General features: G+C 55.4%; 2 protein-coding genes across 5 annotated transcripts in view; both read left to right on the forward strand.

Moving 5' to 3' along the window:
- Nucleotides 1-5,944: 5,944 nt before the first annotated feature.
- P2RY6 (pyrimidinergic receptor P2Y6) lies at nt 5,945-41,112 on the forward strand. Of its 4 annotated transcripts, XM_036426459.2 has the most exons (4): nt 36,657-37,125; nt 37,485-37,560; nt 38,517-38,605; nt 39,895-41,111. In XM_036426459.2, the coding sequence occupies exons 3-4, from the start codon at nt 38,583-38,585 to the stop codon at nt 40,916-40,918; spliced, it is 1,047 nt and encodes a 348-aa protein (XP_036282352.1). In that variant the 5' UTR covers nt 36,657-37,125; nt 37,485-37,560; nt 38,517-38,582; the 3' UTR covers nt 40,919-41,111. The 4 variants fall into 4 exon arrangements, with proteins under 4 accessions (XP_036282350.1, XP_036282359.1, XP_036282352.1 ...); XM_036426457.2 differs by lacking the exons at nt 36,657-37,125; nt 37,485-37,560 and adding an exon at nt 5,945-6,073; XM_036426458.2 differs by lacking the exon at nt 37,485-37,560.
- Nucleotides 41,113-46,603: 5,491 nt separating this feature from the next.
- ARHGEF17 (Rho guanine nucleotide exchange factor 17) overlaps nt 46,604-69,329 on the forward strand; it is a 57,660-nt gene continuing 34,934 nt past the window's right edge. The window contains exon 1 of the mRNA XM_036426456.2: nt 46,604-50,125. Coding sequence (XP_036282349.1) covers nt 46,919-50,125 — 3,207 coding nt within the window. The 5' untranslated portion in view covers nt 46,604-46,918. The remainder of the gene's footprint in view (nt 50,126-69,329) is intronic.

A 69,329-nucleotide genomic window follows, 5' to 3' on the forward strand; every position in this document is an offset into this window, starting at 1 on the left:
CCTCCTCACAACAGCTAGCAATCTTTCTAAGACGCAAGTCTGATTCTGTCCCTTCCCTGTTCATACCCTTCCAAGGCTGTCATCACTCTCCGGATAAATCAGTCTTCCCAGCCTGGCACTCAAGGTCCTGCAAGGACTGGCCCCTTCAGCCTTGTCATGCCCCTCTCCTCCCTTCATTGGACTCTCCAGTAGATCTGAGCTTCACAAGATTCCCAGAATCTGCCATATTCTGTCTCACCTCCAGGTCTTTGCATGCTGCCCCCTCTCCCAGGAACAGCCTCCCTGATTTCACCCAGATAATTCTAGACCTTGAACAGGCTGCAATGATCAGGTGTATCAGAGGCCAACAGTGGGACCTTGGGAACCCTAGGAGGCACTGGGCCCTGTCTGGTATGAGAGACAGAGGAGGATTTTGAGAGGAGGTACTTCTCTCTGTGCTGGCCCTGCTCACCCTGACTTTGCAGAGCACGCAGAGGAGTTGGGAAATCAAGAGAGAAACACAAGCAACCAGTGTGTCACCTACAATCTCACCTCCTCCTTAACTTCAAGGGAAATGTTACACTGTTGGTTATCCCCATTCGTGCCCTCCTATGCTTTCTACTAAGTTTAGTATTACTTTGCATGTTTTAAAACTTTATGTTAGCATGATAGTGTGTGCATTTTTCTTATACTTCTTCCAGTCACATTATGCTTGTGAGATTTAGCTTTATTGTTGTGTGTTGCTTTGGTTCATTCGTTTTCTCTATTGCATAGTATTCCAATATATGACTATACATTCGTCTCTTATTATCAGAACATAGACCATTCCTAATAGCAAATTTGTGGATAGTGAAAGCCCATATTATAGAATCTTTGCTGAAAAAAATATATATATTCCCAGCTTATATGAAAACTTCAACTAATTCCTCACAAATATTCAATTTCATTAAAGTTATTAATAATCACCAAGGATTTAGGCACAGAATAAAATTATGTTGTCCAATATGATAATCTACTAGCCACATGAGGCTATTTAAGTTAAAATGTAAATTTATTAAAAGTTAAACATTCAGGTCCTCAGTTACACTAGACTCATTTCAAGTGTTCAGTAGCCACAAGGGTCTAGAGGCCACCATATTGGACAGTAGATACAGGGTATTTCCATCATTACAGAAAGTTCTAAAGCATTCACAACAATGGTTACTGCAGAATCTGATACTGAACGAGCCATTTCTGTTTCCTCACACAGGGAGCAGCTCCTGTGCGTGATGGAGAAGGAAGTATATCTGGCCAAGCCTCTCCATGAGCTTTATTGCTTCCATATTTTCGTCTAAGTAAGGGCTTTTCTAAGTCTCTCGGGCTCACCTACTTCCTTGTCAGGCTTCCTGACTTTCTTACAAGACACTTAATAATGAGGGGGAAATGGCAACAATTATGTACCAAACAAGTATGAGCAACATAAGTAGGAGGCATGACCCTATCCTATGAGAACAGCTGAATTACCACTGCAGCTCACTCCACGTGCTCTCATCAGGCCATTGGATGCCCACAGATCTGTCATGACAGGGTGTCTACTCGTAAAAATTTTGCAAGTCATTAGAGCAAATATTGGGAGAGTGAGAGATTAAATAGCAAGGGATACCTGAATAAAAATGTTTTTCTATTCTCTTATCGATGGATATTTAGATTGTTCCCAATGTTTTGCTGTAGACGTAATTCCTGCGGTGTGGATTTTCATACACCTGCCAAGAGTTTCTCCTGTCCTTATATGTTGGGGTGGAATGGCTTAGTCTCAGACTATTATGTGCATCTTCAGCCACTAGATATTGACAAATTGCTCTTCATCTTAGTTGTGTTCAGTTTTTAGTCCCACCAGCAGTGCACAAATGTTTCTCTCTCCCCACACTCTCAACAAACATGGTATTATCAAACTCTTCAATTTTTTGCTAATCTCATGTGTAAAAAATGATACTTCACTGAGGTTTCAACTGGCATTTCCCCGATTGATAGTGAGGTTAACGTATTTTCATATGTGTAATGGCCATACGTGCTTCCTCTTCTGTGAAATTTTTCTCTTTGTGTCTTTTGCTCATTTCTCTGTTAGGTTGTTTGGCTTTTTCTCACTGATATATAAGAGTTTATATATATATATATATATATATATATATATATATATATATATATATATATGTATGTTGCATAATAATCCTTTGTCTGTTATATGCGTTGCAAGTAGCTTCCCTCAGATTGTGATCTGTCTCTTCATGTGTGTGTATGTGTGTATTTGGAGTAACACAATTAAAAAAAATTTTTATTATGCTTGAGTTACCAGTTTTTTCCTTCATAATTTTTTTTTCTTTTTGTTGTTGTTGGCTTTGTTTAAGAAATTCTTCATTAATCCTGGCACATGGTGGGAATTCAATAAATGTTGGCTATGATTTGGGATGGAAGGAGGGTCTGGTTTCTGTCTGAGTGCTCAGGTGCTGGGCAGAGCTGCCAGGGCTGATGGTGTCATCACAAAGACAGGACGAGGGGGTGGGGGTTGTATTGAAAAGGGTTCTTTAATCTGCAAAAGGGAGCTGTCCAGGGAGCTGTGGGTCTGTGTGCATGAGAGAGGCTGGTTGAATGTGGGGACAGTACTTGTCCAGCACACTACCCTTCTGCAGGGAGAATGTGTAGCGTGAGCAAAGACGGGGGCACAGAGCCCTGGGAGGTGTCTGGAAAGCAGGAGGAGAATGGGGAAGTTTGTTGTGGGGCCATATGGAGAGATCTTGAATGTGTCTGTGGCGTGACTCCTCTTTCAGAGGCATGGAGGTCACTGGGAGTGTTCTGGGCATAGAGGCTAGATAACCCCTAGCAGTTAGGGGGAGAGGGGAGCAGTACCTGGAGGAGGTGGCTCTAAGGCAGGGCTTGGGGAGATGCTGGAGCATGTTCACAGTGTGAGCCCCAAGAAGGAATACATCTGCCAAGAAGGACTCCTTGTGGTTAGCTGGGCCCAACTTCATAGCCAGAGTCTAGCAGCCATTGCTGACAGAGGCCTCTCAAGCACCCTGCATTCCAGGGAAAAGCTACAGACTGAGCTGCCAGCCTCTTGCATTGTGTTCCTAACAACTGAGTCAACCCTGGCATTGTCTTTATACCAATAAACCTGAAACCTGCTCCATCCCATCAGAACTGCACACCTATCCTCATTTGCATCAATACTGCCCAATCAGAGCAACTCCATAACAACCAATCAGAATGCACAATTCTAACCAATCAGACTATGCACAATTCTAACCAATCAGACTATGCACAATTCTAACCAATCAGAATGCACAATTCTAACCAATCGGACTATGCACAATTCTAACCAATCAGAATGCACAATTCTAACCAATCGGACTATGAGGTTTGGATCAATTGACAGTGCAGATTTGGAGTCTCTGTTTGAATAAAACGGACCAATTAATAACCAGGGCGGGGACTTTCTAAAAGGCAGCCTCCCTTTTGTCTGAGTTGCCTGCACTTTCCGTTTCCACTGGAGGCTGTTTCCCAGCTTTGCAAGCTGTTCATCAGACTAACATTTCTTCTTTTTCTGCACCCCCAGATTTGAGACTATTGTTGACATTAGTTTGGTGGCAATTAACTTTTGTTGACAACAGGCCTGCAGGGAAGGGAACCAGGAGATGGAGGGGTACCTAAGGGTGTGGGGACCTGGCAGAAGCAGAATAGCAGCTCTGGGTAGGGCTGGGGCTTTCTCCTTCAAATGAAGAAAGAGCCCCTCCCCCTCCTCCTCCTCCCCCCCCCCCTCCTCCTCCTCCTCCTCCTCCTCCTCCTCCTCCTCCTGCTTCTTCTTCTTTTAATGTTATTTGGGGATTATTTTCTTTTTTTAAATATATTTTATTGATTTTTTTCACAGAGAGAAAGAGAAAGGGATAGAGAGCTAGAAACATCGATGAGAGAGATACCCTGCCTCCTGCACACCCCCTAACGGGGATGTGCCCACAACCAATGTACATGCCCTTGAATGGAATCGAACCTGGGACCTTTCAGTCCTCAGACTGACACTCTATCCACAGAGCCAAACCAGTCTTGGGAACTTGGGGAGGCAGATGTTGAGCAAAGTTGGGGCAGGACCTTATGAGAGACCCCTCCACTGAGCTTTGTCTCGGTTCTGGCTGCCTGGCACAGGGAAGGACCAGTGAGCATTTGAAGAGTGAATTGTCTTGGCAAAGAAGGTAGGAAGTGGAATCAGCAGGTAAGATTGAGGTGTCAGGGAGTGAAGGCTATGGAGAGAGAAGATTTGGAAGGGCCACCATGAAGGGAGATGAGACAGCTTCCCTAGGTGTTTTGTTCCTATACATCCTCAGTGCCTAGCACAGAATCTGGCACAGAGTAGGAATTCAATCATGGTTAGTTTGTTTGGTTTGGTTTGTTTGTTTGTTTGTTTGTTTTTAATGGATTTTAGACAAAGGGAGAGAGGAGAACATCAATGTGTTGTTCGGCTCTTTAAATGTTAGATTTATGTATGTGCCCTGACCAGGAATCAAATCTGCAACCTTGGCACATTGGGATGACGCTCTCACCCCCTGACTCCCCTGTGAGGCCCAGTAACTATGGAATAAGAGCTTCAATGGTTGCTGACAGGAGGGCCCAGCTTGTCTGAGGGCCACAGGTCATGGAAGGTTTCAGGGACGACGGCATTGGAGGCCACTGTCCAAAGAGGCTATTAGAAGATAAAAGAAAAGGAGAAAGGGAAGGGGAGTGGCCTTCAGGAGGAATGCTGACACTGATGAGCACCAACTATGGCCCAGGAGCTTCCCGTTACACTATCCTGACACTCACCATCCCAGCATCACTCCCACCCACCCCCTCTGTAGAGTGATGTCCCGCTAGTTGGGTGAGCTGGGATAAAATAATCTCCCTGAACCGATCCCTTTCTGGTAAACTAAGACACAGCGAGGAAACACACACACAAAAAAAGACTTTTGCAAAGTTTAGAGGAGAAAAGCCCAAGCCAAGCAGGGAGCCTGGAGCGGTGTGGAGCGGCTGCACCCCACCGAGCCAGGGGAAGGTGTGCACTCACACACATGGCACACGTGTGTGTGCACACTCACAAGCTGTACGTTCTCACTGGTGCAGACACACTCCAGGGCTTTCACACACATGCAGATGTTCTTACTCTAACATGGGTTTGTAACACCAAGCCCTGGGGTGGTTATGAGGACCAGGGGGCAATGTATGGTGTGGAAAGTGCCACCAACCCATGCTGTAGGGGTACTTAGGCTCTGGAGTCACACTGCCTGGATTCAAATCTTGGGTTTGCCATGTGTTAGCTGTGTGACCTTGGGCAAGTCACCTCAGCTCTCTGTGCCTCGGTTTCCCCTCCTGTAAAATGGAGTTAAGAATTCCTTTTTGTGGTTGAGCATCAACCTATGAACCAGGAAGTTCATATGCCAGGGTTGTGGGCTAAATCCCCAGTATGGGATGTGCAGGAGGCAGACGATCAATGATTCTTTCTCATCATTGAAGTTTCTATCTCCCTCTCCGTCTCCGTCTCCCTCTCCCTCTCCCTCTCCCTCTCCCTTCTTCTCTGAAATCAATAAAAATATATTATGTTAAAAAAAAAAAGGAACTTCTCTGGAATTGCTGTGGTGATTAAATGAGGTACCTGGCACATAGTAGGTGCTCAAGAAATAACAGTTATCCCTCCCTCTCTTCCACCATCCCACGCCAGAGCCAATTCTGAGGAATCACCCCTTAAGCCACTGTCCCCAGTGCAAAGAGAGAAACTGAGGCCAGAGAAGGGTAGGAGTCGCCAGGGAACCTGGCTGGGAATCCAGGAGTCCCAGGTCCTAGCCCAGAGCGCCTTTCCCTGCTGCCTGTTTTCCCCGGGGGCGGGGGCGGGCAGCCTGGCCCGGCCAGCTGGGTCTGGCCCCGCCCCTGCCCCGCCCCTTCGTTGGAGGAGCGGGACACGGGGCGCTTGAGACGCCGGGGACCGGAGCTGGAGCTGCAGCCGCGCGCCTGGGCTGCCCCTGGGTTTGTGGGTTTGCTCCCCAGCGCCTGAGTGAGTGCGTCCCTGGCTCAGCCCTGCTTGTGCTGAGCGGCACAGGTGAGGAAGGGCTGTGCGGAGGCGGAGACCCGGGGCAGGAGTGCGGGGCGCGGGTGGAGGAGGCAGGGGTGCAGTGCAGGTCTGTCCACTCCAGGCTCCGGTGGGATTCTGGGGTAAGTGTGTGTGTGTGTGTGTGTGTGTGTGTGTGTGTGTGTGTGTGTGTGTGTGAGAGAGAGAGAGAGAGAGAGAGAGAGCGAGAGAGCGAGAGAGAGGTGTGCGTGGTGTGCCCAGTATAACCAGAGGGTTGTGGTGTGTGTCAGCGTGCAAGAAGTGTATGGGGTACCTATCTATATCTGCGGGCGACTGTGCCAAGACAGCCCAGGGGTTTCATGTGTGTGTGTGCCCACGGTTTATGTCGGGAGCTAAGGCACATGGGTGCATACATGTGTGCCGTGCGCGTTGTGAGATGTGTGTCCTGTGTGTGTCACATCCGTGGCCCTGTGTGGCGTGCTGAGCCGGGTAATGGAGGGGAGAAGCACCGATGCCGCTGTCACCACAGCCCCAGGCTGGTTCTGACGTTTCCACCCGGCACCCCCCAGGGCCTGGGAGAGTAGAAGTTCACCCCGGATCTGGGTGGAGGGAGTGCAAATAGTCCCGTGCACATTCTCACACGCTGGACGCTTCTTTGAAGTCTCATCTTTCAAGGCTCCAAAACTCACGTGGATGTTGCATTCCCCTGTAACGTTTCCTTGGTGTACATATGTCGGTCTGATAAGTTCCCATGCAGCGAGCTGACTCACTGGATACCGAGCAGGTCTGTCCTGTGCCGGGAGCCCTCGGGCGCCTGGAGAGTACCAGCTCCTCCCTGTCCTCCGCGCGGGACGGCGGGACCCAGGCTGCGGAGGGAGGTGGCCGTGTGGCTGCGCCGTGTGCACGGGTCAGCGCCGTTGTGTGGCGGGAAGCTGGGGCTGTGTGCGGCCATCGGCACTGTGTCTGGAGGAGGGTCTCCGAGGCGTGGGGGACCGTGTGGGCTCTGTCTTGATTATTTCTAGTGTGGGGGCAGAGGAGCTGGCTTCTGGGGAGGAGCCCTGACCACCAATGAGGTTCTCGCCTTTGCTCCACGGGTGGGGCAAGGAGAGGTTGCCGGCCCCCAGAGGACCACAGGGGGGGCGGGGGTCCCCATAGCAGTGACCGCCGGGAACTGTCGTGCTGTGAGGTGTGGGTCCTGTGTGTGGTGTGCTGAGCCGGGTAATGGAGGTGAAAGCATTGATGCAGCTGACACCGTTGTGTTCCCCAGGCTTGGTTTAAATCCCAGCTCCCGCACTCTGTGCATGGAGGACTGGGGGTAAAATCTCTCTGTGCCTGAGTTTCCTCCTTTATAAAATGGAGACATTACCGGTATTTGCTTTGCAGGGTTGTAATGAGAACCGAGTCTCTGGATGTAAAGTGCTTCGCACGGCCTCCAGCACACGGAGAACCCTTAACAGCTGGTAATAAAACGATGGAGCCGGTGATAAGACTATGATATAATAATAATGATGGGTCTCCCCGGCCCTGACAGGAGTGGGTTCCTGCCCACCCAGGGTTCCCCATGAACCAGGCAGGTGGGAATCTGAGAGCCCCCTTACACCCCACCCCATTTAAGTGTGCCTGGGGTAGCCACTCCTGGCCCCCGGCTCTACCAATGCTGAACTCCCAGTGACTGGCTTCTGGGAAGATGCAGTCTGAAATGGGAAGATGCCAAGTCTCTGGCAAGGCCTGGGATGGGGCCTGGGAGAGAGGCCGGAGGAGAAATGCAGGGGCCTTAACTGTTTTTGGCTCAGTGGATAGAGCATCAGTCTGCGGACTGAGGGTTCCGGGTTCAATTCCGGTCAATGGCACATCCCTGGGTTTCGGGCTCGATCCCCAACGTGGGGCATGCAGGAGGCAGCCGATCAGTGATTCTCTCTCATCATTGATGTTTCTATCTCTCTCTCCCTCTCCCTTCCTCTGAAATAAATAAAAATGTATGTTAGCCGAAACCGGTTTGACTCAGTGGATAGAGCGTCAGCCTGTGGACTAAAAGGTCCCAGGTTCGATTCCGGTCAAGGGCATGTGCCTTGGTTGTGGGCACATCCCCAGTAGGGAATGTGCAAGAGACAGCTGGTCGATGTTTCTCTCTCATCAATGTTTCTAACTCTCTATCCCTCTCTCCTTCCTCTCTGTAAAAAATCAATAAAATATATTTTTTAATGTATTTTAAAAACTTTAAAAAAGAGATTCAGGGGCAACCATGGAGCATGGATGGAGGCCTCTCTCTCCTGACAAATACCAGAGGAACAGGAAAATGTTAGCCTGTGCCCCTGCGTGTGTGTGTGTGTGTGTGTGTGTGTGGATGGTAGGGGTAAAGGTGCTCTCTGCCTAGAATGAGGAAAATCAAGGCAGACTCTGGAAGCTGGAGGGAGGCTGCGAGGTCAGAGTTCCAGCAGGTGGGCCTGAGCTCCAGGCTGACGTGGGCCAGGAAAACCCTCCGGCTGAGGGTTCTGGGGGGGAAACATTTGTGTTGGCAGAGCAAGAGCCCTTGTTCCTAGTGACTGTATCGGGCCGGCTTAGAGAAGGCCGGAGGCCTGGGAGGGTGAGGGGACATAAAAGGCAGTGTTGGGAGCTGTGGGAACATGTTTGGGGAGGGCACCTAAATATACCCGCTGTGGTGACGGGTGCTCCGGCGGGCTGGCGGTGAGGCCGGGCGGGACAGCGGCGGACCACGGGCCCCACGGCCTCAGGCAGGGCGTGCGTGGGCCCAGAGGCCCCGGTGCTGCTGCGGGCGCCCTCCGCGGGCAGCGGGAGCCCGGGCCGCCCCTGTTGGCGAGGTGCCAGGCCCAGCTCTCCCTTCTCAGCCTTCGGCGACGTGGGACCGAGCCGTGTGGCGTCACTTCTGGCCCCGGTCGCCTTTCATCTCCGATCCCAGCTATAAATGTTTATGGTTCTGCAGCCTCGCTCCTGAGAGTCCATAATCCCAGCGCAAACATCCTGAACGTTTTATGACCCAAACTCTAACTCTCTGTTAGAGGTCTGGCTGTGGCGTTCTCTGATGCCGGCTCCAACATTGGAGGGTTCTGTCCCAGCCCTGGCCGTTGGACACTGTCTGGCTTATAAATGACCGGGGGAGACTTACCGGGAGCCACTTCTACGAAATGACCGGAGGAGCCCCAGAAGGTCCCTCCGAGGCCGGTCACAGCCACGGCGGCACCTCTGGGCTGAGGGACGATCCCTGGGGGAATGGCCACACGCTTCCCCCCACCCCCGGGATGGGTAGCAAAGGCCCCTCCTCAGCCGGCAGTGCGGCTGCTCGGGGCAACTCGTGGTTCTCAGGCCAGGGCGGCCCCAGAGCGGGAAAGGTTAGGATCCAGGTTGTCATCGGTCCCCTCGGGATAAGGGAAGGGTAGGGTCCCCGGTTCCCGGAGGTAACATGGAGGGGAATAAAGGAGAGAAAAAGAACTGGGGCTGAGGAGACCCCAAAGGAAAACTGGATTCTGTCTGAGAGCCTCGGAGAAGACCTCGGGCCGTGGGAAGACGGAGAGGTGTGGCAGAAACAGCACATTTATGGGGCGGGAAATGGAGAGCTGCTGGCATGGCCGGTCCCCGTTTCCGCTGGGTGGCTCTGGAAACATCACCGTCCCTCTCCAGCCGTCACTTTCCTCATCGGGCAAATGGACACACGGCGCTAAAACCCCCTGACCTCTCTTTCCCGTCACCGAGGACATTGGCACTGTCGTGGAATGCCCGGACTTTGGACCAGTCTGCACACAGTTAACGAGTGAGGGATGAATGAGCAAATGCAGGATCAGAGGAAGAGATGTGAAAAGGCAGCAGAAGCTACGTCTCCCGTCTCCCTTCCCCTCTTCCCCACCCAGCCTCAGCCCATGTGTGAGAAATTCATCTCAGAACTAAAAGAACTGGAGGGGGGTGGGGGTGTAATCCTCTGGAAGAACCCAGGATTGACTGAGAGTTTAAGAGATTGGGTGGGGTGGGTACTCCTGGGTGTCACCCCTTGCACAAAACTCTCCATGATTATCTCCCCATGAGCTAATGACTGAAGGAGGGAGCTATGGCTGCAGAGGGCCGATGTGGTGAGCAGAACCCCCGGGAAGCTGGGGGCGGAGTGGAGGCCAGAGGGTCCTGGCCCGTGTGTGAGGCAGGGTGGCTGAGGGAACGGCTCCCAGCCGAGCAGGCGTCGGCCTGAGTGAAGAGGGGCGCAGGGGGCACGCTTCCCAGGCCCCCGCTGTGAGGCCCGGTGCTTGGTCCTCACCGGCGTGTGCTCTGTCCTCCAGCCACTGGCGAGAGTGAGGGGCTGGGCGCATCCTGGGCCTCTTCCTCCATTTCTCCTTCTTTCTTAACTCCCCCGCGGAACCTGCCTCCCAAACGTCTCTTCCCTGGTCCCCTTGTCCGCGCCCCGGTGGGTGATTTGGGCCGAGCTCTGGAATCCTCACAGCCTCCCCCCTCCAGCCCCAACCTTCCCTCCTTCTTCCTTTGGCTGCTAGGAAGCTCCGGGGCCACCTTGGTCTAGGTTTCTGCTGCTGTTTTCTTCTGTCCTTTGTCTAATAGGACCCGGTGGTAGTATGTGAGTATTGTCTGAGCTCCTTTATGGACAGAGTTGTAAATTCTAAAGCAATCAATAAGTGAAATCGAGTATTTCCTGATTTTTATGAGAAGATTTACTGGCTCCTGGATTTTTCACTTTTCTTTTATTATTATTATTATTATTATTATTTTTTATTTTTTTTTTTTACAGAGAGGAAGGGAAAGGAAGAGAGAGTCAGAAACACTGATGAGAGAGAAACATTGATCAGCTGCCCCCTGCACACCCCCCACTGGGGACACTGTCTGGCTTATAAACGACCAGGTAAGACTTACCGGGGGCCAAGGACACTGGGTACATGCCCTTGACCAGAATCGAACCTGGGACCCCAGAGTCCACAGGCCGATACTCTATCCACTGAGCCAAACCGGTCAGGGCATCTTTTTCTTATTTTTAAAAAATATTTTTATTGATTTTGGAGAGGAAAGAAGAGGGAGGGAGAAATATAAACATCAATGAAGAGAGGGAATCATTGATCATCTGCCTCCTGCGCGCCCCCTGCTGGGGATCGAGGCTGAAACCTGGGCATGTGCCCTGACCAGGAATCAAAGCGTGACCTCCTGGTTCATAGGTGGATGCTCAACCAGTGAGCCACACCAGCTGGGCTGCTTTTCTTTATGGCCTCTCCCACCACCCTACCCAGCCATGGAGCTGTTGCCGCTGAAGGGGGCAGTGTGTTGGTTCAAAGCATTGTGTTCAAATTCTGGCTTTGCTACTGTTATCCCTAAGAACCGATGAGAGCTATATTATGAAGCACTCAGTGTGCCTCGTGTTCCCGCCTGTAACACAGGAATAATGATGGTCCCTGTTTTATAAGGGCATGTGAGGATCAAATGAGATCGTATAAGTGCTGTGTGCTTGCCAGGTTAGTTATGACCCGAATGTCTCCTAGCCATCCGGGGTTGGGCGGGCAGGAGGAGGAGCCGGCTCTGGGTGGAATGTTCTAGATCAGTTCTTCTCAAATGTCAGTGTGCACATCTACGCCTGAAGTCTGATTCAGGAGGTGGGGCCTCAGAGAGCATTCCTGGCATGCTCTCCGATGACGCCTGTGATCCGGAGCAGAGTTCACCATCTGGTCTGACGGAGAAGCCTGGGCCTGGGGCCCCACCCTGAAGACCTGAGGAGGCTGGACCCTGAGCTGAGTCTGAGGCAAGGGTGCTCTCCTTCACCACTAGGTCACCAGCCTCAGAAGAGCTCAGTGGATGAAGGACGTGAATGAATCTAAAGCCTAGTGATGTGAGGGCCCCGGGGTGGGGGGGGATGTCTGTGTGGCTGTGCCCCCTCTGCCTGGGAGTGGCCCTGCCCTTGCTAGAACTCCATTTCCCCACATTCTGTCCTTCGAGCTTCCAAATCCAGCGATGAATTAGCCTAAAGCCTCACTTTAGGCTGGTGGCAAGCAGGGCTGGTGGCTGGCGGGACAGGTGCGGGGCCTCTGAGCATTCTGGCTGGGGAGGGCCTGTGCAGGATGGCTGAGGAGAAAAAACTGAACAGCGTCTGTGTTCTTGGTAACCCCTTGGTGAGAGCCAACAAAGAGCCTGGGCATTCGAGGACTCAGTGCTTCTCCTCCCTCTCTTTTCTGGTCCTGAAAGTTCCTTGTGTGAAACTTGCCGCTGAGCTGCTCAGGAGCCCTGTGCATGCTGAGCTGCACACAGATACATACCTGAGCAGGGCAGGTGTGCATGCTGGGAGTGGTGTGCTTCTGCTATGGCAGGTGCCTGGGCATAGGCACACATGTGGACCTGTGTGGGTTGTATGGAGTCGCCTCAGGGTCTGGGTGTGCTGTGCACGCCCCAGTGCAGGATTGCACCTGCGGGCACACCCTTTCTCCTCTTCTGCCAGGTCTCTGTGGCTCCTTTGTGCTTTCCTGCAGTGGTAGACAATAGACCCCAGACTCTGGATAGAATTGCAAAATGTCCAGGTTGCAGAGAAGGAAAACAGGCGCAGCAAGAGGGACCAGCCCTCCCTGCCCGCCCCCCCCCCCCACCATGTCTGAGGGACCACCAGCATGCTGCCTGCAAACCTGAAGTGGTGGCAGCTCTCTTAGGATCTGATCTGAATCCCAGAGGTACCGAGTCTGCTCTATCAGACCAGGACCAGCCTGTCTCAGACAGAGGGCTGAGGGTAGTGTTTTCCTCCTGGCTTCTGGAAGCAGCGAAGGACTGCTGGGCAGTGGTCTCGGGTGCCCAGATGTGTGTGTGTGGTATTCCTGTCAGCCCTTGACTCACGTGGACAGGAATGACTCCATTCTATTGCTGGGGAACCCAAGGTTCAGGAAGAGCCAGGAGGAGGTACCCTGAAACCCAGCTGGCAGTGGCTGCTGGAGGCAGAGTCTAAGGTCAGCCTGGCATAATGTTGGTGCAAAGGGACATGCAAGGTGTAAACTCTGAGGTGCCTGACTGTTGTGCAGGGCCTGGGGGGTTCCTGCTGTGACTGAAGGAAGGAGAATGGCTGTGGAGGGTCTGGGCACACACCAACCCCCCTCCCAACCACCCCCTCCAGAAGCCTACACCCAGGGCTGACCTGGGAGAGCCCGAGTTAATCCTCTAAGCCTTCCTCCTCCTCTTGTCTAAGTGCTTTTGTTCCTGGGGAAAACTGAGAGCCTGCAGTGACCAGGAACCCACAAATCGCCTATGGCATCTCAGCCCGCCTGGGATTGTGACAAAAGCTGCACCCCCTCCCCCGGGAAAACAGGCCTGTGAGCTGGGTTTGTGGGCTCCCCGGGAGTAGGCATGTGTGAGCATGTGTGTACATCACATGCTGAGACACAGGTACAGGAAAACATACACAGGTGCTATTCCAAACACACGTGAGTACATGGGCAACTTCCAGGTCAGACCCACACATGGCTGACACCCCCCACCCCTCATGCAAACATGCATATGCCTGTTCTTTATGAACTTCCATCCTTTCCAGTCTGAGGGCCTGAGGTGGGAGATGAGTGACCCTCACTGTTCCCTCAGGCCTGCTCCTCTCTTCCCGGCATCCGCTCCCAGGCCTCCCAGCCTTGCCCCTTCCCATCACTCCCTCCTCACCTTCTCACCTCGAGGACAGAGAAGGGGCCCTTCCTGAGCTTCCTGCCAGATGGTTGCGAGCAGAGGTGGCTTTGTCTTTTCTGAAGAACTGGTTCTGTGGAATTTTCACTTATTTCCTGTCAAAGGTCAAGGGCTTGCTCTGGGGGCTGACTCAGGGCCTCTCAGCGTGAAGAGGAATCCGGGTAAGCCAGGCTGCTGGACATAGGACAACCCTGTCATCTGGGTAGCACCTAAGTTTTGCAAACTGCCTTCTTTCCAGCGTCTTTCTCGTTCTTCATGACAGCCTTGAGCGGTAGATGCCTTCAATTCCTCCATTTGACGGATGAGGGAACCCAGGCCCACAGAGGGATGGGACCTGCCTGAGGTCACACTGCAACATGAGGCATAGTTGGCCAAAACTCGTCTCCTGAACTTGAGCTTGGAAGAAGTTTTTGCTTTCTTGGGGCTTAGAGAGTAAGAGCTGGAAGGTGGGGGCAGGAGAGGAGCACTCACACACCGTCACCAGGAGCTGGCTGAGGGCACAGCCGTAGTCCACCCCTGTGCACATGCCCGAGAAGAGGCAGGAAGGGGAACAAGGACACCTTTGTGTCCCAGACACGACTCTGCCCCCCTCTGAGCCCTAAGTCTTCTCTCTACAGTGGAAGACTGGGCTTTGCTGGGGAATGCACTCCCCCTCTGAGCTTGTGAAGGAAGCCCTGGTCGCCGTGAGCTGAAGCCTGTGCTTGGGAGCCCCTCGCCTCCCTCAGTTCCTGGCCTGCTGCCGAGATCAGTCAAGGCATGGCCTGACACAGAGAGGGGGCTCAGGGCCTGGGGGCTCCTCCAGGCTGGGCAGGAGATGGTGTGAGAAGATGACCCAGCAAATCCCCACGGTGCCAGATGGCCTGTCTGAAATTGCAGCTCACGGGTGGAAAAGCGAAACAGAGAGAGGGTGACAAGGGGGGAGAGACTGTCACTGAGTTGGCTGAGGACCTGTTCTCGAGATGGCAAGAGATGTGCAATCTCGAGATTGCACCTGCCTCCGCCTGCCTAGTCACCCCTCCCCTCTCTGCTTGCCTGCCTGAAAGTGTGTTCCTAAGTCAAGGTGTGGCCTGTTAAGAACAAAGCAGGGTAAACAAGTGTGTCTGGGGAGCTGGAGTAAACTTTTCTGGGGTTTCTGTTGCCTTTTGACTCCCGCTGACACCACCCCTGGGGGAAAGGAGGCAGCACGGCCTGCGGGACCGACCCGGCCTGGTAGGGTCTCTGGTTCATCTGAGAACAGGTCCCCAGCCAACTCAGGGACAGTCTCTCCCCACCCCACCCCCTTGGTACCCTCCCTATGTTTTGCTGTAGCTCTTAATCACTACTCATCAACCAAAATAAACTAGTCTCCACTGCTAGAATATAGGTGCTACAAGGGCAATTCTTTGTTTTATGCTCTCGAATGTCTTTAACATTACCTACATGGAGAAGGCACCAAATAAGTACCCATAAAGAGAGAGAGAGAGAGAGAGAGAGAGAGAGAGAGAGAGAGAGAGAGAGAAGGAGAAAGAGAAGGAGGACTCATCTCATGGATGGGAGGAGCCATCAGTCCCACCATTAGCCTGAGGCAGAGCCACCCTGGCCTCCTGCTCGTCAAGTCCAAGCTCAAGGATGGATGGGAGCTAGGGAAGGGGATGGTGACCCGGCTCAGAGTTTCCTCCAAGCCACCTTCAATCTGCAGAGCCATCCTCATTCCCCAGGGGACAGGATGGCATCTGGACCAGTGGAGTCAGAGCTGCAGTCAACAGAGCCATTAATCTCAGGGCCTCGGCCACTCCTAATGGGCCTCCCAGGCTCTGCTGAGAAAACCAGGTTAATGGTTCCCTGTGACGGCCTGAGTAGGACCAGGGCTCTCTCCAGACTTGAGAAAGGCCAGGAGAGGGCTGAGGGGTGGGGTGGAGAGGAGGAGGAGAAAAGAAGTCACCTGATGAGTGCCTACCCTGTGTCAAGCCCTGGTCCTTAAATGCCGCCTCACTCAGTCTTCCCCACGGCCCTCAGGGCTGAGTTGATGATCACACTCAGGGTGAAGTGACAGCTTGCAGCTTGTTAGGGGCTGAGTCATCCTTGGGGTTAGGGACTTGAGCTGGTATGTTTTCGGGCCATGGTCGGCAAACTCATTAGTCAGCAGAGCCAAATATCAACAGCACAACGATCGACATTTCTTTTGAGAGCCACATTTTTTAAACTTAAACTTGTTCTAACGCCACTTCTTCAAAATAGACTCACCCAGGCCGTGGTGTTTTGTGGAAGAGCCACCCTCAAGGGGCCAAAAACCCGCATGTGGCTTTCGGAGCCGCAGTTTGCCCACCACAGTTCTTGGGCGTTGGGTCCCAGGCCTGCAGCTGGCCAGCTCTGTGCTGCGGCGATTTACTTCCCCTCTTCAGATATCTTGGTTTCCTCATCGGCTGCCTTCTGGGGCTTCTGTGAGACAGGCACGTGACAGTCTGTGGCACATAGACTGGCCAGCAGCAGGGACGGCTCCGGGTCAGAATTTGCTCTCACACCTCACAGACCAACGTGGAGCTCGCTGACTCCTGGGTGAGTGTCCTGGGTCAATGCTGAGAGGGTCCCTGAGCCCCTTCCTCCTCCTCTCAGAGCTCCCTACGCAGTCTGCTGGCAGCCATCGCAGACCGAGCAGGAGCAGGAGCAGACATGGGAGCTCCTCCTCCCTCCGCTGCCTGATTGTGCCTGGAGCTTGCAGGGTCTGCAGCTCGGAGGGCGGGCGGAGGAGATGGAGGTACGGGGGCCGGGCTGGGCCACGGTCGGGGAGTGGGATAGTGGAGGCAGGACTGGGAACCACCTCAAGGCACAGGAGACTTTCCCATTCTGGGCTTCAATTTCTTCCTCTGTGAAACAGGGATAACAGTGGTCTTCCCCCAAGTATCTGAAAATTGTTAGGTGTCCCATGCTGGTGGTCCTCCTTGAGGGGGAGCCTGTGGCAGGAGAGGCTGCCATGATTAGGTGACCAGATGGACGGTCCTTGGGAAGCTCTGGCCTATGCCATCCCAGCTCATTTCAAGAGACCCTGAAGCTGACCCCATGGCTGGCGGGGAAGATGTGTCCCTAAGTCAAGGTGTGGCTTGTTAAAGAGGAACAAAGCAGGGTAAACAAGTGTGTCTGGGGGAGCTGGGGTAAGCTTTTCTGCAGTTTCTGTTGCCTTTCATCTCCTGCTGACACCACGCCTGGGGAAAAGGAGGCAGCACAGCCTGGGGGACAGTCCTGGCCCCTTATGGTCTCTGGGGTTCACGTCTCCTGCCATCTCGAGAACAGGCCCTCAGCCAACTCAGGGACAGTCTCTCCACCCTGTTATCGTATGAGATAATCCATGACAAGGCTCTTTGCAAACATGCTCTGCCTCTGATGGTACAGCTGCATGTGTGTGAAAGCCCTGTAGTGTGTCTGCACCAGTGAGAACGTGCAGCTTGTGAGTGTGCACACACACGTGTGCCATGTGTGAGTGCGCACCTTCCCCTGGCTCGGTGGGGTGCAGCCGCTCCACACCGCCCAAGGCTCCCTGTTTGGCTTGGGCTTTTCTCCTCTAAACTTTGCAAAAGTCTTTTTTTGTGTGTGTGTTTCCTCGCTGTGTCTTAGTTTACCAGAAAGGGATCGGTCCACGGTCCGGAAACCTAGCAATTGTCTCCGAGCCCACGGCTCTTCTCCCCTCCCTCCCGCCCTGGCCTCATCCTGTGGCCGTCCCCGGAGGCCGGCCGCCTGGCGCTCAGCACGGCCTGGCCCGCAGGGCTGGCGGCTTGCTGGTTCCTCGGGGCAGCCCACCTGCCTCTGCTTTTCCCTCCTCAGCTCGGCGCTGGCTGCTCTCACTCCATTGTCCCCCAGACTCGATCCACATCCCAGCGCCCGCTGGAGGGGCTCTTCTCATTCCCATTTTACAGGCAAGGAAATGAAGTGTCAGGGAGAGGAAATGGCTTTCCCAGAGTTACCCCGCCAGGGCTGGGGTTTTAACTCCTGCCTGACTCCAAAAACTTTATTCTTAAACTGTGGTGACCTACCTGGTGGGTGTGTGCTTGCTGGTGGGCTGAATGAATGAATGAATAATAAAAACAAATAAATGAATCACTTGGTCCATAGGGAGCTGAAAGGGAAGGTTAAGGACTGTCATTTGTTGAGCACCGACTGTGTGTTAAGTGTTTCCCATAAAAGCAAACGCAGCTAAGGTTGTTGATATCTCCATTTTGCAACCGAGGAGGCTGAGGTTCAAAGAAGTTGAGGCATCTTGTTCAGCGTGGGACCTGGGGGGCCATTTGACCTCCCTGGAGGAGGGGGGAGTCTGCAGAGCCTGGTGGCAGGTGCCTGTGGGGCCCTCCCCACTGACACTCCGCCCCAGCCCCTCCTGTCTAGGGGCCATTTCCCCATTTGTCTCTGAAATGAGTTTCTATTTCAGTCTGGGTTAGGGATCTGCTGCCCCAGCTCTGACTCTCCCTCCCTCTGACTGTTGGCACGTCTAGAAAAGGCAAGTGCCATGGCCTGGGCATGCGAGGTATCCCCCTGCCCCCCTGCCCTGTCATAACAGCTCCCATCGGAGGGCAGGCCTGTGCACGATGCAGTTCCCTGTCTATGGCGATGGCCTAGGGAATCCAGTCCTCTGCTTAAAGCACCGATGGGTTCAGTGGGCTAAGTCAGGAGTAGTCGGGGCAGAGTGTAGCATCCTGACTCCCCATGCAGAGCTTGCTTTCATGGGCTGGAGTGGAGCAGGGCTTGTCTGTGGGCCCAGGAGAGAGCTGACTCGTGGCACCTACCAGGCAGATCTGAGCACAGAGGGAAGGATGTCATTGCTCTGTCGTGCCAGTGGCGTGGGAACCAACTATTCAGGTCAGCCTGGTGTTCCCTGGGTGCTCTCTGTTGGGGATGGGGAGGCACACTTTGCACAGGAAGAAGAGATCACGTGTTGAAATCAGAGCTAGGTTTCCATGCAGGGCCAGCACTTGGTGGCTGCGGGTTCTCGGACAAGTTATTTAACTTCTTGGATTCTCAGCTTCCCAGTCTGTAAAATGGGATAATAGAACCTACCCAACCAGCTCAGAGAGTGGATAAAATAAGATAAGGCTCGTAACATTACTTATAGGTTTTTAGGAAATTTTAGTTCACTTTCCCTTCTCCCCTGGAGAGCCCTTCACCTGAGCAGAGATATTCCTTTCGGCAGCAGCCAGTCTGATGGTTGAGGCCAGAGACAAAGTTGGTAAGATGTTAGAATAAACCCCGCGGACTCACCAACACTTGGCATTGTGGTGCACAGCCTCATTTTTCATGTCGCAAAGGGGAAATAGAGGCACAGAGACGCTGATATTTGAGGCATCCTGAAATGCCTCTGTTGTAAAAAGATAAAGCAGATAATACATTAAAACTGTGGTCGGCAAACTGCGGCTCGCGAGCCACATGCGGCTCTTTGGCCCCTTGAGTGTAGCTCTTCCACAAAATACCACGACCTGGGTGAGTCTATTTTGAAGAAGTGGCATTAGAAGAAGTTTAAGTTTAAAAAATGTGGCTCTCAAAAGAAATGTCAATTGTTGTACTGTTGATATTTGGCTCTGCTGAGTTTGCCGACTGCTGCATTAAGATATAAACAGTCCTCAGCCTATGTCTCCAGACCAAGCCAGAAACCTCCCAGATTCTCAGATTCACAGTGAGATTCGCCTACTTTGTGCCAGGCCCCACCACGGCTCTCACACAGATTTATCTCTACAACAAGAGCCAACAATCATGAAATGTGAATACTGTGACCCATGTTCAATAAGCAGGGAAGCTGAGACCCGGCGTGTTACGAAGCTTGCTCAAGGCTACAGCTACTAGAAGCAGAGGGAGGATTCAAAACCAGGATGCCTGATGCCCATGCCTCTCCTACCTCACAGGGTGCTTGTCCATAAAAGATGTCAGGCCTCAAATCGGAATTACATAAAATAAAATGGGAAAATGGGAATGACAGTTTAAAAAAGGAAACTATTAATGAAACGCAAATCAAGATGGTAGTATGATACCCCTTTACACCCAGGAGGATGGCTATAATGAAAAAGACAGGTGAAAACAAGGGCTGACGGGGCTGTGGCGAAAGTGGGACTCGCCCACGCTGCTGGAGGGGATGGGAGATAAAAACAGACTCACCCAGGTCGTGGTATTTTGTGGAAGAACCACACTCTGAAAAAACAGTGTCTCGGTTCCTCAAAAAGTTAAACATAGAGCTATTATGTGACCCAGAAGCTCCATTCTTAGCTATATACCCAAGAAAGTTGAAAATCTACATTCACACAGAAGCTTATACACAAATGTTCATAGCAGTGTTATTCGTGATAGTCAAAAGGTGAGAACAACCCAAATGTGCATCAGGTGATGAACAGGTAACCAAAATATGGCCTGTCCATGCAATGGAATATTCTTCAGCCATAAAATGAAATCCTGATCCACGTTACAACACAGACGAACCTTGAAGACATCAGGCTAAGTGAAATAAGCCAGAAATAAAATGGCAAATCCACACATACAGAAGGTAGGTAAGTGCCGTAGTTTCCACAGGACCGAGCGAGAGAAGAATGAGGACTGACGTCTAATGGGTATAGGATTTCTTTTGTGGTGATGAACATATCTAAAATTAGATAGTACAGATAGTTGCACCGTCTAGTAAATATACTCAAACTCACTGAATTGTACTCTTTAAAGGGTGAATTTTACTGTAGGTGAAGTACGTTCTCATTAAAAAGAAAACAGTAACATGAATATATAAGGTACCCAGAAGGTTAAGACTAACTTTGATCCTAAGATAGGAGAGCACAAACATTGGACTTGGACCTTCCTAGCAGCTAAAGCAAAAAGGGAGAAGCAGCTAGGCCACGAGGCTCAGTGGTTGAGTGTCATTCTGTGAATCAGGAGGTCACGGTTTGATTCCCAGGCAGGGCACTGTCGCAGGCACGGTCCCCAGGAGGGGGCAAGCAGGAGGCAGCCGATGAATGATTCTCATCATTGATGTTTCTCCCCCTCTCCCTTCCTCTCTCTGATATTAAAAAAATAAATACATAAATACATATTAAAAAATAAAAAGGGAGAAGCAGCCTCTAAGAGGAGGAAAAACGCCAGCTCCTTAGGGGAACCACCTCTTCCTGGGATTCATTCTAGGGCAGGCTCCTCACAAGCCTGTCACAATGAATTGTCAACAACACAGGTTCCCTGTGTCTCCCACCTGAGATTCCGATGCAAGCAGGATGGAGAACTGTGAGGGAGCTGCCGGGTTACCACGCTTGCACGTTAACCAGTTAGCCAGCTGCAGTGCCAGTGGGTGCTGGCAGAACACCTGACTCCTGGCCAGAGACAAAGAACTTCGTTTCTCACAGTGATAGTCACAGGGAGACCATAGCACGGGACCAAGCCCCGATTCCCACAAGGCAGTGAAAGGACGCCAGATAATAACTGCCTTATTTGAGTCGCATTACAAGAAAGAAAGCTGGACATTGGGCAGCTCGGATATATTGCAATGGGCCGTAAGCCTGCCTGACCTTTGCCCCAGAGGAAGACACCATCTTTGTCAGACTAGACAGTCAACAACCCGGCCTTTTTCTCCAGAGGGAGACACTATCACTGTCTCCCAAGGCTGTTTGCTATGCAAGCATCCTGGGGGGGAAATGGTCTGGAACAAGGGCGGGCAGTCTCTGCTCAGCAGCCATGCAGAAACCTGAGAGACCCATGGAGGATTATCTCCTGACACACAGATATAATGGCCGGGGCTGTTTTTGTTTACATGACTTTTTTATTATAGTAAAATATATGTAACGTAAATTTTACATTTTCGTTTGTTTTGGTGGCAAAATGTACATTTTTACTCTCAGCTCTTCTGATACCCAATGGGCAGGGTCTTCTCCTCCTTGCACCAATCAGTTCTGACACCAGCTCTGCGAGTTAGCACAGACCCTGCAAGTGAGCTCAGTCCCCAAGACCCTCCCTAGTCAAGATGCCAGGGACAAGTGCTGAGCCTCCCACACTTCTATTGGGAGCTCCCACCACCCCCTCCTCAGGTTCGGTAATTTGCTAAAGCAGCTCACAGAACTCAGGAAAGCACTTTATTTATTATTATTATGGGATTGTTATAAGGAGAAATAACTCAGGAGCAGTAAGATGGAAGAGAGGCACAGAGCCAGGGATGGGCGAAGGGGTGCAGGGCGGAGCTTCATGCCCTCTCGGCCACACCGCCTCCCAGCATTCCCATGCTTTCACCACCCAGAAGCCCTCTGAGCCCTGTGGGTTAGGGTTATGAGGAGGCTTCCTTATCACGTGGGCATGACTGATTGGCCATTGGTGATTGAACTCAGTCTCCTGCCCCTCTCCCAGCCCTGGAGATGAGGGGATGGGGCTGAAAGTTCCAAGACCAAATCAAGGCTTTGGCGACCAGCCACCATCAGGAAGTTCCCTAGGGGCCTGCCAAGAGCCAACTCATTAGAACAAGAGATGCTCCTATCACTCAGGAAATTCCAAGGGGTTAGGAGCTCTGTGTCAGGAACCAGGGGCAAAGACAAATTATATATATTTTTATGGCACACATAACATTTACCATCTAATCCTTTTGAGTTGTGATTCCGTGGCAGTAAGCACATTCACAGTGTTGTGCAACCATCACCGTATCCATCTCCAGAACTTTATCTCCCGAACGGAAACACAGTCCCCAACAAACCACACCCTTCCTCAGCCCCGGGGAACCACTATTCTTCCTTCTGTCTCCATGAATTTGACTATTCTGGGTACCTCCCGAAGGTGGGATCATGCAGTATTTTGTCCTTTTGCATCTTGCGTATTTCGCTAGCATCATGTTTTCAAGGTTCATCCATGTTGTCGCATGTACCAGAATTCCCTTGCTTTTTATTTTAAGGCTGAATAATATTCTGTTGTACGGGTGGATGTACCAGTATGTTTATTCATTCTTCTGTTGGTGGATAGTTAGGTTGTTCCTACCTTTTGGCTACGGTGAATGATGCGGCTATGGACATCGGTGTATAAATATCTGTTTGAGCCACTGCTTTCAATTCTTTTCACCTAGACGTGAAATTGCTGGATCTTATGGTAACTCTATTTTTCTTTTTCTGAGGAATTTCCAGCTCTTTTTCACAGCGTCTGCACCATTTTACAAATGATGCAGTGAACAGGGTTCCAAATTTTCCACACCCTCTCCAACACTTGCTATTTCTTAGTGTGTGTTTTTAAATAATAGCCATCCTAATGAATGTGAACTGGTAGCTCATTGTGTTTTGTTGTTGTTAATCTGTACCCAAGGATATTTTTCCCATTGATTTTTATTTTACTTTTTTAGTGAGAATAGAAGAGAGGGAAGGAGGGAGAGGGGTGGAGAGAGAGAGAAACATTGATGTGAGAGAGGCACATCAATTGGTTGCCTCTCGCATGTGCCCCAGCCAGGGCCAGGGATGGAACCTGCAACCTAGGTACATGCCCTTGACCAGAAATCAAACCCCCAACCCTTCAGTGCTGAGTCCAATGCTCTCACCTTTTAGCTCCACTGGCCAGGCCGCATTGTGGTTTTGATTTGATTTTCCTGATGATTAATGACTTTGATCATCTTTTTATGTGCTTATTGGGCATTTGGATATTTTCTTTGGAGAAATGTCTATTCGGGTCTTTTGCCAATATTTGAATTGTGTCCTGTTTATTGTTCTTGAATTGTAGCAGTTCTTTATATATTCTGAATGTTAACCCCTTATCAGAAAAATGCTTTCAAATATTTTCTCCCATTCTGTGGGTTGTCTTTTTATTCTGTTGGTAGTGTCCTTTGGTGAACAAAAGTTTTTAATTGTGATGAGTTCTAATTTATCTTGTTTTTGTTTTGTTTTATTTTGTTTTTCTGCTATTGCCTGTGATTTTGGTGTCATTTTGGTTAGGGCAGTTTTGATTGCAGATGACAATGCAACTAGCTTGGGCAGTAAGGGTACTAGTTTATGTAAAGCAAGGGTCCATAGTAGACCTACATCAGACATGGCAGGAGTCAGCAGTGACAGCGATGCCATCAGCCCTCTTGCTTTGTGTCCTTTCTGCTGACTTCCTACTGGCTTCTTACACTGCCACCCAAGATCTTCCCAGAAGCACCAGGTGTTCTCACAGCTAATAATCCTGGAGGAAAAGGGAGAGGACCTTTCGTCTGGTTCTACCAAAGTTCCTGGAACAGACTCTGACTGGCTTCCCCCGAACCAGTCTGGTCAGGGGTCCTGATGGATGCTCTGATTGATCAGCTTTGGGTCAGGTGCCCCCCTTGAATGAACAAGGTTACAAGGAAATGGGGGAGGGGTCTCCCCAAAGCAAGAAATGCTTCACAAACATTCCTCTCCAGAAGAGTCATGAGGTTCATCTTGAAAGGGCATTCCTCACCTTCCTCATCTTTCGGTTGGTCCCTAGAGGAGGCAGCTTTTCTGGAGCCTTACAGCTGGTGGGAGGGCGAGCTCGGGTCAAGCTGGGTCCCGGGCAGTGAGCAGAGCAATCGAGCGGCTGGGTTTTCCTAGCCCTGGTGTATCGCAGAAGCTAAGACCACGGACTCCGCAGTTAAAGGCTTGCGTTCACAGCCCAGTAACCATTCATTCTCTCTGTGCCACCTTGGGCAAGTCAGCTAACCTCCCTGGGCCTGGTGTAAAATGGAGATAAAACCAGTTCTATCCTCTCACAGGGATTAAGAATAATATGCATCCGGCACACAGGAAGGTTCAATACTTGCATCATTGTTATTCTGTGTGGACCTCTTTTCCAACCACATTTCCTGGTGCATCGGCAGCTTCAGCTGTGTCCACCTTCCTTGGAGGCTGTTTCCTCTGCCCGAAATGCCTTTGCCCCCGCGTACGCTTGGCTGTTTCGTGGTTGCCTCCTCCACGGAGCCTTCCGTGCCTGCAGAGCCATCTCTTTGCCAGGGCCCCCTCAGGACTCTGCAGCGTGGTGTCTGCCTCGGATGGTGGGCCTTCAGGTGCGTGTGCCTGGTTTACAGGGAGCTCCTGAGGACAGAGCCCAGGTCTCCTCCTTGTTAGGTTCGCAGCGGGAGCCTGCTGGCTGCAGATGTGGGGAGAGGGCGGTCTAGGGCCAGACACAGCGCTGAGCAGGGAGCAAAGGAGAAGGCGGCTGGTCCCAGGAACTGAAAGTAGCTCAGAGCCCTGAGGTCATGTGGGAGGGGTGGGAGTGGGTGTTGAGAACAGGGAGGTCAGCAGGGTTGGGTTTTGCCTTGATCCTCAGGCACAGGGAAGCCATGAACTACTTGGCAGGGGAGCGATGGGATCAGGTTTTTGCTGAGCGAATATCCCTCCGGCTGCAGAAAGGAAGCAGATTGACAGGTCGGGGAGATAGATGGAAGACAGAGAGTGGGGGGTGGCTGCAGTCTAGGCTGAGGTACAGTCAGCGGGGTGAGAGCATGGACAGTTTCGCGGAAGGGGACAGTCAGGATGGAGACCATGCAGGCTTGGTGATTGATCTGAAATGGGGCCTCCGTTTTGCCAACGGAGGAAAACGTCCAAACTTGTCAGAACTTTTTTATGAGTTTATGTGAGCCAAACTGACAATAGTTAAAATGGCAGTTTTACTGCTTATTTTATACATCAGGATCAAAGGGCAGGATGTAAGGGGGTTCCATGAAATTCATTGGTGATAGATTAGGGAGGCGGAAGAGAGTGGGGAGGGGAGGGAATCTCTGGGATTGGATGAATATAAAGTGAGCAAACACATACTTTTATTTTATAAAATATAAAGTGATTGGACACATTGGTGGGTATAGAATAGTTAATAGTCAACCATTAGCACGATAACAATAACAACGAGGGTATTTGTGACCTCTGCTCTGGTGCAGAGGTTGTGCCCTTGGGGGTCTGGAAAAATAAGGAAATTGCCCTGACATTCCAAAGGTCTGCCATCCTCAGTGCAGAAAGATAACAGCCAGTTTAGGTAAAGACTGACCTTTGTCAGGGAAGATACCAGCCTAGGACGTGACTACCTGCCATGACCTGCTTTTAGTTGGAAAGTTTTCATTGCAGACCATCCTGTGTGGGTACTTCAGGCCTCTGAGATTGTAAGGAAGCAGGCCTCCCCTGAGCTTGCCAGTATGTGGCCGCTTTTTCGTCCACACTTTGCTCACCAGGGAAATGGCAATGGGCAGGCCTTGCCCCACTGGCCTCTCCCGGGAGAAGGAAGATGCCAGGCAGCTGGCACTGACCACGTTAAACAGTTACAAATCTCCCATGTGGACCCCTGCTTTCCCTCGGCCCATCCCACACACAGGTGGGACCCAGTCAAGCACAAGGCCAGGCACTGAGGAGGCCTGGTCGGGTCTGCAAGCCCCAGGGGCCAGAGCCAGGCCTCCCTCCAGCCCCACCCTGGCTGAGCTGTGTGGACAGGAATCTGACTCCCTTGGGCAGGGTGGAGCCGGGCTACTCCACCAGAGCAGGGACCAGCCCAGACCCACAGTTCCCTGCAGCAGGTGGCACGTGGTTCCTTCCTGTTTGTCCTCCTCAGCCATGCCCTGCAGAGACACAGACCGATTTGGGAGGGGAGTATGCCCGGGAACAATGCTGACCACAAGGGCCGGGCCAGGGACAGGCTGTGCTGGAGGAGCTCCAGTCACCAGCTGGGAGTCCTCAGGAATCGGGAACCCAGCTGCCCGGCAGCCAGGACAGGGTCTAGGACCCAAGTATTCTGTCTCTGCAGCTGACACCCATCGGCCAGATCGCCGTGCTTATATCCCAGGAGCCCCACGCCTCTCCTCTCTGAGCTTTGGTTTCCCCAGCGGCAAGCTGGTGGGGAGAAGCAGAGGAGAGAACTCCGGAAGCTCTAAGGGCTCCCTCCCCAGTGGGAGATGGGAGGGCCTGCATGGGCCTGGCAGACTCCTCCAAGTCCCCATCTACCAAAGCCAGGCCTTTCCTTCCCCAGGAGAGGGGCAGAGTGGAGAAGCAGGCTTGGGAACGGGGTCCAGGGCAGGAGCCCCCATGGGCTCACTATCGGGCTGTAGGCCATCCTCTTGTCTGTTCTGGACCCTGGATTCCCTCCGTGACCTGAGGACCAGAGTAGGGCATCTCTGAGAAGCCACGCCTCCTCCCCATCTGTCTTTCTAGCCTTCTGGCTGTCAGGGCTGTGGAGGGGTGTGTGGAAGAGGGATGAAAGGTTGCTATGAACCTGGCATTCAAGGCCGCTGATTGGGCCCTACCCCCAGCCCAGACGGGAGCCCCTCTGTCCCAGGGGAGGGCCCCGCTTCAGGCCCTACTGTCTCTGACCTGCATTATAACCACTTCTAACCTGTCCTCCATGCAGCAGCACACGGGAATCCCTAAATCTCAAAAGTTGATCACACCTCTGCCCTGTTTTACAAACCATCACGGGCTCCTTGGCTGGCACCCACAAGGCAGATGCCAAATGTGTAGCCTGGCATGGGAGGCCCGTCGGGGCCTGGCTCTGATGACCTATGAATACAAACTCTTGCAGATGCCCCATGCCCTCCCGTCTCCAGCAGCTCTCCCTGCCAGGAACACGCTCCACTTCCTGGTCCACCAGAGAATCACCTCCTCCAGGGAGCCCTCTTGATATCCTCTGTCTTCCCAAAGACCTGAGTGGCCTCAGCAGGGGGTTCTCTGTTCTCAATTCACTCTCCACATGCAACAGCACATGCCTCTTCACAGGAACCACCGCGTCACTGCTGACCTCCCACATTACACTCAGCCGGGCAATTGCCCCAGCCACCCTCTGATGCCTGCTCCTCCCACACCACATGGCGTTGGCTACAAATGGGGCCCCAGTCCCCACATGGCTGATGTTTGATGGTGAGGATTTTGGGTTTGGTGGAAGGCAGTCCAGCTGATTGGAAGACTACTGAGTGATGATAGCCTTGGTAACACTCTAAGCCAGTGGTCGGCAAACCATGGCTCCCGAACCACATGCGGCTCTTTGGCCCCTTGAGTGTGGCTCTTCCACAAAATACCACATGCAGGCGTGCATGTACGGTGCAATTAAAACTTCGTGGCCCATGTGCAGAAGTCGGTTTTTGGCTCCCAAAAGAAATTTCAATTCTTCGTACTGGTGATATTTGGCTCTGTTAACTAATGGGTTTGCCAACCACTGGTCTACGCTTTTGGCAGCCTCGGTTTCCTCTTCCCAAAATGGTGAGGGACTATGCTGCCCTTCTTACCACCCACACCCTCAGGTCCCAGGCAGGGAACGAGGCAGGACAGAGGCAAAGGGCTTTGTCCTCAGATTGGGAAATGGTTAGGGCCCCCTGGCCTCATGCCTGGTTTGTGGGCCCCACCACTAGGACCCCTAGCTAGGCAACAGCACTAGGATTGCCCCGTGGGAAGGAAGATGGACTGATGGATAGTCTTAGGGCAGTCTCAGTAGGATGTCCTGAGGCTTGCTGGCCCCGAGGCAGGCCAGACCAGGGCAAAGGCAATGCCAAGGGGCAGATCTCAGGGGCTGGTGTGACACACCACATCTCCCATGGAGCCTTCTCAAGGTGAGTGCAGTGGCCTGGGAGGAAAGGGGTGAGCTCCCTATCATGGGAAGTATGCAAGCGGAGTCCAAGCGGACTCAGGGGGCCTCCTTCTCTCAGGGGTTGGGGAGAACTCTGGGTCAGATGCTCTTAAGGCCTCTCTGGCCCTGAGGGTCCAGAGCTAGAGTCCTGTCATTGACATCTGGACTCTAAGGTCCAGTTTGGTCTCTTATTTCTGCCAGGTAGGCTTGGGTGCTAGGGATGGTGAGCAGGGCCAAGGCAGGGTCTGACTTTCATGGGAATGGAGGGGTTCTCAAGCTTCCTCCACACCCTCACCTGTAAGAGCCATGACAAAGCTGCCTGCCTTTGGTGTGTGAAACACTCAAGCAGTGTTGGTGGTCTGCCTTCTGGAGGGTCATGGGCTGGGGTACCCAGGAAGGCTCAGGGGTGCTACTTCATTACTCTATTTCCCCCTGAACACGTCCTCTCTGTCATCATCCAAGACAAAGATGTTTTTACCATCTTACTGATCCAGGCAGCACCAAGGACAGAGCCACAGGGCTCCTCTCCACAGGCTGGGTTCCCTCCTTCAACATTCCCCAGGGTTTCTTTGGAGCTGGCACTCATGCTGGTCTCTGGGGCTCCAGAGACAAAGCAGCCCTTGTACCCAATTCTCTCTTTTTTTAATTTCTTTATTGGTTAAGGTATCAGATATTTGTCCTCAACCCCCCATTCCAATCCCCACCCCACCCCCACTCATGCCCCCACCCCCCTATTGTCCTTGACCACTGGTTAGGCTCATATGTGTGCACATAAGTCCTTTGGTTGATCTCTCCTTTTTATCCCCACCTTCCCTTTGAAGTCTTAACAGTCTGACCCATGGCTCCTTATCTCTGGGTCTGTTCTTGTTCATCAGTCTATATTGTTCATCATTTCCCCTAGATGAGTGAGATCATGTCCTACTGGAAATATAAGAATAAAAAATGAGACAAGCAATAATTGTTATGCTGAAAGGCATATGAATCAGTCTGTAGGTAGTTTATTTCTGGGCCACCAGTTCTTTTGAGACCCAATTTCAATGTCAAACAGTTCCTTATGTGTACATGTCAGCAATGATATTTCAGTTCTGGATGGTGGGCAAATGGTGGTAATGCAGGTTCAACCCTCTCTGGTTTGGTCCTGGGCAACCTGCAGTGATACACAGCGTCGTCAGCGTCGTCAGCGTCTTCCATCTCTGGACTGTTTCTCTTCTGTCTTCATGGTTGGAGTAGTCCTGTCAGTTCCTCTCTGTTACCAGAATCCACATGGTCTCAGAGTTGTTTTCTGTGTACCCAGTTCTTAACAAAGTTACAGAATGGAGGGAGTGTGGCTGACACTGATCCTGAGACTGGTCTTTCCTTCCCTATCTCCTGGCCACCATCTCTTTGTCCTTTCTCAGTCCACGGTGTTCCTGAGAGGCAGGTGGCATGGTGGGTTTACCGGACACTTTGGGCGAGTTCCTTGTTTCTCTGGCCTCTGTCTCCCCACAGGGAACTGTCACCTCTCTTCCGGGGCACAGACGCTATCATGACTCAGACCTGCATCCTAGCCCTGGCCCACCACTGGCTCCCTGTGCCCCCGTGGGCAAGTCACCAGCCTTCTCTAAGCTGTTTCCTCGTCTCTAAAACCAGGACAGTACAACTCACCACACTGGCTTGTTGTAGGAGCAAACGAGAGCCTGCCATGAAAGCACGTAGCTCAAAGGCTGGCGCCTGCTGAGCAGCCAAGACGCTGTTGCAGTGAAGTAGCTCAGGAAAGGAGGGTTCAGAGAGGTGAAGCGGCTGGACCGGGGCCATCTCGTCCCAGCCGGCGGGAGCCGGCTCTCAGAGGATGGGTGGGTCCTGAAGACACCGACGGAAGCTGTCAGCCAACTACGCTGCTTGCAGCTCACCGGCTGGTTCTTGCTTGAAGAGAGGCCCCAGTGATCCACCTCCACAGGGAAAAACTGAACATCCCGGGGGTCCAGGCAAAGAACAAAGACCCCCGCACACCAGCTCCAGGAAAGGGGTTGATGGGAGGGTCTTGGGAGGGTCTTGGGATCTCCCGGAGCCCTGGGCAGGAGGAGCAGCCGCCCCAAGGGCATGACTCTCCCTTTTCTGTCACTGCTGCCTTCTGCGCCCTGCTTTCTTTTTAAATATATTTTATTTGTTTCTTATAGAGAGGAAGAAAGAGAGATAGTTAGAAACATTGATGAGAGAGAAACATTGATCAGCTGCCTCCTGCACACCCCCTTCCAGGGATGTGCCTGCAACCAAGGTACATACCCTTGACTAGAATCGAACCTGGGACCCTTTAGTTCACAGACCAACGCTCCATCCACTGAGCCAAACCGGTTTCAGCAAGAGCTGTTTCTCTCTCCTCTCTCTCTCTCTCTCTCTCTCTCTCTCTCTCTCTCTCTCTCTCTCTCTCTCTCTTTCTCTCTCTCTCTCTCCCAACCTTCCTCCCTCTCCCTCAGCCCCAAGGCCACTTGTGACTTCTCAGCCCTGGGCTCACCAGGGCCATCATGGTGTCTGGCCTCCTCATTAATCCCAAGAGAGGACCTGTTGCTACCTTTGCCAACCTCAGCTTCCTCATCTGCAGCGTGGAGGTGGCCATTGCGAGGAGGAAATGGGACGAGGCATGTTAAGTGTTTTGCACAGAGCTCGGTGCACAGTCCCCGTCCAGGTTGTGTCCGGGATGACGTGAGCTCAGTGATGGACAGCTGGGGCGTGGCACTTCGCAGAGGCTCGGGAGAGGCAAGTTCCCTCTTTGCTCAGCCCGTAGAGGCTGGAGAGCAGCCAAAGGAAGCAGCCGCAGGCCCCAAATTCCCCAGAGCTACAGCTTCCCCTTCCTCGCACTCAGAATGGCTGTTTCAGTTCCCGCTTTAATTCCTGTTGAGACGGAGGTGAGGAGGGGAAGTGGGAAAGAGAAGAGAGATCAGCGTTCCTGTCCTCCCAGTGCCCTCCTCCTGCCAGGTTTGCCCGCCTTTGTGGTCAGGGGTACCACAGCTGAGGCCAAAACTCCTCCAAAAGGGGGTGGCTCGGCCCCTGCCCGCTGTCTTCTGGGTGCCAGGGAGACACTGGCATTGGGAGCCTGGCCTCGGGCCGGCCTGAGCTGGACTGCAGGGGGCTGGATGCTGCCTGGGTCGGGGCTGGGTTGGTGACGGGAGCACAGAGGACACGCCGGGCCTGTCAGATCGGCGCCGTGACTAGCCCTGTCTCTCAGCCAGGGATGCAGCCTCATTGAGGGTGGGGAGCCTGTGCTAGGTCACACAGCACTTTGTGATGGCTCCCGGCCTGTCTGACTCCTCAGGGGAAGGAAGCTGGGTCTTGGCCCCCGCCATCCTGTGCCTTTGCTGCTACATTCACAGGCCAGGGGCTGGGCAAGGGGGATTCCGGGCCGGTTTCCCAGCAGGCAGGGCAGCCAAGGCTGGGAGGCCTCTTCCCACAGCCAGCCTGGTCTGGGCCGGTTCCTGGCGGGCTGGCAGGCGTGACTCAGGCTTCCAGCTCCTGCCTCTGGCCAGCCGGCCTCCTCATCCCTTCCAGACACGAGGTCCGTGGGGCGGGGGCAGAGGAAGAGGGGCGTCCTGGGACCAGAAGATCCAAGCAGCCCAAGGAGCTTCAACCCTCGTCAGTGCTTCCTTACCTCTGAGCGCAAGTGCTTCTGCAGGCACACGCTGCCCCACGGCTGTTGCCTGAATTGTAGAAAGGCTGTCCGTTCTGTGGGGTGAGAGACTGCACTCGGCGTTTCTGTGAAGGGCACCTGGAGGGGGAGGGTGGTGGCTGCTCCCAGGGCCGTTAGCTCAGGTGGACAGGGCTCAGCCCTGGCCCTGTCATCCTGCCGATGGCCCCAGTGGCTCTTGTTGAACAGGTGAGGGCCTGGAATGGGGCTTGAGCTTATCTGGGAATGATAAGGAGGAGGAAGGCTGTGGGTGAGTCAAAGGGGAGGAGGCTGGGAACTGGTCCTGAGGCTGCTCAGTGCCAGCCCTACAGGGAGGCCCTGCTGCATACAGACCTGCCAGAAGCCCGTCTGACGGTGAGGCCGGCGGTCCAGAGCAGCGGTCGCCAGCCTTGACCTCACGGGCCACTGGTTGGCCACTGCTGGTCCAGAGCAGTCTGCTGGCGCCATCTCATGGCCATAGGTCCTCAGCGCGGGGAAGACACTCCCCTGGGAACCCCTGAACTTGGGGGGAACATAGAGTCAGAAAGACCCTAATGAAATGCCACCTGGCTGGGGGACACCTTGGGAAACTCACTGGCCCTGCCTCAGTCTTAGTTTCTTCATCTGTAAAATGGAGAGAAGAATCTCTCCGTCTCCCCCTCCCAGAGCTGCGGACAAAACATCTGGCCCAGGCTCCGCCGTTAGGAAATGGTTCTTGGTGCTGAGGGCCCAGGAAGTAGGGAGACTGTGGTGGGCTGAGGGGGCGTTTAGATTGGGCCTGGAGTGGACTCATCCATTGAACAAATGCTTATTGAGTGCCTACTGTGTGCCAGGGCCAAACCTCACATACAGGGTTTCATTTCAGTTCATTCTTACACCAGCCTGTGGGGAAGGTACCAGGGATCATTCTCCGCTCACAGATGAGAAAACCACAGGGAGGAGAAGCAAGGATTGCTCGGCGAGGGATGGGGAAAGCGCCCCGGCAGAGGAGAGAACGTGCACTGGGCCGAGAGGCTGGGAAGCCCGGTGGGGAGGGCAGAGGTTGGCAGTGGCTCTGGGGCTCTGCTTGGGGGTCTTGTGATGGGTCAGCCCCCTCGGGCCTCCCCTCTGGTCCCTCTTGGCTCACTCATCCCACGCTCCGGCCACACTATTTGTCCTTCATTTCCCACACAAAGTAGGCCCAAGCCCCACTCAGTGCCTCCTGCCTGGGATGTCCCTTCCCTCTTCCAAGTTCAAGTCCCCTTGGCCCTTTAAGGCCCAGCAACAAACATGTCTCCTCCAGGAGCCTGTCCAGGTCCCTCCCTCCCAGGTGGACCTAGGAGCCCAAACACCTGAGCTCTCCCCGCAGGCGGCAGGAACCGAGTCCCAAGCCCTGCCCCGAGGCTGGCACCCCCAGGAAGCCCTCGGAGCTGGTGCCATTCTGGGGACACACCCTGGCGGGCTGTGACCACAGGAGTTCAGCAGAGGACTGGCTGCTGGACTGAAGGCCAGGCCTCCGTGCCCTTGTGGATCCCAGCACAGCTCAAATCAGGCCCCGAGAGCCATGCTTCTCACCTGCACAAGCAGCCTCCTAGCAGACCTGAATATGCAGGAGGTGTTCAATGCATACACGGCTGACCACGTGCTCACCGGCAATTCAAACCTGAATGCCCTCGGTTTGGTCTACACTTTGGGCGCTGACTTGGTTCCTCACTCTGCCGGCCTGTAAGATGGGTTTGGGGGTGAGGTCGGTGCTTATACTGTACAGAACCAAAGGGTCCCCTCTCCCTCTGGCAGCTCAGCCTCACCGCCTGCCGGTGGCCATTATGACCACACTCTACCAGGAAGGTCAGAGAGGGAAGGGGCTTGTCCAGAATCACACCGTGAACAGGGGCTGAGACAGAACAAGAATCCGGGCCCACGGCTTTGAGTCCTGGGTTGGCAGCCAGGAGGAGTCAGGGAAGGACTGGCTCAGGCAGAACTGTGCTCTGATGAGTTCTCAGAGGCATGGCCTCAAACCCCACAGCCCTTACCTATCACTCCCAGTGTGCCCTGGGCCGGCTAACGGGGAAATGGGGGAATAGCTGATGGCAGATAGTAGGTGTGCAATAAATGCTTTTGGAGAAAAGGGAGAGAGCTAAAAAGGGAGGGAGAGGGTGCAAAAGTGGATAGCCACGTGGAGGATTGGGCACGTCAGCGAACGAGCTATTGAATAAATGGAGAACCAGGTGGGGGTAGGGGACGGAGGAGTGGGTGAGTGGGAAGACGGCTCTGGGTGTGACAGCTGAAGGAGGAGTCAGACGCTCTTTAGTCACTAGCCTGCCCATTTGACAGGTAGGAAGACTGAGAAGAGGCTGAGGCAAAAAGAAACTGCTGAGTCTATAGCGGTGGTCGGCAAACTCATTAGTCAGCAGAGCCAAATACCCACAGCACAGCGTTTGAGATTTCTTATGAGAGCCAAACTTTTTTAAACTTCTTCTAACGCCACTTCTTCAAAACAGACTCGCCCAGGCCGTGGTATTTTGTGGAAGAGCCACACTCAAGGGGCCACACGAGCCGTATGTGGCTCTCGAGCCGCAGTTTGCCAGCCACCGGTCTATAGGGCTGACCTTGGACCAGCAGCCTCTGGTCCCCCTGCTCCCCCTCCACCTCCACCCCTCCCACCTCCACCCATCCCCGCTGTCTCCACTCCTGTCGCCCTCTTTCCTCTGCGGGGTGGGGGAGGGTTCCGGGAAGGAGACCTCTCCTGGACCTCCTGCTCCGCTTAGGCCCCGTTTCCGCCAGGCCGTGGTGTTGGGGGTGTGCGGGCGGGGGTGGCCCCACAGGGGCTATTTCAGTCAGGGACAGCCCTGCCGGGAAGCAGAGGAAGACGCCCGCCCCTCGGAGGTGTCACCCGGGCTGAGGGTGTGGAGCCTCGCTGGCTTCCCCTTGCTCCCACACACTCCACCGCACACTCCACCGCGGCGGGCGCTCGGCACAGGAGGCTGCATGTGAGTCGGTGGGTCCCGGGGCCGCGGGCCGGCGGGCAGAGGGGCTGGGGCTGGACACGGGGGCTGTGACCTCGGGCAGGCAGGCTGGGCTTAGCACTGACCTAAGGGAGGTCCACAGAGTTGGGGGTGCCCAGAGGAAGGGACTCCGCCCACCGGGGCATCAGAAAAGGAAGAAGCACCCTGGCTGGTGAGCTCAGTTGGGTGAGCATCTTCCCGCGCACCCAGAGGTCAGCGGTTCGATTCCAGTCGTGGGTTCAGTATCTGGGAGGCAACTGATCCATGTTCTCTCACATCGATATGTCTCTCTCTCTCTCTCTCTCTCTCTCTCTCTCTCTCTCTCTTAAATCAATAAAAACCTATTTTAAAAATCTCTCTCTCTCTCTCTCTCTCTCTCTCTCTCTCTCTGTCTCTCTCTCTCTCTTCTTCTCTCTCTAAAATCCATAAAAACATTTTTTTTAAAAGAAAGGAAGAAGCAAGATTGGATCTGGGGCTTGATGGGCACAGGGTTTTGAGGAGCAGAGCCGGGTGGAATGGCACTTTGTGTGAAGGGAACGGTGAAGATGGCGTGGCTGGGGAGGAGGCCTGGCTTCTTGGGACCAGCGTGGTGAGGGGCAGCACTGAGGGGCCTGGGTGCTTCAGATGAGGCTGGAAGGCTCAGCAGACGCTTGACTGTCAGGACAGGAGTTTGAGTTTTTCCCCATCGGACAGAGGGGTGCAAGGAAGGAGGTAATCAGAACCATCTAGAAACTCCACCACAGGCAGAGTAGTGGAGCCCAGGAAGCGGCTGGGGTCTGAGCTGGCCTGGGCCTCAGGGTCCAAGAACGGGTGATAGATGTGATGGCTGTAGGGAACCAGTGTCGCTGCTGCCTGGAGGCAGGGGGGTGTCTCTCTCTCTCTCTCTCTCTCTCTCTCTCTCTCTCTCTCTCTCTCTCTCTCTCTCTCTCTCTACCAGCTCCTGCCAGGACTGGGAGAGCAGCTCACTTCTACGTCCTGGGAAGGCAGAATGGAGGAGGGAGCCAGGTGACAGCCAGGCCTGGAGCAGGTCTGCCCTGGACCCTCCCGTGCAGCCCTGCCTCCTTCACGGAAGCCAGAGGGCTCTCTGGGGTGTGTCTGGGGGTGACAGGCCTCTCAAAGAAGGGTTCGGGGGTGCAGCACGGCTCCTCCCGCCTGCTCCCTCCTCCCCAGGACCCGCTGCCCCAGCAGGCTCTCCTCTCAGGCCCTGCCTGCTCCACCTTCCTCCCCACCTGGCACCACCCCAAGCGGCCTCACACCCCTCTGCACCCAGGGCAACCCCCCTCTTCCCTCAGGGACTCGTCCCTCCCTCATCCTCCTCTGCAAAGCCTCTTCCATCCTGTGGATCGCACTGGTCTCCCCTCAGACTAGCCCATCTACTGGGCAAAAGTAGGTTTATAGTTGTTACTCTAGATCCGTGCTCGGCAAACTGCGGCTCACAAGCCACACGCGGCTCTTTGGCCCCTTGAGTGTGGCTCTTCCACAAAATACCACGGCCTGGCCGAAACCGGTTTGGCTCAGTGGTAGAGCGTCAGCCTGCGGACTGAAAGGTCCCAGGTTCGATTCCGGTCAAGGGCATGTACCTTGGTTGCAGGCACATACCCGGTAGGGGGTGTGCAAGAGGCAGCTGGTCGATGTTTCTCTCTCATCGACGTTTCTAGCTCTCTATCTTTCTCCCTTCCCTCTCTGAAAAAACTCAGTAAAATATATATATTTTTAAAAATACCACGACCTGGGTGAGTCTATTTTGACAAAGGGCATTAGAAGAAGTTTAAGTTTAAAAAATTTGGCTCTCAAAAGAAATGTCAATCGTTGTACTGTTGATATTTGGCTCTGTTGACGAATGAGTTTGCCAACCACTGCTGTAGATAATAAGAAAATAACTAACAAACCAAAATAGACAGTTTATTTTTGCAAACCTACCTTTGGCCCCACCCTGGATAAGTATAGGTAAATGTGCATATGTATGTCTGGATCTGTATCTATCTGCCTTCATCAGCATCCATATTCTGTGTCCTCATGCGTCCAGCAGGCTCATTAAATGCCCAACATGCAGAAACCAGAAAGGGAATGCATGAACGAGAGAATGGCCTGAACAAATGAGTGAAGAGGTGAATGGATAAACTTTATCTTGCCTGTACTGATCTTGCCTTCCTGCTACAGTGGGGGTATTGCCAGGCCTCCTCGTTGGCCTCCCCCTGCCTAACTGGTGAGCTGGGCACCCAGCACCCCTAACTCATGGGATAAAATCCACAAGAATCTTAGGTAACTACAGGTGATAAGGAGTGTGATATAACAGACTAGAGAATCCAAACATCATCATTTTGCTGTTGCCCAGCATCCGGGTAAAATATTTTCATCAAAATCAAATTTCAGGCTGAAACCGGTTTGGCTCAGTGGATAGAGTGTAGGCCTGCAGACTGAAAGGTCCCAAGTTCGATTCTTGTCAAGAGCATGTACCTTGCAGGCACATCCCAAGTGGGGGGGGGGGGGGGGCAGGAGGCAGCTGGTTGATGTTTCTCTCTCATCGATGTTTCTAGCTCTCTATCTCTCTCCCTTCCTCTCTGTAAAAAAAAAAAAAAAAAAAAAAAAAAAAAAAAATCAATAAAATATATATATTTTAAAAATTTCAAGTTGGAAGAAATTAGTGTGGGGAGTTATGTTTTGCTCTATTATAACTTAAAAATCTGGTAACTTCACTTAGCAGGTACATCCACATTAGGGACAGCTACCAGTTGCCCTGGGCCAAGCACTGATCTTCACAACACCCCTGTGAAGCAGTACTATGTTACCCCATTTCACAGATGGGGAAACGGAGGCATGGAGGCTGAGTAATGAGCCTCGGGCCACACAGCTCACACGTGGCAGAGCCGGGATTTGAACCTGGGCATCTGGACCAGAGCCCATATTCTCGGCCTCCACCCTCTGTCACCCTCTGAGTGCCTTTGCAGGACTTTATTTTTTTCTGGGCCCCAGCTTCTCCCATCTGTAACAGAGGGGGGAGGCTTTTTTTCACTCTCAGTGGCATTGCCTCACAGGTCCACTGGAGTGAAGTGGTGAATTCTCTGTGGACACCAGTGAAATGTGAAAAAGCCAGCTGAGAAGTGAGCAACAGGAAGTTGCTCATCCACCAGGGGCGAATCCTTACGGCATTTGTGCTACCGGCTCCCCCAGACCTCAGCCTGGGGGGGGGGGGGGGGGGGTTGAGTGCAGGGATCAGGTGTAGGATAGAACAGCAAGGCATGGCGGTTATTAAGCACCTGCTGCATGTCAGGCCTAGCACACATTTTTCTGATGAGGACATAGGCCCAGAAGAGGTAAGTGGCATGCCCTGGGTTGAACAGCCCGGAAGAAGGGATGTCAGGATTTGAACCGAGCCTGCCTGATTCTCTGAGGCTGGGCTTGGAACCTCTACATTCCATGTCCATGGGCTACACCAAGATCCCTCCTGAGTCAGGTGGTTGGGCTCTGGTTCCAACTCCCACTTGGGCTCTGCCTCCAATTCGCTAAGATTAAGCAGCCACTTCCCCCGCACAGCGTCTGGATTCCCCTCCGTTAAGTAAGCGGTTGATGTGGTTGCTCCCTCTGCTGTCTGCCTCCAGGAAAGCTGTTTTTACTCTAGCCACCAGAGGGCGCTCTGGCTCCGGTGGCTCCGCCAGACCAGCCTTGGTACCTTTAAACTAAGTGGAAGGATGCTTAGGGAACTCCTGAATCACCTCCTTCCCTCATTTTACAGGTAAGAAAACTGCAGCCAAAAGAAGGACCCTGGCTTTGGAAGGTGGAGTCCAGGCCGAGGAGGTAGATGCTGTCCTTGGTCGGCTCACGGTGTGTGAATATTTTGTTTATGTTGATTCATTAAGAGTTACCACGGTCTTTGTGCCTTGGATCCGGGGCTGGACTCAGACAGAGAGGCGCCAGACCCGGCACTTCTCCTCAGGAGATCCAGTCTGTGAAGGAGAGTCAAACAGGCAGGGCCCCCAGGACCACAATCTCCAAACTCCAGGGTGCCTGGGGAAGCCCTGGATAGCATGATTTAGTCACTAACTTTTTAAAGTGGGGGCCAGATCACGGTCCCTCAGAGAGCTGGAGAGCCAGACTATATGAACTACTAATTCCTACTGTAACACCTCGGCTGCGCTCACTGCCCAGAAAACCTGGCGGGCCGGGTCAGACTCCTCTGCGGGCCGCATGTGGCCCGCGGGCCGTAGTTTGAAGACGCCTGATTTAGTGCCTCTAACCTCATAACATCCTGAGAAGTAGTTGCACCATTCCCCCATTTTTTACATAGGAAAGCTGACACTCAGAGAAGGTATATCAATAGCTCAAGGTCACATAGCCAGGAAGTAACTTGGGATTCAAATCAAAGTCTATCCATCTCCACTTACAGAAGAGAGACATTTGACTCAGATTTTCAAGGATGACAAGTTCAGCCCTAGCTGGTTTGGCTTAGTGGATAGAACATGGGCGTTTGAATTGAAGGGTCCCGGGTTCGATTCTAATCAAATGCACATGCCTGGATTGTGGGCCCAATCCCCAGTAGGGGGCGTGCATGAGGCAGGTGATCAGTGATTCTCTCTCATCATTGATGTTTCTCTCTCTCTCTCTCTCTCTCTCTCTCTCTCTCTCTCTCTCCCTCCCTCCCTCCCTCCCTCCCTCCCTCCCTCTCCCTTCCTCTCTGAAATAAAATTTAAAAAAATATATTTTTTTTTAAAAAATAAAAGTTCACCAGAAAGTCTGGTGAGAAATAGATATTATATATAGAAATTACCCCTGACTGGGTAGCTCAGTTGGTTAGAGCATCATCCTGATACACCAAGGTTGTGGGATCAATACCAGGTCAGAGCACATACAAGAATCAGCCAATGAGTGCATACATAAGTGAACAACAAATATGTTTCTCTCTTGTATTCCAGGTTCTGTGATGTCTCTGTGGGGTCTCTGTGGGGTCTCTGGGGGTCTCTGTGGGGTCTCTGGGGGTCTCTGGGGGTCTCTGGGGGTCTCTGTGGGTCTCTGTGGGGGTATCAGAGATGGTTCGGGTGGGCAGAGGGGCAGACAAGGACCTACCGGGCGGCCAGTGGATGTGGTCACTGACCGGTGGTGCGTTGCTTCCCCAGCCCATCCAGATGTAGGACGCCGGCCGGCCGGGCAGCCATGGAGTGGCACAACGACACCAGCCAGGCTCTGGGCTCGCCGCCGACCACCTGTGTCTTCCGGGAGAACTTCAAGCGGCTGCTGCTGCCGCCCGTGTACTCGGTGGTGCTGGCGGCCGGCCTGCCGCTCAACCTCTGTGTCATCGCCCAGATCTGCGCGTCCCGCCGGGCCCTGACCCGCTCGGCCGTGTACACCCTGAACCTGGCCCTGGCCGACCTGCTGTACGCCTGCTCCCTGCCCCTGCTCATCTACAACTATGCCAGGGGCGACCACTGGCCCTTCGGCGACGTCACCTGCCGCCTGGTGCGCTTCCTCTTCTACGCCAACCTGCATGGCAGCATCCTCTTCCTGACCTGCATCAGCTTCCAGCGCTACCTGGGCATCTGCTACCCGCTGGCGCCCTGGCACAAGCGCGGGGGCCGCCGGGCCGCCTGGGCCGTGTGCGGGGCCGTGTGGCTGGCCGTGGCCACCCAGTGCCTGCCCACCGCCTTCTTCGCCTCCACCGGCACCCAGCGGAACCGCACCGTCTGCTACGACCTGAGCACGCCCGCCCTGGCCGCCCGGTACCTGCCCTACGGCATGGCCCTCACGGTCATCGGCTTCCTGCTGCCCTTCGCCGCCCTGCTGGCCTGCTACTGGCGCCTGGCCCGCCGCCTGTGCCGCCGGGACGGCCCGGCCGGGCCCGTGGCCCAGGAGCGGCGCGGCAAGGCGGCCCGCATGGCCATGGTGGTGGCCGCCGTCTTCGCCGTCAGCTTCCTGCCCTTCCACGTCACCAAGACGGCCTACCTGGCCGTGCGCTCCACGCCCGGCGTGTCCTGCCCCGTGCTGGAGGCCTTCGCGGCCGCCTACAAGGGCACACGGCCCTTCGCCAGCGCCAACAGCGTGCTGGACCCCATCCTCTTCTACTTCACCCAGAAGAAGTTCCGCCGGCGGCCGCACCAGCTGCTGCAGAAGCTCACGGCCAAGTGGCAGCGGCAGGCCCGCTGAGCCCGCCGGGCAGGACGGACCCGGTGTCTCACCGACAGCTATTTATTGAGCCCTTTTTTTTTTCCTGGACCCAGGCCCCGTGGGCGCAGGCACAGAGCAGCCTGAGCCTGGCCCCGCAGAAGGCCCCCTGAGCCACAGAGAGCTGGAGAAGCCGTGTGAAGCTGCTCACACAAAACTGTGTGTGGCCGAAACCGGTTTGGCTCAGTGGCTAGAGCGTCGGCCTGCGGACTGAAGGGTCCCGGGTTCGATTCCGATCAAGGGCATGTACCTTGGTTGTGGGCACATCCCCAGTGGGGGGAGGGGGTGTGTGTGCAAGAGGCAGCTGATCGATGTCTCTCTCTCATCGATGTTTCTAACTCTCTATCCCTCTCTCCTTCCTCTTTGTAAAAAATCAATAAAATATAATATATATATATATATATACACACACACACACACACACACACATATATATATGACATGTACTGTAATTGAGGAGTCTGCTGCATGCTTTCGAATCACTTATAAGGGAGCGAGGGAAGATGAGGGTGGAGGGAGTGAGAGCTGCTGGGAAGAGGCATTTGAGCTGGGTTTTGAGGGATGCATAGGAGCTGGGTATGATGTTCCATTCATTCAGCAAACCTTTACTGACACGGCGTGTTCAGGTCTGGGTTGGTTGTGGGCCCCGAAAGAACCAGACCCATACCCATACCGGCTCCCAACTACTGGAAGTTTTGACGCGGTGATGTCAAGGCTGTGGCTGAGGGAAGCGTGGCTGCAGGGGAGGAGTGCTCAGAGGAGGCCCATGACCCCGGTCAGGGTCAGGAGAGATATTTTGGGGGGGAGGAAGGGGGGAAGGGGAGTATCGGAACCAGATGTTAAAGTCTGTTGGGAGCTCTGCCAGCAGAAGGGGGAGGGAGCAATTAGCACAGCCTGGGCCAGCCCTGTGCTAGGCTCCGCCCGGGGGCGGGCGGGCAGAGAGCTGGGGTGGGCAGCGTGTGGCCTCCGGCGTGTGAAAGCTGAGAGAAGAAGAGTTGCCTCAGGGCCACTCTCCAGACCACTGGTGGCAGGAGTGGGCTCGGCAGAGGGAGAAATCAGGGCGTGCTTCTTAGAGGAGGTGGAGCTTGAGGCGGGAGGACCCCAACAGGCCGAGAGGAGGCTGCTGCCCCTGGAGAAGGCTCTGCGCACACAAAACCCCGAGGCAGAGATGCGCTGTGCTTGGAGGTAGAGCAAGTGAGTTTCAACTCGGCCCAGGGGTTGGGTCTGTGAGGAGTGGGGCCTTGAGAGGCTGGGTGATGGCCTGGCGTGGCTCAGGGGTTGTGCATCGACCTATGAACCAGGAGGTCACGGTTCGATTCCCGGTCAGGGCACATGCCCGGGTTGCGGGCTCAATCCCCAGTGTGTGGGGTGTGCGGGAGGCAGCCACTCTCTCATCATGGATGTGTCTCTTTCTCTCTCCCTTTCCCTTCCTCTCTGAAATCAATAAAAACATTTTTTTTTTTTTTTATTTAAAAAAAAAGAAAAAAAAGAAGAAGAAGCTGGGCGAGACCAGAACATTAAAGGCCGTCTAAAGGCAGAACAGAGGAAAGAGCCATGAGGAGGCTGCTCCACGGAGGCCCGTGGTCAGGGGCCTGCTGACCAGTCTCAGGACAGACCGCTCTGCCGGCTTCCTCTAGTCTGCCCTCTCAGCGCCATCATGCTGGCCTGCGGGTGCCTGGAAGGGACCTGGGGGAGTTAAACGCCATAGAAATGCCAGGGGCGTCGCGCAGCTGGTGGAGAGAGTGGAGACCCGGGCCGGCCACCTCGGAATCCACTGCAGGTGCTGTTGCTGGAGAGCCTACAATGGGGACAAAAGGAACTTTGGTTTGGGGGATAGACAAGTGGTGATGTCAGAGAAAGAGCCTAGTTCTTTTTGTTTTAAAATATTTTTTACTGATTTCAGAGAGGAAGGGGGAAGGAGAAACATCAATGATGAGAGAGAATCCATTGACTGGCTGCCTTCTGCAGGCTCCACACTGGGGACTGAGCCTGCATCTCAGGCATATGCCCCGACCGGGAACTGAACTGTGACGTCCTGGTTCACAGGTCGACACTCAATCACTGAGCCATGCCAGCTGGGCAGCAGCCTGGGTCTTTGACCATTCCAGTGTGGGGCCATTAATGCAGATTTTTGCATGAGATAAGTATCTACTTTTTTTAAGCCCTAGTGGTGTGTCCTTTTTTTAAAAATCTTTGTCACCCACAGCCCACACAAACCCCTTTACTCAGATTCCATCCTGAGATAACAGGCCTGGGTGGAGGCCAGGCGGTGTCCTGAACTGGGGTGGAGACCTCCACCTGGGGGGAGCTAGGATCAACAGGGTCTGGAGACATCCAGGAAGGGTTTTTGGAAAAGCCTGGGGCGTGGTTACCTCACCTTTGGCTGGAATCTGAGAGGGTGGATAGGCTTCTTGAAGAAGAAAGTAAGAAGGGGGCTGAATAGAGTCCTAGGACACCAGCATTAGGGGACCGGAGAGGGGAAGGTGGAAGGGGGGGCGTGTCTCTGAATTATGGTGATGGGGTGAGGCAGTGGAGTTGGGTGAGGGAGGGAGGGCTGGAGGAAAGAGAGTTTAAGTGATGGGTAAAGTAAAGAAAGGATGGTTCTGAGGGAGACCAGGCTCAGGGAAGAAGGTCAGCAATTGAGGGTGGGGGAAGGGGGGTACAGAAAAGGGGCGTGCCAACATGGGGGAGCCAGAGTCAGAAACCAGGGCTTGATTTGGGGAGATCTCCATTCAAAGCAGGAAAGGCCTGGGGGCACTGGATCTGTCCCCAGCAATGCATGCAGCTGCCTCCTCCCTCCCTCATTCTTTTAACAAACATTCCCTGTGCCCCTTGGAGGTGGTGGTGGTGCTGGGAACCCTGAGGCAGCTCAGACCCAGACCCAACAACCCTCAGAAAGGATCCAGGGGCTGGGGATGCAGACAAGGAAACAGACAATTCCTCCAGTAAACATTTATTGAGCACCTACTGTATTCCAGGCATCATGCTGGTCATGGGTCCTTGTCCTCGGGGACTTCCTAGTCCGATGGAGAATGACAAGAATGAAATGACCACAACCACATCTGGATCGTTACAATTGGAGAGAAGAGTCCAGAAAAACATCCAGAGGGCCAGGGGCACAGAAGGTCTCCTCAGGGAGACAATAAGCTCATGGAATGGTCAGCAGATGCGGGGACCACAGGGTCCCTGCAGAGCGTGAAGGGCCGAGAAGGTTTCTGAGCCGAAGCGCAGTGGCCTCAGGAGGCGTGAGCTCAGTAAAGAAGGGCTGTCGCTAAGCCGTGTCTTTTAGCCAACCCCTTCACTTCTGAGCCTCCGTTTCCTTACCTGTAAAAAAACACCAGCTCTCCCTAGGCCACCAGGGTGTTGAGCATTGGGAAGGTTAGAGCAGAATTTTCATGAAGTACCACGAAGTATTATACCCCAACAGAAGAACAGGTAAGAGGCACAAAGAGGCACTTTAGAAAAGGAAAAGCAGAGATCATCGAAACACCTAGCGGGTTTGGCTCAGTGGACAGGGTCAGCCTGCAGGCCGAAGGGTCCTGGGTTGTTTCCAGTCAAGGGCACTACCTTGGTTGCAGGCTCCTCCCCGGCCCTGATCAGGGGGCGTGCAGGAGACAACCAATCAATGTGTTTCTCTCACACCTATTATATATTTCAAAATATTGCACAAAAACGTGTCATGTCTAAAAAATCAACGGAAAAACATACTCGGGTGAAGATGAAAAGCAGAAAAGACACTCTATTCTAGCTTGATAATGCCTACTCATGTTGAGTAGCCACATGGCCCACTGCCCCGAGCACTTCTGCAAATGTGCACTGGAGTGTGCACAGCACTCAGCGCAGCACTAGTCACAAGTGCAAACACCTGGAAACATTCAAGTGCCCATCCACTGGAGAGCAGATGAATGCTATATTCACACATTGGAATATTTCACGCAGCCAGAATGCACTCCGCTAACATATGGGTAAATATCAGCAGCATAATATTAAGTAAAAACAAGTCCCCCAAATTATATACAGCAATTATATCCCTTTTTGTAAATTAAATTAGATTAAAATTAAATTAAAAACAATTAAAATTAAAACGTATACTTTAAAGAAACCTACAGATGCAATAAAGCTATATAAAAAGGGAATGATGGGCACAGGAGGTGATGTGGAGCAGTAGGAGAATGGGTGGGGAGACTATATAATGAGATGCAGGATACTATAAAGGTCCTAGCTGTTTCGGTTTTTCATGGAAGTCAATAAATAACTGCAGAGAATGTGTCATGCATAAAAGGTTATGAATAATCCAATTCTGTGTGCTTTATCTTCATGACCCATGAAAGGGGTAATAATATCTACCTTCAAGGTGGCTCAAGAATTAAAACAAATGAAATAATATTACCAATCCATCCAAGACACTGCATACATCCCCATTCGTCCGTCACTCCGGTGCAGAGCTGTCATGCATTTGCACTGGGCCAGGGAACATGAATGGGACCTGGCAGAGGCAGGCCGGGAGGCGTTGTGAGACTTGCCAAACCAGACTGGGGGCAGAGGCAGGAGGGGGAAGCGATCCACACCTCCCCTGTCAGGAGGGTGGAGCAGCCGCAGGTAGGAGTGTAGGTTTGGCTGTGGCAAGTGGAGGGCGGTCCTGTGGAAGCTCCTTTCGTACGCGAGGCCGAAGGAGGGAGTGCGCTGTGTTTTAGTTTTAAAAGGGATCAGTTTTTAAAAGGCTCCTGAAGGAACTAGGAAGCAACTGAAAGGAAGTAAAGGAGGTGGTCTTTCCTACCCTCCGAGGTGTTTTCGGTGCTGGGTGCTGACTACCTGTCCAGGATTTCCAGGGGGGAGGGCTCCCTCACCCCCGCACACCCGGCCGGTAGAGGGCGCAAGAGCCACGCACCCTGGCGCTCCGGGAGCGGAGGCGGCCGCGCGGGGCGGGCGGCTGGAAACCTGAGAGGGGCGGGGCGTGGTCACAGGCGTGGGACCGGTTGGGGGTTGGAGGGGGGGGCGGACATCGGAGCTGAACCGGCCGCAGAGGTGGGCGTGGCGGGGCGTCTGGGGGCCCGGGGGCTGGACAGGGTCGCCGTCACAGCGAAACTCTCCTCCGATGGCCCAAAAGGAGGGCGTGGTGGCGAAAGGGTGGGGCAGGGAGCGGCCGAAGCCCGGGGCCGCCCCGCGGCGCCCACCACGCCCCCTGGCGGCCAGCCAGGCCCCTTTCCCGACCCGGAGAGCCGCGTACCTGAGTGTCGGTGTGCGGTGTGCACGGGCGGGCGGGTGGGTCCGAGGTTGCCATGTTGGTCCCGGGGCTGGAGGCGTTCCCGCGCCAAAGCGGTCGGGCCGCAGTGGGCGCACCGTCCCGGCCCCAGGTCCGCGGAGCTGCCCGCGCTCAGAGCTCGGAGTGAGTCCTCCGGGGGCGGCCGGGGCCCTGGGGGTCGCGCCAGCGGTCTCGCTCCCTCCTCTGGCTCCTCCCCATCCCCTCCCCCCATCCCGATTCCCAGCCCTTCGCGCGCGGGGAGCCCACCCCCTCTTCGGGGCTGGAGGCCCCGCCCCCCGCCCCCTTTCCTCCGCCACAAAGTTTATTTGCAACAAAAGGGAGCGAGGATCGAGCCGCCAAGAGGGAGGGAACCGGAGCGGGAGCGGGAGCTGGAGGGGAGGGAGGCGGGCGGGCGCGGAGCCGCGGAAGGGATCCGGGCCGGGCTGGGCCGCGCGCGATGCCCCTGGTCGCCCGGGCCGCCGGGGTGGGGGCCGGGCCGGGGGGTCGGCGCTGAGCCGGGAGGGGCCGCGCGGGATGGAGCCGGAGCCGCGCGCGGCCGCGGAAACTTGAGCCGCAGCGGATAAAGCTCTGCCTGTGGCCTCTGCGCCTCCTTCCCGCGAACTCGCTCCCCGGGCCTGCGGGTCCCGGCCGCTGCGCTCCTTCGGGGGGCGGGGGTGCAGGGGGGGGGGGTTGGCCGTGGCTCCCCGAGGCCAGCCCCCCCGGAGGGAGTGCCGCCCGCCATGGCGGACGGGGCGCCCCGGCCCCCGCTGTATCGCAGCGTCTCGTTCAAGCTGCTGGAGCGCTGGAGCGGCGGCGGCGGGCCCGGGCCCAAGGAGGGGCCCCCGGACGCGGCCGGGCAGCGGGGCCGCGCCTCGTGCCGGCCGGCCGCGGGCGCCCCGGGCCAGCCCTCCCGGCGCGTGTCCAAGCTGGCGGCGGGGCCCCCGGCCGCCCCCGCGCAGCCGCGCCCGCTCCGCAGCCTCTCGCCGTCGGTGCGCCAGCTCTCCCGGCGCTTCGACCCGCCGCGGCGGCCGGACGACGGCGACGACTCGGCGGCGGGGTCCCGGGACGGGGGCGTCTCCCCCGGGGCCGCGGACGAAGCGGCCGAAGGCGCGGCGGCGGCGCGCGGGGCCTGGCCCAGCGTCCCCGAGATGCGCAAGCTCTTCGGCGGCCCCGGCTCCCGGCGGCCCAGCGGCGCCGCCGACTCCGAGGCCTCGGGGACGCCCAGCCCCGACGGCGCCGCCGCGTGGGAACCCCCGGCCCGGGAGCCCCGGCAGCCGCCGCCGCCGCCCCCGCGGACGTGCTTCCCGCTGGCGGGCCTGCGCCCCGGCCCCGCGCGGCCGCTGCCCGGCCCGGGGACCGAGGGGCGGCGGCGGCGGCAGGAGCGGGCGCAGCGTCCGGCGGATGGTTTACATTCTTGGCATAGCTTCTCCCAACCGCAGGCCGGGACCCGGGCCTCCCGCGCCTCCTGCTCCTCCTCCTCCTCCTCCTCCATGGCCTCCTATCCTGTCCGCGGCGGCGCTGCCAGCTCCAGCGAGGAGGAAGAGGAGGGCCCGCCGCCCGGGGCGCGGAGCCCGGCCCGCCGCGGAGGCCTCTCCTCGGGCAGCGAAGAGGACCAGGATGGTGAGGGCGGCCGCCGCCGGAGAGGGAGGCCGGGGCCCGGGCCCGGGAGCGCCCCCGTGGAGGAGGACTGGAAGCCGGACAGTCGTGAGTTAAGCCTGAGCAGCATGGACTCGGTGAGGGGAGCCAGGAGCCTGGAGCCCCCCACATCCCCCAGAGCCCCGAGCGAGGAAGGACCCCGGGAGTGGGGTGCGGCCTCACCGCCTGGTGTGCCGGGTCCCCCCCAGGAGGGCCCTCGGTCTCCGGCAGACCCCGTGGGGGGAGCTTTCCGAGTGGCGAAGGTGAGCTTTCCCACCTACCTGGCCAGCCCGTCGGGCTCCTGTAGGAGCAGCCGCTACTCCAGCACCGAGACCCTCAAGGATGAGGACCTGTGGGCCAGCCGGGGCCCCGGGAGTTGGGGTGTATACCGCTCCCCTAGCTTTGGAGCTGGAGAAGGGCTCTTCCTGAGGCCCCAGGCTCGAACCCGCACCAAGGGACCCGTCGGCGCCACGAGGGCACTGAGGGACGGAGGACTGGAGTCGGATAAGCGGCGGCAGCGCAAGTCCCTGTCAAACCCGGATATTGCCTCCGAGACCCTGACGCTGCTCAGTTTCCTGCGCTCGGACCTTTCAGAGCTGAGGGTCCGGAAGTCTGCGGGGCGCCCCGGGGACCTTGGAAGTAGCCCCCTAGATGGCAGAGACTCACCGTCAGCAGGTGGCATGGGGGGGCACCTGGGGCCCATGGCTCCGGCAGCCCTGGCGGCACCCGGCACCCGCCCCACACTCAAGGATTTGACAGCCACCCTTCGGAGGACAAAGTCTTTCACCTGCTCTGAGAAGCCCACGGCCCGCCGTCAGCCCCGCACCAGTTCCCTGAAACCCAGCTCCTCTGAGCTCCTGCTGGCAGACCCAGGTGCCGAGGAGGACCCGCTGCCCCTCGTTGTTCAGGATCAGTATGTCCAGGAGGCCCGCCAGGTGTTTGAGAAGATCCAGCGCATGGGTGCCCAGCAGGATGATGGCAGTGATATCGCCCCTGGAAGCCCTGAGTGGGCAGGGGACGTGACCCACGGGCAGCGGTCCCAGGAGGAGCTCTCGGGCCCTGAATCCAGCCTGGCGGATGAGGGCATTGGGGCAGACACGGACCCCTTTTGCAGCCTGGGCACCACAAGGGTATGGCGACCCCTTCACTCGCCTTCGTCCCAGACCAACCAACTCCCTGGGACCGAAGACGGTGTGGGAGGGTGGTCCCTGGTGGCTCCGGATGCTCCTCCCACACCAGGTGCCCTCCGCCGGAGACGAAAAGTCCCCCCTTCAGGCCCTGGCGGGGCTGAACTGAGCAATGGGGAGGCCGGGGAGGCCTACCGGTCTCTAAGCGACCCCATCCCGCAGTGCCACCGGGCCACCGCCTCCGAGGAGCCCTCGGGGTTTTCCGTGGATAGCAACCTCCTGGGCTCACTGAGCCCCAAGACGGGGCTTCCAGCAGCCCCAGCTGTGGACGAGGGCTTGACCAGCGGCCACAGTGACTGGTCTGTGGGCAGTGAAGAGAGCAAGGGCTACCAGGAGGTCATGCAGAGCATCGTCCAAGAGCCTGGTGCCTTGGGGCGTGTGGTAGACGACAGGGCGACTGGCAAAGCCCCCAAGAAGAAATCTCTGAGTGACCCCAGCCGCCGCGGGGAGCTGGCAGGGCCTGGGTTCGAGGGCCCCGGAGGGGAGACCATCCGAGAGGCGGAGCCGGTGCTGCCCCCGTCCAGCAGCGAGCCCATTCTCGCAGATGGACAGGCAGAACCAGGAGAGCCCAGTCCTGCCAGGGGCCGGGCACAGTCCGAGGTGGCTCTGCCCGAACCCCTGTCTGCCGGCCCCAGTGCCCACCACGACTTCCACTTTGACCCCAAACTGGCCGACGTCCTGTCCCCACGGCTCATCCGCCGCGGCTCCAAGAAGCGCCCAGCCCGGAGCAGTCACCAGGAGCTGCCGAGAGGGGAGGGCAGTCAGGCCCGACCCTCCTCCAAACACGTTCGCCATGCCAGCGTGCCTGCCACCTTCACACCTATCGTGGTGCCCGAGCCACCGGCTTCTGTCGGCCCCCCCGTGGCTGTGCCGGAGCCCGTGGGCTTTCCTGCCCGAGCCCACCCCGCACTGCAGGCACCCTCCCTCGAGGATGTCACGAAGCAGTACATGCTGACCCTGCGCTCCGGCGAGGTGCCTGCCCGGGTGCCAGGGCCAGTGCCGGTGGATATGCCATGCTTGACTCCCGTGGTTGCACCGCCCTCTGCTGAGGCCAAGCCCCCGGAGGTAACCCGGACTGCAGAGGAGCCTGCCCCGGCCAGCAAGTGCTTCAGCAAGCCGCAGGTGGTGAGTCCTCCGTGGGGGGCCTGCAGGGTGGGCTGAGAGGAGGCCATGGGCGCTGACTCCTGCAGGAGCCTTTTGCAGTGCTCGTTGGGCAGGTACCCAGGGCTGAGGGTGCTCCTCTGGTTCTGGAAGTGCTCAGGCCGTTTTAAGAGGGCTAATGACTGAGGGCTTCTGCCTATCCAGGCCCCAGGGGCCTCAGGCCACTGCTAGTGCTAACTCAGAGGTTCCTACCTGCTCCAAGGTGCTCGGGGCGATAATTACACGGGGTTATTTAATCTTGTCCTTTAGCTATTTTTCAGGGATTGACTTTAGAGATTCCTATCTGGTTCTTTGTTTTAAATACACCAGGAGGTGGGAGAGTGATGGAACTTTCTAGAGAGCCTTGCTGCCGTATCAGCCAGACCCCTCGTAGGATGTTTGGGGCTGGGGGCCCACCGTTGGCACAGGTTTGCCCTCCCCCAGTGGCTTTCCTCTGGTGGATTAAAGTGTAGGTCTGCCCCTGGGCCTGGGGAGGAGACACAGGCATTACTTTATGGAGGAGTAGCGAGGGCTCTGTAAAGTACGTTGATGGTCTTGGCCTTTCTCTGACTTACCCTCCCCATTAAAAAATCAGGGGGACTGTGGACAAGGTGGTTTTATGTCTCCAGCTGGTGATGCCACATTTGGCGGGAGTCATGGGTTGGAGTTGGCACTCTTGGGCCTGAGGTTTGCTGGAGCCTCTTCTGATTAGAATGGACGGGGGCCTCGGGGGGAGGGCCGGGGCGGCTGGAGCTCAGCAGACGGCAGCCTTGAGAGTCTGAGCGTGGTTCGGACCCCCACAGGCAGGCATCGCCTCTGTGGCTCAGGGCGGAGGTTCTGGTCCGTTATCCTTCTGCTTACATCCTCTCCCCACCCAGTCTCCTTCCTGGTGACTCTGAGATGCCTTCCCCTTCCTCTGGCTTCAGGTGCCCTGGAGCTTTGCCTGTGGGTTCAGATAGGTTCCGGGTGCCAGGCTCTGGGTTCTGGCCCCCGGCACCGGGACGGTCCCAGGGCTGTTTAACCACGACCTGAACTCCCACTGTGCTCCCTGCCTGAGTAGGAGCCTGGAACGCTAAATGCTGGACTAATTTGGTCACTCCCAGCGCGCTCACGCCCCTTCTGAATTTTCGTTCTCTTTGTTCTCTCCTTGTCTCTAGTTCCCCCTGGTCCTGGCTCTGGTTGGTGTCTCACGGAGACCAAAGGCTGCAGAGTCAGCAGGCAGGGAATGGGAAAAGGGGACATGTGGGGCCTGTCCTTCCTTCCGGTAAGGCAGCTCAGGTACCCCTAACATCAGTGCCTGTTGTCTTTGGAGCATGGGACTGGGGGAGGGTGAGAGCAGGGCAGCTTCTGCCAGGGCCCCTCCCCAGCTCTCGCTCCTATATAATTATCTCCTCTGAGAGCCTTGAAGACTAAATTAGGGGAGAGAGCAGGGGTGAACCGAGGGACTCCAGGAGACTGGGATTGGGTGGGGGTGGGGGGAAGAGGCTGTTACTCATATGAAGAGGCATTGAGATCCAGGGAGGAGGTGGGAGTTTTTGCAGAATTGGCTCCTGGTAAACCTTCCAGCACATTCCCTGCCTGCCTGACCTCAGCGGGGAGCTCAGGGTCCCCCTGCCCTCCGGGGCCTGTGCAGTGGGACATATCTGCCCCTAGCATGGGCTTCTCCCTGCCCGCGGTGAAAGCTCTCTCCCAGCTGTTAAGCCTTTGCCTTCCCAGGCTCCCACCTCCCCAGCCCAGCGTGGCGTCCCCTCTGAGGGGAGAGATTGGTGAGCCTATCGTGGCAGACAGGGTTTGAGCCCTGGCTCTGAGTCCCCGTGTGGCCTTGGATTAGTCACCTCTGTTCCATGCCTCACCTTTCCCTTTCCGTAAAATGGAGGCAGTGGTCTGTCCGACAGGCCCTGCACAGTGAGTGGCGAGTCCATTCACTTCCTTCCTGGGGGCAGGGGAGGGGAAAAACAGGCTCTACTCCTCCGGCAGCTTCTGGTGACCAGCCTGGGCCCCTCCTCCCTGCTCCTACCTACTGGTTTCTGAGCACAGGGCTAGGCCAGCGGTCGGCAAACCGCGGCTCACGAGCCACAATGCGGCTCTTTGGCCCCTTGAGTTTTTAGCAAAGGCCAGCTTAGGAGTACCCTAATGAAGTTAATAACAATGTGCCTACCTGTATAATTTAAGTCTAAAAAATGTGGCTCTCAAAAGAAGTTTCAGTCGTCGTACTGTTGATGTTTGGCTCCGTTGACTAATGAGTTTGCCGATCACTGGGCTAGGCAGTCCTGGCCTCAGTCTAACCTGGTGGACTTGAATTGGCTCAGATGACACTCACCATCTCCTAATCCCCTATCCCCATCCTCTAGCCTAAATCCCTCCTGCTGTCTGTCCTCTCCAAGAAGATGGGGAGCGCTGTGCACCCCCTCCTGCGGGCCTCCGCGGAGCAGACAATGTCCCCTTGTTTCGGGCCCAGGGCTCCAGTGGCGCTGCCTGGGCTGTGGGTGGAGATGGTGTGGTGTGGGCTCCGGAGTAAGCGGAGAGAAGAGGCTTTCACACTTTGCTGATGGGGCAGAAACCAGTGTGAACCCGGCCAGGAGCTGCCCTGGTGCAGAGGAGGCCCCAGCCCTGACCCCAGGCTATGTGGAAGTCTCTCCTAGCCGAGTTCATATTCACCCTTCACACGCTGTTCTCTCCCCTCCCCTGTTCCTTTCCCACCCTTACCCCCGCCATTTGTTGGGAGCAGGGAACCTGGGTACTAGGCCTGGCTCTGCCTCTGATCCACTGTAAGACTGGAAAGTCATCTTGGGCCTTGGTTTTGCCATCTGTTCAGTGGGTGGTGGGACTGTCGACTCTTTGAGGCTCAAGAACAGTCTACAGGGCGGTCAAGGGAACAGGAGGAGTTGGCATGTGGCTGGAAAGGAGAGGAAGGCAGGTCTATACGAGAGCTGTAAGGACCAGGAGCCCGGGAATGAGGGTAACGCAGGCGCTTTGTTCTGTGGATACGTGCTTGCTTATGTGCGGGGAGGAGGAGGCAGGGCTGTGAGAGCCTCCCACACCCCTCGGCATTTCCTCCAGGTCCACAAAGCATAGCCTGACGATCAGCAACTCTCTAGGGCCTCCCCACCTTGGCCTCAAAGCTGTCTTGGGGTCCAGCCTACTGCCCTCAGATATTTGAGACCCATTTGACAGATGTGACAACTATCACCACATCCAGACAGGAGACAGGAAGTGACTTGTCTGTCAAAATCAGAACTTTAGCATATTGGAATAGCAGTAACAGTGGCTAACATTTTTTTTAAGTGCTTTCTGTATGCCAGACACTCGGAATGTGTCATTCTTCAGATGTGAAAGCTGTGGGAATCTCATAGAGCTGAATTCTTAGGATGTCAGGGTTGGGTTCGCACTGAATCCTCAAATGTCAGTGTCTTAGAGTTGGAGGGGCCCACGAGGCCCCTGTTCCTTGTAGGGTTGGCCTGCCGTCTGGGCAGAGGAACAGGATCAGGGACAGGAGGAAGGATTAGCCTGCACACCCCTAGCAGCCTGAACACCTTTGAACACCTTTATGGCGGCTATCTAACTCACTGGGGCGGGGGTTGGAGTGGGAAGAACTTGAAGACTCAGAAGGAGGATGTTGAGTCTAAGCTCACACAGGAAGGCAGGGCAGAGCCAGGCCCAGCGCCAGAGCCCTGGCCTTGCCGCTCGCTGCCGGCCCAGCAGACACAGCAGACACAGCAGACACAGCCCCCACGCCCGGCTGCCCAGGCAGCTCCGGCCTCAGAGGAAGGCCTGGGCTGCCGCTGTCCGTCACCTTCCCTCTCTGCCTCTCCTTGGCAGGGAACCCTCGGGAGGGGGGTTCTCCTTTCCTCCTTGGCTTTTTGCTATGATTTTTCCATGGAAACTGGTTCTGGGAGGGGAGGCGATTAGGACATTTGGAGTTCTGAGCGGCACCAAATATCTATTATTAAATGTCCTGTCACCGGGCATGAGAAGGGTGGGGGGGGAGGGGGAGTACAGGCCTAGGGCTGTCCCTCTCCTCTGTTTATTCCCTGCTGCCCCCACTCCCTTCCTAAGGGCCCTGAGCTATTGGGGAGTGTGACCCTGGAATGGTCCCCTCTCCCCCCCAGGCAGAGAAGAGTTGGAGGATGGACCAGAGTTGAGCCTGACATTTTCCAGCCCCACATTTCAGGGACCAGCTGGGTTTGGGAGGCTGGCAGCCGCTGCGAATCCTGTCCCCAGCCCCCAACCCAGGGCAAGAACTCGCGCCTCCTGCTTTCTTCCCTCCCATCTGTGCCCGCTCAGGCTGCACATGCCCCCGCACAGCGGCGGGAGGCATCCTAGGCCGCCCGGGAGCTGAAATACTCGGCTTTCAGAATCCGGAAGCAGACTGAGGGGCTGTAGGGTGTTGAGTGCCTGGCCTCCTGCTGGCAGGGGAGGCTTCCCGGAGGAGGCTCTGCTTGAATTTGGCCTTTAAACCTGAAGAGAGGGCCCTGGGTGATGTGGCTCAGTTGGTTGAGCATCGTCCTGTGCACCGAAAGGTCACTGGTTTGATTCCCGATAAAGGCACATGCCCAGGTTGCCGGTTCGATCCTGAGTTGGGGTGTGTACAGGAAGCAGCCGATAGATGTTTCTCTCTCCCTCTCCCTTCCAGGTGATTAAAAAAAAAAAAAAAATCAATGAAAACATATTTACAAAAAACTGAAGAGAAGGAGAGATTCTCGGAGAAGGGCATAGCATGAACAGAGGCTAGGAGGTTGGAAAGAAAATGGCAAGTTGCATGCAGAGTTTGTTTCAGAGGCTTGGGTGACCCTTAATAGGGCAATGCATTCGTCCATTTAGCAAACGGTCTCTAGACACAGGTTTTCTTCTAGGCCCTGGGGAGGGACATCAGCACACACAGGTCTGGCCTCATGAAGCTTCCAGACTGGAGGAGGCCTGTCTGTGAATGGGTACGTTGTGAGTCAGAGATGCAGGGGCTGCACAGCAAAATGAAGCAGGATAAGGGAGAAGAGAGTGACAGGGAGGATGTGCTATTTTATTTTTTTAAATCCTCCCCCGAGGATATGTTTTTTCCATTGATGAGAGAGAGAGAGAGAGAAACATTGATGTGAGAAACATCGATTGGTTGCCTCCCATATGCTCAGACCAGGGGTTGAAACTGCAACCTGGGCTGAAACCGGTTTGGCTCAGTGGATAGAGCGTCAGCCTAGGGACTGAAAGGTCCCGGGTTCGATTCCGATCAAGGGCATATACCTTGGTTGTGGGCATATCCTCAGTAGGGGATGTTCAAGAGGCAGCTGATCGACGTTTCTCTCTCATTGATGTTTCTGGCTCTCTATCCCTCTCTCTTTCTCTCTGTAAAAAAATCAATAAAATATATTTAAAAAGAAAAAAAAGAAAAAGAAAAAGAAAGAAAGAAACTGCAACCTGGGTATGTGCCCTGGCCAGGAATTGAACCCTCAACCCTTCAGTGCATGAGACGGCACTCTAACCAGCGATCAATGCCGTCCAGGCGGGAGGGTATGCTATTTTAGATTGAGAGGTCTGAGAAGGCCTCTTTGAGGAGGTGAGGTTGGAGCAGAGGCAGTGAGAGCAAGCCAGGTTATGGTGTGGGGGGGAAGGATATTCTGGGCCGAGAATGTAGCTACTTAGGCTGCTGAGGCTGGCAGTGTGTGAGGGGTTGCTTAGGGTGGGGAAGCGGAGATGGACAAAGCCCTCAGGGTAGACTGGGACTGGAGGTTGCACTGGCTGGCTGTCCCCTGCAGACCCATGTTAGCTTGGCTCAAAGGCTAGGAGCGTAGGGCTGTCACAGGGCCCCAGGGAGGACCGTGCCATAGCCCACTGGTGTCTCCATGCAGGAACCATGGCACCCATTAGCTTCAGCCTGCATGTCTCCTAGGACAGAGAGCGCACGCCGCCACAAGGCAACCCTGTCCCTCCATCCGGTCCTCCAAGTAGGCGGGCATTGCCATGGCCCCATCATAGGGATGAAGAAGCAGGGCCCCCAGTGGGCAGAGGTTCCCCAAGGCCCTGGGCTCAAGTATGGGATTTGGCCCCAGGTGTCCTGATGCCCCCCGGGTCACATATTGGCCCCACAGAGTTCCTACTGAGCAGAGCTGGCTGGGATGGGGGTGGTGGGGTGTGGGCAGAGGGAGCCTGTTTCCCAGAAAGGCTCGAAGCCCTGGTGCACTTATTGGGAAGTGTGCCCAGGCAGCCTGGCGCCTGGCTGGCAGGCCCTGAAACAGGGGCCCAGGGTCCCCTGGGAAGCAGGAGTCTGTTGGAGCTGCTGTCACCCCCAATGGGAGGGCATTGACTTCCACCCCCAGTCTCTGGGGCATTCCAGCGGTGAACAGAGGCAGAAGAAGACTGCCAGGCTGCCGGTCCCTGAACAGTGGGGAGCTCCAGCCTATGACATGCAGGGGCCTGAGGCCTCAGCAAGGGCATCAGAGCCCCAGAGGGGTGTCCATGGTCCCCTCCAGTAACGGGGGGGTAACCAAGGATGACCTGGTGTAGTACAAAGGAGGTCTGCACTAGGGTCAGGAGGTCCGAGTTCTAGCCTGAGCCACTCCGTTTTCCTGCGTCCATTTTCCTCTCAGAGCCACAGATCCCTCCTTGCTCTAGGGCAGCAGAATAAAATCTCCCAGAGTTGAGGGTGGGGAATCCTGGCCCCAGGGTAGGCTGGGACTGGAGGTTGCACTGGCTGGGAGCTTTGTCAATCTCCACTTCCCCACCTGGGAGAGGAGGCAGCAGCTGCACTGAGTTGTACTAAAGCGCTGGCAGCTGGTGACTCGCAGCCCATGAGGGCACTCAGGAGAGTGAGGCCGCACGAACCCTGGTTTGGCCCCCAGGGCCCTTTCCCCTTCCACTAGCTGCTGCTCTAGGCCCCCTCCCCAACACGCACTCTTAGACCGGGACTCTCCCCACTCGTGTGGCAGGCGTGGGCTCGCTCTTGAGGCCTGTGCCAGAGGTAGTGCTGCTGCTGTTACAGTTAAAACTTCCTCCGGGGCTTGGGGAAGTCACCCGGCTCTGAGACTCTCTCTGGGTAGAGAGAGAGGGTGAGAGGGGTCTTACAGAGCTACCTGAGGTGGGAGGGGCCTGAGCTGATTCCAAGGTTTTGGTTGGCAGAGATGGGTGGTCCTTTAGTTTCCTATTGCTTCTGGAGCAATTTACTCTCCAGTGGCTTAAAACAAAACGAATGGTATCTTACAGTTCTGAAGATCAGAAGAAATGGCTTTCATGGAGTTAAAATTAAGGTATTAACAGGATTTCATTTTTTCTAGAGGCTTTAGGGGAAAACCAATTTCCTTGGCTTTTCCAACTTATGGGGCTGCTGTCCCCCTCCTCTGTCTTCAAAGCCATCAGCTTAGCACCTTTAAGTCTCTCTCTCACTCTGATCCATACCTCCTGCCTCCCTCTCATAAGGACCCTTGTGATTACTTAGGGCCCACGGGATCATCTAGGATAATCTTCACATCTGCAAAGTCCCTTTTGCCTCGTAAGGTAACATATTTGCCACGTAAGGTAACAGGTTCCGAGGATCAGGATGTGGACATCTTTGGGGACCTTTGTTCGGCCTTCCGCAGGTGGGCAGAGGGGCCGGGCTGTCAGCTCCTGAGATCCAGAGCCTCTGGTAGATGCTGGACACCTGGCTGGACCTGTGAGTTCAAGCCCACTGCATTTGCCCTGCAGGCATTTCTTTCATGCTCATCGGCCACTCACCACCCAGCAGTCCTTTGTTGAGGCCCTTGATGGGCAGTGAGCACACACAGGGAAAGCTTGGACGTCATCCCTACTTGCACGGAGCTTTCAGTAGGAGTCCCAGCTCCTGAGGTGGGTAGGGTCCAGGTGATGGGAGAGGGGCAGAAGAGCCAGTGGGTCCCGTGTGGGCAGGCTTGGCTTCTAGGTTGGCTGGCCCTGAGTTTGCTGACTAAAAAGTGGGATGAAGCAGCTCCCAAGCAGGGTGGTTGGCAGAAGAGTTTAGAGCCAAGGCAAAGACAGAAGGTAGGGGTCTAGGGAGGGTGTGGGAGTCACATCTCTGCCAGGTATCCCAGGTGGGTCTAAGGGACATCTGGAGAGGAGCCCCCTGTGCCGGGAGCAAAGGTATGTGGGTCCCCGAGAGGGGTCCACGGCCTTTCAGTAGCCCTGGGGTATCTGATGCTGTTGGGCCTATTGGGTTCCTTCGTGCCCTGAGAGGCCAGGGTGCTTCCTCGAAGGTGTCAGTGGAGGGTGCTGTGGGTCAGGAGCACGGCCCAGATCCCTGCTCCCCGGCTGGCTCCTCTGAGTCCAAAAAACGGTGAATTATCCCCTCCCTCCACCAAGGATTATTGTTCAGAGTAAATGCACTAATGCTGAGAGGGCTTTACAAATGTTCGTTCCTCCCCTCCTGACTGCAACGCTGATATGTTCGGATGCTAAGATTCTCAGAGACATTCACTCGAAGATGCTCAGATTCTTGGCATCTTTTTCCGATTCTGAAGCACAAGGTAAAACTCTGAACAGGAGGGCGAGTGGGGTCCTGGCTACCTCTGGGTGGACTAGGTGGCCCAGCAGCTGGGCCTTTGGAGTGGGCGGGGGAGAGGGGCTGGGCAGTTGGGTAGAAGCACCCATTGTCCTTGCTTCTTTCTCCAGCTCCTTTCTCCTTTTGTTACCACCAGCCTCACCCTGGGAGGCACAGCATGAGCCCTCTCTGGGTCAGAACCCCAGACCCACTGGAACCAGCCTATGAAATGGGGCTTGGTCCCCTGCGAGGATCTGTGTGCCTGGTGGACTCTGGGGTCAGACTGATAGGGTTAACATCTCAGACCTGACCTGACTCTAACTCACTAAATGATACTCAATAAGGCACCTCATCTCAGCTCTGAGCCTCAGGTTCCTGCTCTGTGACCTGGGGGCACTGAGGATATTGTGAAGGCCACGGAGATGATGCTTGTGGAGCCCTCAGCCCAGTACCCCAGGTCTGGGAGCTCTCAGAAATGTGGCCACTTTGAAGTGTGTGCTTTTGAGATGGCCAGTACAGAGTGTGGAATTTTGTGGTTTCGCAATGGATTCCGAGTTTTTTTTCCAGGAGTCATACCTCTTAGTTTGATTTTGTTCAACACCATTTGAGACCATCACTTCTTGGTTCTGAGATTCTGAGGGCAATGCGGGGACTGGTGGCAGGGACTGTGGCGGAGGGGGTCAGGCTGGGGGAGCAAGCGCCAGGTTGGTATCTGTTTCCTGTTTATTGGTTCCCAGGGGGTGAGCAGGCCCTGCCCCTGAGCTGGAGGGAGGGAGGCCCAGGCTCCTGGCTGCCAGCCAGCCCCATGGCCTGGCCTCCTGGGACTGCTGAGCCCCCTCCCCCCAACCCCGTGGACAAACATCCAGTCCTTTCCCAGGACAGGGCACTGGAGGTCAAGGAGCAGATGTGGAAGGGAAAGGGTGGAAGCACAGGAAGGGACCCCCCCACACCCCAAGTCCTACTTACTCCATCTTGGCCGCCGGTGTCACTGAGGCCTCACTCCGGGTTTCTCACTGTCCCCCTCTCTCTTCTTATGGCCCTGGGGCGGGGCCTGATGGTGAGACATACAACTTGGGGCAGAGGAGGCAGGAGGAGAAAGAGGGGCAGGGCCTTGAATGCCAGAATGTGCACACACACACCCCCCCGCCTCCCCTGTCCCCCCCTTATTACCCCCCAACCCCATGTCGTTCACCCTGCATTATTCGGAAAGGCCCCTGGGACCCAGCAAAAGATGGGGTCTTGCCCAAGGCCATTCGGTAGTAGACCAGGCCCAGTGGTCTGCCCTGGGCACCTCCCCACGGCCGTAGCCCCACACGTGGGCTGTGGGTCTAAGCCTTAGACTCTAAGGGGTACTGCTGAGCCAGGCCGGGAAGAACCTCAGTGTATGTCTGCGGCCAAGAGTGCAGGGAGGTTTGTGAACGCAGCTTACCGAGAGGCTGTGTGTGTGTGGAGGGGCCAGGAGTGCCAAGTTAAATGGCCTTGGCTCTGTCTTGTAGGCAGTGGGGAGCCATGGGAGGTGAGGCGCTTGGAGGAGCCATGTGAGACTGGCACCTTGGAAAGCGTCCTCTGGGTGGTGATTGGGCTGCAGGGAGCGGAGACGAGAGGCCTGAGCTGAGGGGAGCAGGTGATGTGGGGCTAGAGAGAATGGGACTTCCTAGGGAGGTCATTTGGACATAAAATCTGATGGTTTAAACGTAGGCTCAAGGGCCCTATCGGAAACGGGGGTTGGACGATGAGGCTTTGGGACAGGATGCGGGGTCATCTGAGTCATCCCCCTGCCTCGTGGAGGAGCTTTTCCTCCGCCCTGAGCCAGCTCAGGTCCCTGCCCTGTGCCCACAGGCTCGGCTAACCCCAGTCCCTCCCGCTCCAGAGGAAGTGCCTGCTTCCCAATGAGGTCCCCGGGGAGCCGCAGAGCTCCAGGCCGCATCCCAGCCGGCCCTTCTGGGAGCAGCCTGGGCCGGGAGCGCGTGGGGAGAAAGCAGCGGCCTGGGCTGCCTCGCTGGTGTCGACGTAAGAGCTGCCCAGACCTGCAGAGAATTTTTATGAGAGTTTATTTGAGCCAGACTGATGACATGACAGGAAATAAGATCTCAGATGCTCTGGAGAAGGACAGTTTTCGCAGTTTCTTTCATGCATTTGAAACTGAGGAGGAAGTAAGGAAGATTACAAGAAGGTGGGAGAAAGCAAGGCATGTTTACACGATTACAGGTTAACATTCTGTGTCCTCTTGAGAGTGGTTATGGCTTTGGGGAGGGGGGAGAGAGGGGGGTGGTATTCTGGCATTTCAGCCGTGTGTCAACCTGAATGCACAAGAACAATGGACAGGGCTTGCTTAACACCTTTCACTAAAGAAGTTACAGGCCTAGGGAGGGACCTGTCAGCTGGGAGTGCACGACCAGATCGCCCTGTGAGGTGACTTTCCGTAGAACCCCTTTTTCAACAAGTTGTGTAGGCCTCAGTCCCCCCATCTGTGAAGGGGGGGTCCCAGATGTGGCAGAGCCCAGGAGAGCTCTAGGCTGTGCAGGTTCTCGGAAGCTGGAGGTACAGTGACAGGTCAGTGGGCAGGCAGGCCATCTTGCTGGTAGTGGATCATATAGATGGAGACAAAATATCCTCGTATTGGTACCTGAGGCCAGTGCTACTCTGTGGCGCTGCAGCCCAGGAGGCCTTCCTTCCTGGAGGAGAGTAAGGCAGGGCTGCAGGAAGAGGAGTAGCTCATAAATGGGGCCTGATTGGAGCCTCGGTTTTCTCATCAGATGCCCAAGTTCCCTTCTAGCTGCTGGCTGCTCCTTCCTGGGCTCTCCGCTCCCCGCCCGCCTGGATGGAGCTTCCAGGCTGCTCCCCAAGGCCAGCCAGCAGGGGCGGGGCCGGGGAGGGTGAGGAATTTCCGAGGGAACAGCTAAATTCAGTTTCCCCTAAAAATAGCCCTGGGCCTGGCCCCAAGGCTGGAGGAGGCGGAGGGCGGGGCTAGCTTATCCGCCCGCCCCACCTCTTCATCTGGACCCGGGCCTCCTCCTCCTCCACTGTTTCTTCCACTGATTCACACCGGATTTTCTTTCCCCTGCTGGGTTCTTCTTGCTTTCTATCTTCCCTCCTCCACCCTTCTTCCTGCCCTCTTTGCTCAGTCTTGCTCCTTCTGTCTGTCTCTTATCTCCTCTGACTCTCTGTCTCTCCCTGCCTCCAACAGAGCCAGACAGGTCCCTGGCTACGACCGACCAGGTCTTCGAAAGAGGGCCCTGGATTGGGCAGTGTCCCCTTGGCATCCCATGCACAGGTGCCAGGAGCCCTCCCCCACCCCAGGACTCACAGCTATGGCACCCTCTGTCTGCCTGTGGGTGGACAGACCTCAAAGGCTCTGGGGCTGTGGCATTGTGGGTTTGGTCCCTAGTTCACCCTCTAACCTCATGCTTGGTTCTGGTCAGGTGCTTCCCCCCATGCCAAACCCTCCTGTTCCTGGCACATGGTGGGACACCAAAACACATTTGTTAAGTTCAGTAATGTGGAGGGGGTGAGGAAGGCAGGAGGAGATGGGCTGATCCCTACCCCCGGGGAATTCTCAGGCTCATCTTCCCGCCCTGTTTTGACTCACAGGCCTGAGCACCCAGGCAGGTGGGAGCTGGCAGATGGGTGAAGTGTCCTGTCTCAAGCCAGTCCTGATTGGGGGTGGGGATGGGAACCAGACGCAGGCCCAAAGCGGGTGAGGTGCCTAGCTTGGCTGGCCTCACTCCAAGGCTGCAAAGCTCACTCTTGTCTATAGCAGAGAGATCCAGGAGAAAGCTGATAGAAAGTCTTAGGAGGTCTAATTCGCAGGACCTGACTGAATATGGTACAGTCAGGGGGTGGAGAGTCACAGCACTGGTAGTGTAACCGGACACACAATGGGTCCATGCTGCCCATCGCCACTCAAGCCAATGAAGCAGAACCAGGCTTGAATCATATGAGTGTTTATTCCAGTCCTGTCGGCAGCATGGGAGAGCAGCAGGTCAGCCACAGAAATCTGCTCTGCACCCCACCATAAGCCAGCTGCTTCTATAGTAAAAGTACAGAGGAAACGTAAGCAAAGGGGCAGTTTACAATATGCAAACTATGAAGACTAGGGGTCTTCAAAGGGCTTAGTGATATGCAAAGGCTGGTGTTACATGGGGAAATAGGCAAAGGGGAGTGCCAGATGGGCAGTTAACAGGTAAGCAGGCTAGAGGTTTGCCAAGGCCTGCAGGTGTGCAGAAAGGGGATCTTCAAAGGGCTGGCTATTCTGGCTTCTGCAGCGTAATTGTTGATCTTCCCGTGATAGCAGGCGGCTCCAAATGGGGAGGAAGGGCTGCTGCTCCAGACCGGCTCCAGCCAGGGTAGAATGTGCCGTCCTTAAACAGAACAAAACAACCGTGGTAGCAGAGCATGATTAATGTCTCCAACAGCACTGCTGGCTCCCCAAGCTCTATTGCTGTCCCCTTTGTTTGAGGGATAGACAGAAACATCAGTGAGAGAGAAACATCGATCAGCTGCCTCCTGCACACCTCCTATTGGGGATTGTGCGCGCAACCAAGGTACATGCCCTTGACCGGAATCGAACCTGGGACCTTTCAGTCCGCAGACCGACGCTCTATCCACTGAGCCAGACCGGTCAGGGCTGCTGCCCCCTTTCAGTAGCAGAGCTCCTCCTGGGGGCCCGGCATTTGGTCTGATCACTTTCCGCGGATTCATTTAACTCTCACAGCTCCATGTGGGGAGGGGCCCACATCCCTGTGGCACAGGAGAGGAGCCAAAGGGGAGTAGTTGGCCCAGGTTAGGAAAGCTAACCAAGTGGCATCGTTCACGTTCAAACCCAGGCAGTCTGGGTCCAGAATCCTTGCATGTGACCCGGCTCCTGGCTTTCAGGACTGCCTGGTGGGGTGGTGTCATCCCCAGGAGGGGCGCATGTGGGGAGAGAGTGGATTTCAGTTTGGATCCGGGAGCCTAACTGGATTTACAACCCACAGCCCCAGCCCCGGGAACGAGCACATAGCGCTTGCTTGCTTCGAAATAGGGACAAGCTCAGTTTAATGTGAGGGGCCCTCAGGAAGAGAGGAGAGGTGATAGAGGAAATGAGTGTTTCCTCCCCACTGTGGCCCTTTCTGCTGGTGCTGGAGAGCGACGGGGGGTGGATGCAGGCCTCCCTGCTGGTGCAGAAAGCTGTGCCGGGGTTTTGGAGGGGTTTTGGAGGGGTGCCGAGATGGGCCACAGGCAGAGGCAGGAGAGGTGGGCGGGGGCAGACCAGGCTCTGCTGGCACAGTCCCGCCCGCCCGCCCGCCTGCAGTATCTGGAAAGCAGATCTCTTGGGCCATGGCCGGCATGACTCAAATGGAGGCAAAAGAACCTTCCATATTTGGACAAAGAGCCCGGAGAGGCCCAGACCCGCAGCCAACCCAGGCCGCCTCCCCCACCCCCAGCCTCCTGCCCTGCCTCCCACTGGGCCCCTGGCCCTAAGCCCTGTCCTAGGGGGTTAGCTGTTAGGCCGCAGGCAGCACTGTGGCACCCTCCCCTTGGGTTTGGGCCACCTTCCCTGTGGCCAGGCCTGGGCCCTGGGTGCTGGGGAGCACCTAGTGTTGGGCCCTGAGCTCAGGGTGGAGATGCAGAGAGGAGTGCTGGCAGAGCCAGGATGGAGGGGGTGTGCCCTGAAACCAGCAATTCCCACACTGAGGGGTAAATTGACTGTAAACACACCCCGCCCCCATCATGCATCCCAACAAGGGCAAAGCCCAGGGTACACGACATACAGACATGTGTACACACACACTCCTTTTCAACCCCGACGGACTTATACCCATGAAGACATCTGTGCAGATATTGGGAGTGAGGACCTAGCCTGAGAATCTCTCATACCTTCTGGAGAGGAAGCCTTGATGACAGCGAAGGTGGAATAGTTAGGGACAGCCAGATGTCAACAAGTAACGCAAATAGGCGTTATCCATTGGACAGGTGTGAACAGAGCAGTCGTCCTGCACTGAAACCCCTGAGTGCCCATCATGGGGCTACGCTGGGCAGTGGATGGGGAGAGGCCCAGCCCACACTCTGCCTGGAGCAGGGCCTCACTCCCAGGGGAAAGCCCAGCGATTCGACGGAGGGCTGAGGCTCAGAGAGAAGGAGGACGAGGGAGGCTTAGAGGGACCAGCAGGGCCTCGACAGAAGAAATGGGGCCCGGCTTCAGGCAGAGGGCACCGGGAAGGCTCGGCCTGTGCTGGGAAAGCCAGGGTGCAGCTGGGGCGCCATGAAAGTCCCTGGCTCCTGAGAAGTCAGTGGGGCCCGGGGAGACTGGAAGACCAGCCCTGAACGTCTGGATTTGATCCCAAGCAGCAATTTCCAAGCTTTAGGAACAGTGGAACCTTCTCTTTTTTTAGGAGAATCTTGACACGGAACCATAAAACGGGTCAACTTGGGACTTCGTTGATTTAAGTGAAGGTGGGAGTGTGTCTGCCCCTTGGATCACATCTAGTTCCATGGAGCCCCTAGGACTCAGGCAGAGAATCCCTGTTTGGGGTAGAGGGGTCCTGCTGGGGAGGTTTAGGGCTGGGCAGGCCTCTTCCTTCAGCTTCTCTGCAGGCTCAGAAGTTGAGCCTCGCCAGGCTCCACACCTCAGGTTCCTGTGAGCAGGCGATGCCCCCCACCAGGGGCCTTAGAGCTGGGTTACACCCCCACTTGATCAGGAGGACAGCCTGATCGCGGTGCCATGAAAAGACCCCAATGTCCGGCTCTGCCACCCTGGCAGGCCCTTTGGGAGGGATTGGAGCTGCCCGCTTGGTCACTGATGGGGGAGCGGTGGAAGCACATTCTTTAGAGGCCCAGGAATCCCCCTGGCTCATCGAGGTTGAGGTAATTTAGAATAAGGGAGACTTCCCCGGAGATTAGAGTGAGTGAAGGAGATGTGAACAGGTGGAGGAGAAAGCCGAGCTCGGAGCCTGGCAGCTTCGAGGCCTCAGGACCAGGACTCAGGCACCAGCCCACCTGGCCCACCCCACAACCTAGGCTCCCACTTCTTTGGCCACGAAAAGCATTGGGTGAGAAGGAAATGCCAAGTGTAAAGACGGGGAGGGAGCACCCAGCAGAGAGACCAGCACGTGGAGGCCCAGTGTGTAGTGTGGGGATGAGGAGCTACTATAGCCAGAGTGTGATATGGGTGGGAAACTTGATGCTGGTGGGTCAACAACGGCCAGGTCATCCAGGGTGTCAGGGGTCAGCCTGAGTGCTCCCACTTGATCCTGCATCCAGGTGTGTCGGTGTAGTGGTTAGAACAGCCTGGAGTCAGACGGCTTAGGTTCAGATTCAGCTCTTTTCCCTTTGCTGTGTGACCACGAGTAAATACTTAATTGCTCTGTGGCTCAGTTTATGCACTTGTAAAATGGGCATGATGATGATAGCTCCTATTTATAGGATAGGGGTTTTGTGAAAGTTAAATCTGTTAATGCCTATGGCGGCTGGACTGGACCACTGACCACCGGGGATTAGTGGGGAATCGTAAAGCAACTGGAGGAAGAGGGAAGGGGAGGGGAGGGATGGCCTGGCCTGGCTGAGGAGGGGTCCCAGGGATAGAGGAAAGTGGGTGGGATCACCGAGAATAGCCTAGGGTTGCCTTGTGGGGGAGGCAATATGCTGAGTTCCTAAGGGGCCTCGAGATTTTCACCCAGGCAGCTGCTGTAGGGAGGGAGCTCGGGGGCTGTGCAGAAGGGGGGTGGTATTCTCTGGGCTTGGGCTCTGCTGGATTCTCAGGGGCAGAAATCCCACCTGCTGTAAAGTTGCCTGTTTCCAGCCTCACTTTATAGACGGTTTCTGTGGCCAGGAAAGGGGCAGGACTGTGAGGAGGAACTCGGGTGGCCTGAGAGGAGGGCTCGGGTGGCCTGTGAGAGGAACCTGCCTCTTGTCTGCAGGAAGGGCTGGAGGCCAAGCTCCTTTCTGACGGCAGTGTGGAGAGATCACAGCTGAGAGTGGGATTGTCCGGGAGGAGACCAGTTAGGAAACAAGTCTCCAAACCCTTCATCCAGTCTCCGTGCACGGGGAGCCTCGTTGGGACTGGTCCTGCTCTGAAGGCTAGGCGGTACCCAACACACACACAGAGGAGGACACGGCTGTGACCAGGACTGGGACAGAGATGCCCAGACTCTGGAGGAGCCCGGGGTGCCCCCGCAGGAGGAGCCTTCAGAAGGGCCTGAACGAGGAAGGCTGAAGGGAAGGCTTTAAAGACTGAGGAGGAGGAGGTGGAGGAGGGCTGCAAAGGCTGTAGAACGCCGAGTCATGAGCAGGCAGCAGGAGCGATTATGAGGTGGTTTTATTTTATTTATTTTTAAATATACATTTTTAGTGATTTCAGAGGGGATGGGAGAGGGAGAGAGAGGGAATCATTGATTGAGCCCACAACCCGGGCATGTGCCCTGACCGGGACTCCAACAGTGACCTCCTGGTTCATAGGTTGATGCTCAACCACTGAGCCATGGTCAGGTGTGGGATGACGTCTTAAACAATGCAATCTGTATATTTGAAGATGTGAATAGATAAATATTCATATTGTTTAAAGATATCAAGAAGTCTCTTGTCAGCCACTGAGCAGTACCTACCCAGTCCTGCCCCAGCACACCTGAGTATTAGTCCCCGTGACCCCTGTGTGCAGACCAGCAAATGCCGTGCCTCCTCCCCCTCTCCTCACGGACAGCAGCGCGCTGTCCACACTGCTCTCCACGTAGCATCGCTGGCAGATCTCGCTTTATCGGCGCTTTCAGAGCTGCTGTATTCTTTCTTGTGCTGTGTGGTAGAAAGGCTGTTTCTGTTATTTTCCATCTTGGGCTGTTAGACACAGTGCTGCGGTGAACAGACTCGTTCATAGGTCATTTGTGTGGAGGCTGGCATGTTTGGAGGGCACCTTAGGAGTGGAATTGCTGGGACAGAAGGTCTATGTGATTCTAATTTGATGCTAAACACAGGAGTCCACCAAGACACGTGGTTCCCACAGCTTCACCGAGTCAGACCTGGGGGTACTTTCCCAATCTTACAAGTGGAAAATGGCACCTTGGTGTGTTTTAGTTGGAATTTATCTCATACCTAGAGGCCCGGTGCATGAAAATACATGCACTAGAGGTTGGGGGTCCCTCAGCCCGTACTGCCTCCTCTCACAGTCTGGGAGCCCTCGGGGGCAGGAGACGATCCTGTGATCAGGGGAAGACGACAGCCTCATCGCACCTCTGCTGCTGCCACTGCTGGCAGTGCAAGCCTCGGCCGGCCCTGATTACCTGAGCCTTGGGCAGCCGCCATCCTAGGCTTGCCTATGCCTCGGGCCTGCCCAGGGCAGCTGAGGGCGGATCCAGCCTTACTGAGTGCCTGTCACCCGCCATATTCCCGCCCCACCCCGAGGGGCTGAAAGGACTGGGTGCCACCATCTTTGTGACCACGTGATGGCCAATTTGCATATTTCCTCTTGATTAGAGAAGATGAGTAATACTGGCCATCTGCCCACATACCCAAGAGGCATTTGGTTTCCCTCTTCTGTGCACAGTTCACGTCCTTCCCCTGTTTTCCTATTGGGCTGTTGGCCTTTTCGTTTTGTCAATTTCTAGGAACTTTTAAATACATGTCAGGGGAGGTTAGTCCTTTGCTTGGGTTATGAGTTGCAGATATTTCTTTTCTGACTTGTCACTTGACTTTTGACTTTGTTTTCAGTGCATTTTTGCCGTGCAGAGGGCTTCATTTTTATGTGGCCTAATTTATCACGTCTTTTATTTTGCGGCTTCTGGGTTTGGAGTCATGGTGAGGAAGCCTCTCCCACTCCAAGGTTATAAAGCAGCTTCCTCCTGTTGTCCTCTGGTGTCTTATGCTTTCTTGTTTTGTTTTCCATGTAAATCTTTGATCCATTTGGAATTTATCCTGGTGCGTAGTGTGAGTTACGGTTCCAACTCCTTTTTCCCCCAGTCGGCTGGCATTTGAGGAGTGACGTGGTCAGGATGGGAGTATCTTCCTGGGGTGGGTGTGAGGGCAGCTGGAGGAGCCAGGCTTTGGTGGCTGCGGGGCAGTGGCAGTGGGGGGAGGGGGAGGGCTTGGGGCCACACCAGTGTAACAGGATGGACGGTTGGATGTGGGCGCAGACTGGTGGCATAGCATTCCCAAATCCTCCTCAGTGCAAGTCCCATCCCTCTCTGGGCCTTGAAGGGGCCCTGGAGATCGCCCTGACCTTGGGGCTGACTGTGTGGGAGGACGCAGCCAGAAGACGATGCTGACCTTAAGGTGGGGGCACAGAGGGTGGCACTCAGGCTCGGCCAGAGTGGAACGGGGAGGGAGGCTGGCAGCAGAGCCCACTGTGTTCCTGAAGTGGGCAGGCGGGAAGGCAGAGAGAGGGGTAGGCAGGGCAGCCATTTGAAAATACCCACCGAAGCCTGGCACTGCAGTGGAGGGTGGGGGCAGGCCCTCTGCCAGCCCTCCGGATCCAGGAATGCTGGGGATTGTCCATTGTCTCCGAAGCGTGGGCCCAGCCGCAGCCGCTCCTCTCCCCCTGCCGTGAAGCAGGCATCCTGGTCTTCTCCAGTCAGAGTGGACAGACCGCCCCCCACAGTCTAGTCCTGTTGCTGCCGTGGGCTTGTGTGGACCTGGGCAAGTCCCTGGCCTCTGGGGTCCCCATCCATCCAAGGGGCAACTGGCCTTGCGTTGGTTACTTCCCCCACCCCCGGCCCTCACCAGGTTCCAGTTTGGATTAGAGCT

This window comes from Pipistrellus kuhlii, unplaced genomic scaffold, assembly GCF_014108245.1.
Source record: "Pipistrellus kuhlii isolate mPipKuh1 unplaced genomic scaffold, mPipKuh1.p scaffold_m20_p_9, whole genome shotgun sequence".
In the NCBI taxonomy this organism is placed as follows: domain Eukaryota; kingdom Metazoa; phylum Chordata; class Mammalia; order Chiroptera; family Vespertilionidae; genus Pipistrellus; species Pipistrellus kuhlii.

What these genes read in the sequence shown, in the direction of transcription:
- P2RY6 (XM_036426457.2), top strand. Translation starts at nt 38,583, where the DNA reads ATGCTGTCCTTGGTCGGCTCACG. An exon ending in CTGTCCTTGGTCGGCTCACG is followed by an intron (nt 38,606 to 39,894) that starts GTGTGTGAATAT and finishes TTGCTTCCCCAG; the next exon opens with CCCATCCAGATGTAGGACGC.